Consider the following 60,948-nt stretch of genomic DNA (forward strand, 5'->3'; position numbering starts at 1 on the left):
CTTCTTCGTGGTCTCAAGGGGGACACAGGAACAGATGGGGTTAAGCTCCACCCTCTAGGAGGCAGGACACTTAGAATAATGAAAAAGGGGCGTGCCAGGATAGTCGCTTAATCCAATTGATTAGCTCTTTAAAGCAGTCTGGAGAACACTTTGGGGAATGGGTGCTGGGATCTAAGTGGACTTTGTTGCATCTTCCTTTTCATCAGATGCAATAGAGAGTCTGCCATAGTGTGACCTTAAATGGATTCGGTCATGATTTTGATGTAGATTTTATTTTTATATTACACTGTTTACACTGCAAATAATTCACTCTACCATATAAAATTTAATTTCTTACCCAACAAGTGTATTTTTTCTAGTCATAATATTGGTGTGTAGTCAGTCATATCCGGTAATATTGCCTGGTCATCTGCTTTCAGAAAGAGCCAGCACTTCATGATGTAACTGCTTTCTGACAGGCTGTTGTTTCTCCTGCTCAATGTAACTGAAGGAGTCTCAATGGGACATGGATTTTTACTATTGAGTGTTGTTCTTATATCTACCAGGAAGCTGTTATCTGGTTACCTTCTCATTGTTCTGCTAATTGGGAGGGGGGAAGGGAGGGGGTGGTATCACTCCAACTTGCAGTGCAATAGTAAAGAGTGCTGCATATTCCTGCTGATCCAGATAGAGGAGGCATTCTAATATCAAAATAGGCTTTTATTCAAGCACACATATTAGTGTTACAGCAGTGGGGGTACAAACTAAAGTGTTTCGTGCCTGTGTTCTCGGCACTTCCTCAGAGTTCCTTAAAGTGCCGAGAACACAGGCACGAAACGCGTTAGTTTGTACCCCCACTGCTGTAACACTAATATGTGTGTTTGAATAAAAGCCTATTTTGATATTAGAACACCTCCTCTATCTGGATCAGTGCTCATAAGCGAGGATTGTGCAGCATTGTTCGAGACGGTAGAGAAGGGACCGGGTTCTCGCGAGAGCAGCGATCACAGGGGGGAGCGAGGTCTGGTGAGCTCCGCAACAACCCAATAGTAAAGAGTGCCTGAAGCTTTTCAGAGCACAAGATGTGACTAGGGTCACCAGGGAAACTGACAATATGTCTAGCCCCATATCAGATTTCAAAATTAAATATAATAAAATCAGTTTGCTCTTTTGAAAAACAGACTTCAGTTCAGAATTCTGCTGGAGCAGCACTATTAACTGATGCCTTTTGAAAACAAAAAACATGTTTTTCCATGTATCCCTTTAATAAATACAATTCTTAGTATGTCTTCATTTTTGAGCAGTAGGGGGGCTGCTAGTTAACCCTGAAGTATAGGCACACTGTTGGAAGGCATCCTTGTGCATTTCCTTTTGGAGTCAATATGAAGGCGTTTGTTGTAATTACTGGTTTTTGAACTCCAGTGCTAAAAATGCCTTGTTTGTTAAACCAAAACAGATCATATCGAAACAGAGTTCACCAGACATCAGGTGACCATTAATCTGCTTTACAGATGATACGGGATTACCTGTAGGAAATTATATGCTACATCATACATTCAAAATCCATAAACCAACCAAGCCACCATATGTACAATAAAGTAAACACAATATAATGGTCTGATGCTGTTTGTCTAGATCAGTGATCCCCAACCAGTAGCTTGTGAGAACATGTTGCTCTCCAACCCTTTGGATGTTGCTCCCAGTGGCCTCAAAACAGGTGATTATTTTTTAATTCTAGGCTTGGAGGCAAGTTTTGGTTGTATAAAAACCTTGTGTATTGCCAAACAGAGTCTCCAGTAGGCTGCCAGTCCTCATAGGGGCTACCAATAGCCAATCACAGCCCGTATTTGGCACCCCAGGAACATTTTGCATGCTCGTGTTGCTCCCGAACTTCTTTTTACATTTAATGTGGCTTATGGGTAAAAAAAAAAAAGGTTGGGACCCCTGGTCTAGATGATGGGAACAGTGGGAAAGTAGCCATATCATTCATGGCAAATCAGACGGCATCTGTTTGGCCCAGATGATGGTTGGTTGGGTATTGTACATGGTCGGGCAGCGTATGGTCATCTTTCTTGCAATAAAACGGGTCTTTTTCTACACAATTGGACCAACCCCATCTTCAGCAAGCTCCAGCCATCAAGGAGACAAACATGGATGCGCAGAAATCCCATGTACAAGCACAAACTACACACATGTGAAACCGAATAAAAATGATATTGGAAGCCTGCTCAGGTATGTGCAGGGGTTATTCCCTTTCTGTCATATTCTGATTTTCTGTTCTACTTTATTCTCATCTGTGTACAGGCATTACAACATTCAACATCCAATGACTTCACTATCCTCATTGGTTGAGCACGAGTGCTGGGTGATCATACAGAATGGAGCTAGAATCCAATCCATGAGTAAGTTGCTATTACCGCTTATATGTGTGTGTGTTTAGAAATGGTGATATTTGGGATTCTTACTGTATAAAGACCTGAAATAGGAAGACTTGTTATATGGCCAGTACTAAAGCACATGATTGATGACCTTGAAGAGACTCTTACAAAGGCGTAATTTACATTCCCTATATATTGGTACGTAAGAACTGGAGGAAAATGAACAAGAGTTGAACCATTATTATTGCACTTCTTATTATTGCAGTATGTTCAGCTCTTACACCAGTGAAATTGAACTGCTTGCTGTTAAAAAATACAGTCTCCACTTGTACGCAAGAAAATTCCAACCGGAATAAGGAAAAATGCAACCTTGGGATATGTCCTAAAGAACCAGTGAGAAATATCTACTGATTTTCCTGTTTACTGTATTCTCATTGGTGTACAGGCAATTACAATGGACAACCTTCAACATCCAGTGACTTCAATATCCTCTTTGGTTGAGCATGAGTGCTGGGTGCTAATACAGATTGGAGCAAGAATCCACTTTTTTAATACTTAGGTAAGTAAGTTGCTATTACCACTTAAAGGAAAACTATACCCCCCCCCCAAACAATGTAGGTCTCTATAAAAAGATATTGCATAAAACAGCTCATATGTAAAACCCTGCTTCATGTAAATAAACTTTTCATAATAATATACTTTTCTAGTAGTATGTGCCATTGGGTAATCATAAATAGAAAATTGACATTTTAAAAAAACAAGAGCCGCCCCCCTGGGATCCTATTATTCACGGTGCACACAAACATACCAACAAACCATACTTCTAAGGTCACATGAGCCAATTAACAGACAGAGTTGTGTCTTTTGCTCCCACACTTCTTCCTGTTACAGTTAGAGTTGTAGTATTTCTGGTCAGGTGATCTCTGAGACAGCACACAGACCATCACAAAATGGTGGTTCAAGGCAAGAGATATAAACTGGTATATATATTTAAGTAAATCTTGCCCTTTTATAAGATTCTTTTAATATGATATAAACTATCTGTTGCTTAAGTGTTCATTTTGGGGGTAAAGTTTTCCTTTAAGGGTGAGCTAACACTGGTCTATGCAGTCCTATTAGCAGAGGACGACATCAAGTACTAATGTGGTGCAACACAGATTTTCAAACCATGAGAAGGGGCCCATACACTGGCCAATAAGCTGCTCGCTCAGTTTAAAGGGCCCGTTGGCTGCTTTCTTAAAGGAAAATGTTGATATTTTCCTTGGCATAATCTTGACTAAAACGGTTCCTTTCACATATCAAGATTTGAACACAGAATACTGGAGTTGTAGTATAACAGCTGAGCTTTTACTTCCCAAGTACAGCCACACCATCACCTGGTACTCCCAGCATGTTACATTAAAGGGATTCTGTCATAATTGTATGATGTCGTTTTTATTTCTAAATTACGTTTACACTGCAAATAATTTTAAAATATTAAATGTAATTCCTGAACCAGCAAGTGTACTTTTTTTTTTTTTAGTTGTAATATTGGTGTGTAGGAGCCATCTCAGGTCATTTTGCCTGGTCATGTGCTTTCAGAAAGAGCCAGCACTTTAGGATGGAACTGCTTTCTGGCAGGCTGTTTCTCCTACTCATTTGTAAAATCCAGGTCCCACTGTGACACATTCAGTTACATTGAGTGCTGTTCTTAGATCTACCAGGCAGCTGTTATCTTGTTACTTTCCCATTGTTCTGTTAGGCTGCTGGGGGGGGTAATATCACTCCAACTTGCAGTAAAGAGTGACTGAAGTTTATCAGAGCACAAGTCACATGACTGAGGGCAGCTGGGAAACGGACAATATGTCTAGCCCCATGTCAGATTTCAAAATTAAATCTAAAAAAAAAAAAAAATTCTATGACAGTATCCCTTTAATAAATACAATGCTTAGTATGTCTTCATTTTTTAGCAGCAGGGGGGCTGCTAGTTAACCCTGGAGAATAGGCACACTGTTGTTGTGTTTTAGGCCCCATAAGAAAGGATGATTACAAGCACAAACCAGAATTCACTTTAATCCTTCAGATAAAACACAGGGTTTCAGTTTTCTATTATTCATAGCACTCAGATCCTGAATTAGTTAAGTGTAAAACCTACATGCAACATTCTAGTGAATCAAGTTCCTATTTATGCTCTCATTATTTAACAGATGTTAACAAGGCTGCAATAAAGAATTATATCTCACAAGTACATTCTAAAATTGTAATTTACAAAGGGATATGTATAAAGAATAGGAAAAAATAGTGCAATCCTTAACTTTTTCACAAAGGCACTGCTGTTTGAGTTGACAATTAAGGTGCCTGAGCTAGGGGCAAAGAGGACTACTGAAGGGTCAAAGAACAGCTGCTACTTTATACATTGTGGCCACATGCATCTTCTTTACAGCTCACCTGGCAGAGGATGCTGGGCTTTGTAATCATGGAACAGTGGGGCAAGAAGCTAGAGTCCTGCATGGAACCAGATGTTAAACCTAAACCGCAACCCACATACTTAACCACTTGGACCCACTACCCAACCCGCAAGTACCTTATCTGCAACCCAATCTGCTGACCATCAAGAAACAGGAAGTTCTGTCATTGTAAACTGGAAGTGACATATTAGAAGTAGGTGTGATCAGAAAAAAAAAAAAAGAGTAAAACAGGAAGTGCTGTCACTGTAAACCGGAAATGACATCATTAGAAGTAGGCGTAATCAGAAAAAAGAGTAAAACCTCGCTATTGAGAAGACCGAGGACCCGCAAACCCGGAGAACCACGTCTATACCCACTCCCGAAATTTCTATCTGCAACCCGCAGGTTTTTGCGGGTAACCCGACCCCGCTGCAGGACTCCACAAGAAGCAACCTACCCCTCATGTGCTGTATAGAAACACTTAGAGCCACATATATCAAAGGTGGAATTCATGAGAGTTTTTAAAAACTTCCCTAAACTCCCATAAATTTGAAATTCGACTAATTGAAATTCATTAAGTCACATTTTTAAAACTCAGGTGAATTGAATCAACCCGAAAACTTAATTGAATTTGAATTTAAAAAAACTCAATTTGAGTTTTTTTTCCCAGAAAAAAAACTTGAATGTCAGGAACGCTGCAAACAACTCCAAATTGATCCCTGGACGTCTCCCATTGACTTAAACATCAATTCTGCAGGTTTTAGGTGGCTAATAGTCAAATTCAAGTTCTTAAAGGGCCAGAGTATGATAAATCTTGACATTTGAATTTTTTACTCGGCTTGAAATGACTAACTCAAAATGAATTTGAATAACTCCCTAGTCGAATTGACAGTTTTGCCCATTAAAAAAATTAATATCTAAATAACACCTGAAAAAACTTGAATTTTGCCTGGGCCAACGGCCACTGACTTCTACATGACCTCGTTAGATATAGAGCTATTAGATGGCAAATTTTTACATTTGAATTTGAGTTTTTTTACTGCTTGATAAATACCAGACATTCGAGTTTTCGTAAATATAACTAAAATGTGAGAGTTTTGATGCAAAAAAAAAAAGTGAATTGTGGGAAAAAAAGCTAATTAGATTTGAGTAATTTTTCTTTTCTTTAAGCAAAGTGTCCGGGTGTATGTTGCCATTAAAAAATTTAGAAGTTTAATCAATAATTGTCTATTTTGATTAATACTGTTTCCATTTTTTCTACAATGACGATCTAAACTGTAACAAACATTTGGGGGGGAGTTGGCCCAGATAGATTTATAATGGCTTAAAGGGGTTGTTCACTTTGAGATAACTTTTAGTATGATGTAGAGAGGGATATTCTGAGACAATTTGCAATTGATTTTTTATTATTTGTGGTTTTTGAGTTATTTAGCAGCTCTGCAGTTTGCATTTTAAGCAGTTTGGTAACTAGGGTCCAAATTAGCCTAGCAACCATGCACTGATTTGAAAAGGAGACTTAAATATACTAAATAGAAAGATGAGTAATAAAAATGAGCAATAACAATACATTTGTAGCCTTACAGAGCATTTGTTTTTAGAAGGGGTCAGCAACACCCAATTGAAAGCCGCAAAGAGTCAGAAGAAAAATGCAAATAACTATAAATAATGACAACCAATTGAAAAGTTGCTTAGAATTGGCCGTTCTATAACATAATAAAGGTTACCTTAAAGGTGAACCACGCCTCTCACTAGCATTTGAGCAAGCAGATAAAGGCGGGCCTGTTCCATGCTGCACATGGAAGAGAATTCAGACAACCCTATCACATGACAACAACATTCTCAGGAAGTGAAGCTCACTTACAACTGGAAACTTTCAAACGGCTTTCCTAAAAATCAGACGCATTACAGTTTGTATAGTGAAAACAGAAGTCTCATTTTATCTATGGCTCCTCGAAGGCCCCTGTGTAATGAAGTAACACAATAATACACGGCTCACTAACCAAACCAGCTCAGCTAGCTGAATGTACAACACAGGAGAGAGAAGTTTGTGATTGAGCGTATTGATATGAAACAGCATTTGAATTCCTAATTTCTGAACAGTAGCTGCAAGTTTAGCTGCAATAGTACTGCATTCCATCCAGGCGCCGCCTTTTCCGAGAGCGCAGTTCTTCAAAGAAATGCTGAATATCCTCAGTTTTCACAACCTATATGAACAATGAGAAAATATTCTTTAAGAATGAAACAAACACCAATTAAAAGTCAAATAAGAAGGGGTTGTTCACCTTTGAGATAACTTTTAGGGCTCTTACACACGGGCGTTTTTTGCTGTGCTCCCCTGCGTTGCGTTTTCTTCCGTTCAGCCGCAGGAGTAGACTCAGTCAATTATTGTGAAGGGGGCTGTACTCACACAGACGCATGCAAGTGCCAAACGCAGGTGGGATGCAGCATGTTGCATTTCACCTGCATTCGGCGCATACATGCGTCTGTGTGAGTACAGCCCCCTTCACAATAATTGAGTGAGTCTACTCCTGCGGCTGAACGGAAGAAAACGCAATGCAGGGGAGCGCAGAAAAAAACACGTGTGTAAGAGCCCTTAGTATGATGTAGAGATTAATATTCTGAGACAATTTGCAAATGATCTTTTTTTTTTTTTATTTAAGGTTTTTGAGTTTTGGCTTTTTATTCAGCAGCTCTTCAATTAGCATTTTAAGCAATCTGGTAACTAGGGTCCAAATTACCCTAGCAACCATGCACTGATTTGAATGAGACTGAAATGTGAGAGGTCTGAATAGTAACAATACAGAGCATTCGCTTTTTAGAAGGGGTCAGTGACTCCCATTTGAAAGCCGCAAAGAGTCAGAAGAAAAAATCAAATAACTATAAAAAATAATGAAGACCAACTGAAGTTGTTTAGAATTGGCCATTCTATAACATACTTAGTTATCTCAAAAGTAGGGATGCACCGAATCCACGATTTTGGATTTGGCCGAACCCTTCGTGAAAGAATCGGCCGAATACGCATATGCAAATTAGGGGTGGGAATAGGAAAACATTTTTTACTTCCTTGTTTTGTGACAAAGTCACGCACTTTTCCTCCCCACCCCTAATTTGCATATGTAAATTAGAATTCGACTTTGGTTCGACCGGGCAGAAGGATTAGGCCGAATCCCAAACAGAATCCTGGATTCAGTGCGTCCCTACTTAAAGGGGAGCCACCCCTTTAAGCTAGCAAGTAAACAACCCAGGAAGAATCAGACCTCTGAAGCTAGCCAAAAATAAATATTTCACCCTTTAGGTCTCCACAGGGTCAATAATTGGATCATAATGCAGACCTATCAAAAAAAGGCTACATCAAGGGCAGATGCAGCCCATGAATGAAATGGTTTTCTATCCTGATAAAATACGTGGCTTCATTGAGCCAGATATCGCTCAGGCAGGTCCATACATAGACCAATAAGCTGCTAATTGGCCCGTGTAACTTATGAAGTTATTATTGTTATTCCTGCAGAGCAGCGGCTTTTGATGTTAGCATTTATTGACCTCCTGTATAAAAGCAATCTGCTCATTAGTTGCTATAGGTGAGAAGACCTGTAGGAAAAACTTTATTACATAATAGCAATCATTTATTTACCTTTCCTTCCTCTGCAAATCTCTTTAGGTAATCAGTCAGCTCAGTCTTCAAATCATTGTATTCTGAAAAAAATGGAAGTTTTGACAATAGATTCTTATTCCTAACTCAGTTTTTTTTTTCTTTTTTAAATAGCCACAAATTAGCAGGTTAGTAGTTTGTCCTAAAGTCTGAACTAATAGGGAAGCAAGAGAAGCTCATTTTGATCAGATTGTTTACTGGCTTCAGGTCCATGTTGTTCAACTTAATCTAGAACTAGGCTAAAGCCGTGTAATAATGCGTTATGACAATCCATACCGAAACAGTTATTTAAAGGGGACCAGTCACCCAAAAAAAATATTCCAAATCCTATTTTATCACATCAGTCAAGCAAGATGAACTTTAATTACACTGTATAAATTATCTGAATCTTGTTTCCTTCAGTCTGGAATTCATAATTACAGCAAGCAGGCAGCAGCCATTTTGTGGACACTGTTATTAAGACAAGCCTTGTATCATCTCAGAATCTTGTTTGTGCACCAGAATGGGGGACCTGATGTCCATCCCCATGTCCTGGCTACACAATTAAATGGTTAAGAGAACGGGGGAATGTGGGGAGAGCAGTGACATCTAGGAAGTGCTGAATGGAAAGTGAAAGTAATTGCCTAAAGCATAGAGGAGGGGCAGACGATATTTGATTGACAGCTGAGATTTTTACATGAGCTTACAACAGCGAATGCTTTAGTAAAAAAAAAAGAATTTGGATTTCATGTTTAATTTGAAAAGGACTTTTATTATACAGCTTTTTATGTCTGGGTGACAGGTCCACTTTAAGTTCTCAGCTTAACTGATAATTCTTCATTTAGCTAGGACATTAGTTGCACCAGCCCAAGCATCTGTCTCCTACCCGATCTTCTTTCCACAGGACTATCAGGGCTCCCAGGAAGAACGGTAGAAATTATCAAGTCGATTCTGATCAGATGGATATGTCAGTAGATCCAACTAACCAATTATTGTATCAGGACGTGTATAAAATCTTTCTATGGATGTACTTTTTAGTCAACTGGAAAAAAATGGATCTGGGTATTTTTGATCTGCTCAACTCACTTCTAGTGATGGCCGAATTCACTGCGACATTGCTCATTTCGAATAAATTCACGAAATTGAAAATTTTGACGCTGGAGACAATGCGGACACCGGCGACAATTAAACATTATAATGTGTGTCAAAAGTCGCAGACGTCGGAATTGTCGCTGCAATAAATTGACGCCCATGAATTGTCGCCGGCGTCAAAATTCACGTTTTGCGTTTCATGAATTTCGCTGAGAAATTTGCAATTTCGTGGCGAGGCGAAACAGGACATTCGCCCATCACTACTCACTTCTCCTAAGTGTCCTTACCGCAGATTAGCTCCACCTGTTGCACCCGATTCATACTGCTGAGAGCGGTCATTAATGGGTCTCTGCTCTCTGTTGCCTGCTGAGTTTTGCCTTTATTTTCATAAGCTTGAACTGTGTCATTTTCATCCAACAGGAACAGAACCTCTAGCTGTGTGTACATCTTCTGTAGGAAACAGAAGCAAAGATGGTTTCAGCAAATAAAAGGGACAATACATAGTAACATAATAAGTTAGGTTGAAAAAAAAAAAAAAAAACACGTCAATCAAGTTCAACTTTTTAGGCCTGTATATAACCTGCCTAACTGCTAGTACAGAGGAAAGAAAAAAAAAATTTGAAGCCTCTCCAGTTTGCCTCAGAGAGGGGAAAAAATTCCTTCCTGACTCAAAGATCGGACCAGTCCCTGGATCAAACAGCACGGACACAAAATAGATAATGTAGACTCCATCACTTAAAGGACAAGTAAAGTCTAAAATAGAATAAGGCTAGAAATGCTGTATTTTGTATACTAAACATAAGCATGAACCTACTGCACCACAAGCCTAATCAAACAAATGATTTATGCTTTCAAAGTTGGCTACAGGGGGTCACCATCTTGTAACTTTGTTAAACATCTTTGCAAAACTAAGACTGTGCACATGCTCAGTGTGGTCTGGGCTGCTTAGGGATCGTAATAAACAGAGCTGCTTGAGTTCTGCATGGCTGGGAAGTAAGGCGGGGCTCCCCCTGCTGTTCATAAGTGATTGTTTCCCTGCTCAGCAGTTAGGGACCGTCTGACAATTCCTATCCACAGCAGTAAATGAAGGGAGAATTTCACTGCATACAGACAAGTTTCTTATAAAAACGGTACACATTTTTTAATTAAAGTATATTGGAGATAGATTTCTGTTTCTTTTTCATTAAAGAAAGTAAAAATGGGATTTTATTTTTTTGCCTTTCCTTTTCCTTTAAGGTAAAACATGAAATCACAACCGTAGCATAAGTAAAGTTAGAAGTATATCTGCTCAGGAAAAATTACATATATCGTTTTACAGAACACTAAACATTAAAGGGTGGTTCACCTTTAAGTTATCTTTTAGTATGTTATAGAATGTCCAAATATAAGGAACTTTTCAATTGGTTTTAATTATCTATTTTATTTTTTATAGTTTCTAATTTATTTACCTTTTCTGCTTTCAAATGGGGATCACTGACCCCATCTAAAAACAAATGCTCTGTAAGGCTACACATGTATTGTTATTGCTACTTTTTTATTACTTCTGTTTCTATTCAGGCCTATTCATATTCCAGTCTCTCATTCAAATGTATGGTTGCTAGGGTAATTTGGACCCTAGCAATTAAATTCACATGTATCTCCACGTACCTTGCAGTCATCACATGAGCACAATTTGCTGCGCCAATTGCTCGGCCAGTATGTTGCCGTATTAGCTTTGGATCCTGGAGACACTTTCATTTCTTTTAGTTTGCATACACTCTGAGGGCTGCCTTCTGATTTCAGCAGGTGGGATACTTCTCCAGCTGCACATTTCTAAATACAAAGAAGTGTAAGAATTAAATGGTGAAAATTTGACACTGCTCTTCTTTCATAGCTAAATATAACAATTACTTCTTTGAATAGATAAATATAACCGTAAAGGTTACTTAGCTTCTATCTGAAGTAGAGATGCACCGAATCCAGGATTCGGCCGAATCCTTCTGCCTGGCCGAACCGAATCCTAATTTGCATATGCAAATTAGGGGAGGGATATCACGTGACTGTCACAAAACAAGGAAGTAAAAAAAATTTCCCCTTACCACCCCTAATTTGCATATGCAAATTTGGATTTGGTTCGGTATTCGACTGAATCTTTCACAAAGGATTCGGGGGTTCGGCCGAATCCAAAATAGTGGATTTGGTGCATCCCTAATCTGAAGCACTGGCAAGAGTTAGATGCTTTATCTACAACCCTATTAGGATTCTGAAAAGTGTTGCTTCCACAGAAACCAAAGCATTCCATAACTATAGCAACAGTGAGAAACCCCCCCTTTGCAAAAGGCCAGTCACCTCTGATGTCACTCCTTTATACATCTACTCAAGGGTCCCTTTTATCTGGCAGCCCAGCTGTGAGTTAAGGTGGTCATACACTATAAGATCCGCTCGTTTGGCGACATCGCCAAACAAGCAGATCTTTTCCCCCGATGTGCCACTAATGGCAGGGCTATATCAGGGGTAAGCGGTTAGAAGGACCAAGAGATTAGAGTTTACAAACTAAAAGGTTAGGGTACAATTGAGACATTAGGATTTTAGAAACAATTTTGTGATTTTTGATACAGCAATGATTAATTAAGGTACATTGAATAAGCTTCTTTAAACAGGTGGGTCTTTAAGGAGCACTTGAAAGTTTGGAAAGAAGGAGAAAGTCTGACAGCTTGAGGCAGAGAGTTCCAGAGAAAAGCAGAAGCCCGAGAGAAGTCTTGTAGACGAGAATGGGCAGAAGTGACCAGAGGAGAAGTGAGGCGAAGATCAGAAGCAGAGCGTAGGTTTCGTGAAGGAGAGTATTTGGAGATTAGAGATGAAATATAGGGAGGGGTTTCATTATTAAGGGCCTTGAATGTGAGTGTAAGTAATTTGAATTTGATTCTAGAAGAGATTGGGAGCCAGTGAAGGTACATACATATGGGAGGAGCTGATGTTGAGCGGCGAGCTAGATGAATGAGTCTAGCAGCCGCGTTTAGAACAGATTGGAGTTGTGAAAGGTGACTTGTTGGAATACCTGTGAGGAGTAAATTGCAGTAATCAAGGCGGGAGATGATGAGAGACTGAATCAGTGTTTTAGTTGATTCTGAACTGAGATATGGTCGTATTCGAGCAATGTTGCGCAGTTGAATACGGCAAGATTTTGCAAGTGTTTGAATGTGTGGTAAAAAAGACAGATGAGAGTCTTCTCACCGGGCGACTTATCTCCCCAAAATCTGAGCGTGTCTCTGCCCTTAGAGGTGAAGACACACAGAGCTAGAAGTAGCAGCTACTTGTGGCTATAGAATGCCAACAAAAATACACTGCCATAGACAATACTGAGAATTGCCTCTGCTAAAACACATGTAGCGTCTTAAAGGGGTGGTTCACCTTCAAACAACTAGTTGTTTTCAGATAATCACCAGAAATAACGACTTTTTCCAATGACTTTCTATTTTCTATGTGTGACCGTTTTTCTAATATTGAAGTGTAAAGTGTAATTTTTCACCTTCTGAAGCAGCCCTGGGAAGGGGGGGTCGCCGACCCTGTAAACTGTTCTAAATGGATACATTTAGTTCTTTTCTATTATCTGTGTCCCTGCTGAGAAGAATCTCTGGGTTTCATTACAGGCAGCTGTTAGACTTGATACAATAGTTGCTAATACTCCAGAGATGCTGCTGAGAAATGTATCAACTAAATGTTGCAAAATTGTAACACTTTAGAATTGGAAACTGATTCACTGAGCTGCCGGACTGAAACACCAGAGAAAGGAACATTCAACTTTAAACTTAGATTTCGGAAACACTTTAAAAAATAAATAAATATTTTAAAAACAATTTTTATTTTGCACAGCCTTTTTACCCAGTTTTTATTTTTATACTGAACAATTCCTTTAGAGGAGAAGGAAAGGTGGAATCATTGGAGGGTGCCAAAAGTTAGGGACCCCTAGTGATTATATTCACTTATCTGATTCCCCGGGTGACTGCTCCTGTTAGCATAAAACTGCCCTGGGGTTCAACTCAATGTTGCAAAATTGTAACAGTTTAGAGTCTGCACCTGAATTACTGAGCTGTCAGACTGAAACACTAGAGACATGAACTTTAAACTTAGATTTTGGAAAAGCAGTAAAAAATAAATAATGAAAAGTAATTGAAAAAAAGTGGGGAACAATCTGAAAACAACTCAACCGAAAAAAGTGTTTGGAAGGTGAACAACCCCTTTAAGGTGGCCATAAACGTAGCGATCTCCCTGATATGCCCACAGTGAAGTGGGCAATAACGGGCTGATCCGAACGTGGGCCCTAGGACTCAACGATCAGATCATAATGGATCTAATACGGGCAGTCGGATTGCGGGACCGCATACATGCATAGATGCGGCCGCAATCCGACGGGATTTTTTAACCTGCCCGATCAAGATCTAGCCGACTTTCGTCCAGATAGCGATCGGGGAAGCCCGTCCGATGGCAATTTTGTTGCCATGACAAGTAGCTCTGTGTGTCTTCAACATGATATAAATGGTGCCATTACAAAACAATTATTTTTTAAAATTTTTGTAACAATTACTTACAAAAGAAAAACCTATCAGAGGAAAATTATCAACATGACCTATATATACAGTACCTTAAAAGCTACTCTTAAAAAATTAGTGTCACTTTAAAGCCTTAAATAGACTTTATAAACAGTTACTTAACAGTCTGAGCACCTGATTTGTCTCTGTACTAGTGGACGCTCCATTTGGCATGTTTATTTCCTCTTCTTTTATGAAAGGAGTTGTGATTTCTTCTTTCTGTTCCCCAGTTTTAATGTTTGGCCCATCTTCTCCTAGAATACCCTCAGCCAGACTATCATCAACCTTGATATCCTTGCTTTCAGGATCCATCTCAGCAGATGTTATTTTTGTAACAGGAGGAACTAAAAAGATAGGACAACACCATAATAAGGACATAACAATAGGACAAAGCATAAAAAACAAATAAAAAAATTGTAATATTGAGAAGAAAACAAGGTGCAAGAGAAGCACAATGCTTCTATAAATATAACTTTACTTGCTATATATGCAGCATAGGCCCAAAGAAATGAACATCGGTCCATGCAGATCTGGCATATCATCTCCTGAAAGTCCATATGCTCCGGTGGAACTGCACCAAGGTGCTGTAATAAGAACAGAATATAATACATTTAGACAATATACACACAATATGGCTATAATATGTATTATAATCTGTGCAAATACATTCAATCAATTCTTATAGTGTAAATGCGTTCCATTTGTTTGTGATTTGAAATTCTCTCTTAAGTGTACTTGTGCTGGCAGATAAAAGACATGGCTTCACATGCAGATGATCCATTAACTGCCCTGTGTGCAGTCTTGGAATCAGTTAGGAATCATATTTTTGTGGCAAAATGGAGACAGATTCCAAATTAAAGGAAGCAGATGGGCAAGCAAAAACATTTGATCCCACTTTGGATATTTCATAAACTTTTGCTCAAAATGCTGATGTCAACAGTGGATAAAACTAAGGTGTCAGGTAGAGTCCTGCAGCGGGTCGGGTACCCGCGGATTACCGGCAACAAAAAGCTGGTACCCTGCGGAACGGGGGTAGGCTTTTCAGGTGCGGGTCGGGTTGCTGCAGCTCTCTCCCAGCAGCGCACTTCTGTCCCTCTAGGCTATCGGGCACTTTTGATGATGTCACTGCAAAGCGGAAGTGACATTACTCCCGGTTTGATGGTAGTCGGCGGGTTGTAGATAAGGCAGTTGCGGGTCCGGTAACGGATCAAAGTGGCTAAATTTGCGGGTTTGGGTCTTAGAAATTGGTTCGGCGCAGGACTCTAGTTTCAGGTGCATTTTTAGAAAAAAAAAAAAAAAACCACTAGAACTTCAGTGCTGCAATATGATGTGGATAATCACACAGATTGTACAATTAGTGGTTTCTGGAATAGTAGTTTTAGACTGGTAATACCAGGCTTTTATCTCAGAAGTTCTTCTTCAGTCAGAGAACCAGTGACTTTGAAAAAAAAGGTCTATTGAGCCGAAAGCCTGGTAATAGCAGCGTAAAATATAGAAAGTTTCGGCAATATGCAAAAAATTTAAGAAGATTGAAATCATTTTATTGACCCAAACCCAATCAATTTCAAAGTTTCACATCAACTTAACATTACTAGAAGCAGCATAGAATTCATATGCAAACAACGGTTAGATCCTTACTACTCTTTGTCCCAGTCGCACCACCAAATACACAATGAACAAGCTTACCCTTCCATGGAACCAGTCCTCACAGACTATACACTGGATCATTTCATCTTGGACCTTAAAAATAAATAAAAAGATAAATTAAAACAAGTGTGTACTTTCTATAATATACATTCAACCATCAATACACCCATTAGATACATTTACCGAAAAATAAAAATGGCATAGGGTTCTTCTTTAAGCCAAGTGTTTTAAAAGGGTTGTTCACCTAAAATATATAAATATACTTTTATTATTACGTAGAGAGTGATATTCTGACACAATTTGCAATTGGTTCTCATGTTTTATTATTGTGTTATTTAGCTTTTTATTCAACAGCTCTCCAGTTTGAGCAATCTGGTTGCTAGGGTCCAAATTACTAGGGATGCACTGAATCCACTATTTTGGATTCGGCTGAATCCTTTGCAAAAGATTCGGCCGAATAATGAACCAAATCCTAATTTGCATATGCAAATTAGGGGTGGGAAGAGGAAAACCTTTTTAACTTCCTTGTTTTGTGACAAAAAGGTCATGCGATTTCCCTCCCCACCCTGATTTGCATATGCAAATTAGGATTCGGTCGAATCCGAATCCTGCTGAAAAAGGCTGAATCCTGGATTCGGTGCATCCCTACAAATTACCCTAGCAACTATTAACTGATTTGAATAAGAGACTGGAATATGAATAAGAGGGGGGCCTGAATAGAAAGATGAGTGATAAAGTGTCAATAGCAATAAATGTGTAGCCTTACGGAGCATTTGTTTTTAGACGGGGTCAGTGACCCCCACTTAAAAGCTGGAAAGAGTCAGAAGAAAAGGGCAAATAATTCAACCTTTCATTCGGGTAAATATTCACAATGACGTTATAACATGTTATCATTATCAGAGATGTTCCATTCCAGAACAATAGGTGGATAACAAATAATGAAGACCAACTGAAAAGTTGTTTAGAAATGGCAATTCTAAAACATACTAAAAGTTAACTTAAAGGAGAAGGAAATTCCCTGGGCGCAAAAACCCTCCCCCCTCCCGTGTTGTCCCCCTACTTCTGGCGCAGCAGGAGCATTTACCGGTACGGATCTACTGCGCATGCGCAGTAGATCCGTACCGGTAAATGCTCCTACTGCGCCAGAAGATGCCGATTAATCCAGGAAGAAGACCGCTTGGGAGAAGATGGCGCCTGTGAGCTCCGTGGACAGGACCTGCGCAGAGAGGTGAGTAACAAGTTAGGGGCATTTGCCCGGGGGGACAGGTAGGCCAGGGTGGAGGAGGGGCAACACAGGGGAGGGATTTTTGCACCCAAGGGGTTTCCTTCTCCTTTAAAGGTGAACCACCACTTAAACATTATGCACTGTCCCTTCACACTGCAGATTGTCTCTGCTTCTGTGATGAAAGACCTTATTTGTTTGTGCCCACAGGTAAGGAGCCCTGGTGGCTTTGACCACTGCACCCCCTGTAGATATGCCTCTCCATACATAAATATACATAATACACACACATATAATCAATTAAGTAGGTGATAGTCTATGCAAAGTAAAGGCTGTGGTGTAATTTATTAAAGGGGAACTCCGGCTTCCAAACCAAAATTTGATAAAGAGGCCCACATAACACAGAAACCCCTAATATACCCATCACCTTTATCTGTTTCTTCAAAAAGTATGAATAAATGCCATTTTCTATGCTGAAATCCAGCTGTTTAACAGTTCTTTTCTTTCTGCATCAATTGAAATCCTGGCAGGGAAGGAGAGACTAAACACTGATGTTACACCACAGCTTACAGACAGTATGCAGCAACTACATAACCCACAATGCATTGCACTGTGATGTTTCTTTCCTTATTGAAATCACATGTGCAGGGAATCGTGGGGTTTGGAGGATGCAAGCTAAGGACAGATGGCTGCTGATACATAGTAACAGTAGTCAGCCAGCCCAGCAAAGTAGTCAGACAGATCAGCAGGAGAGCAGGGAGCTAGGCTTAGGGAACGGTTACCAAACCATTAAAAATCTGCATTTTTTTTAAATGATGTATATTGCGTTTACTTTTCAAACAGCTTGTTATGTTTTTGTGGAGTTCCCCTTTAAGAACATATGCTTCCCCTACATAGATACTATACCAATTATGTATATCCTCAGCAGTAAAGCTTAAAAAAACATGTTTGTCTTTGTTCTCTAAACGCATTCACTAAATTTGGTTTTGTTTCTTTAGTAACCTCACCAAACACTAATTTACTAGAGATGTATGTTCACTTTTACTGAAACTCAAGTTAGAACACCAAGACAGACAAAAATGTTCAAAAGATCTACTGTAAGAGTTACCTCATCTTCTGGATCCGGATAAGGCCTCTTGCACGTGCAGTACACACCAAAGAAGTTTTGGTTGTATTTATTAAGTGAATTACAATTCTCTTTTTCCTGTTAAAAAAAAAAAAAATGAAAATATTAAGTGGCAAACACAAGAATCAAAAATCGAATGCCTAGTGCAAGTTATATAATTCACGCTATCGCCGAAATGTCATATCTATTGATTGTGTCAGGTATTTCAAGTTATTTTAGAACACACTTCAAGTATATATTTTTATACATCAATTCAAGGGGTCAGAAATATAAATACACGAAACAGAGCAATTTCCATAGAATGTGCCCTTATATGGCAATTTGCAGCATTTGCAGACAGGAGACTTTTAGAGGGATTCTGTAATGATTTTTATGGTGCAAATTACACTGTTTTCATTACAAAAAAAAAATCACTATATAATTGTATTTTTAGCTGTAATATTGGTGTGTATGTGCCATCTGGGATCATTGTGCCTGGTCATGTGCTTTCAGAAAGAACCAGCACTTCATGATGAACTGCTTTCAGATAAGATATTGTTTCTCCTACTCAATTTAACTGGGGGAGTCGCAGTGGGATTTAAATTTACTATAAAGTGTTATTCTCATATCTACCAGGGAGCTGTTATCTTGAGTAAAGGAGAGGTTATTTAGTTACCTTCCCTTTGTTCTACTGCTGGGCGGGTGGTTGTGAGAGGGGTGATATCACTCCAACTTGCAGTGCAGCAGTAAAGAGTCAATAAAATTAGGGTTCAATACACTCACGGTTTGTTGTAAGTTTAGACGCTTTCTTGTTGGTGCTACCTTCAGGTCACGTGACTCAATGTGAGAATTAACCAGAAATGGAGAAAAAAAAAAGAAGATGCACTCATCCGATTTGATGCGGTGTACCCAAAGTACCTCCAATCTTTTATTGGTGCGGAGTACAAAAATCAAACAATTCAGAGGCTTCACGCCCCCTTCATCAGTGATAAAGTACACACTGGCAAAGGGGGCTTGAGGCCTCTGAAATGTTTGATTTTTGTACTCCGCACCAATAAAAGATTGGAGGTACTGTGGGTACACCACAGCAAATCGGATGATTGCATCTTCTTTTTTCTCCATTTCCAGCACTAAAGAGTGACTGAATTTTAACAGAGCACAAGTCACGTGACTAAGGACACCTGGGAAATTAACAAAATGTCTTCCCATATCAGATTTAAAAATTAAATATAAAAATAAAAATCTGTTCACTCAGATTTCAGTGCAGAATTCTGCAGGAGCAATAAAAAAAAAAGCAAAAACCCTGCAATTCCACTGAATTAAAACACTTTACATGCATTGGATGCTTCCTCTCTTTATAATGGAAAAAGTTGCACAAGCAGGATGAGTCAGATGAGCTATAACAAAGGTAGCCAACAATCCTGATAAAAGCGTGTGCAAACAGGTGATCTGGGAGTCAAAATTGGACTCACTCAACAGCATCACTAGCACTTGTAAGTCAGTTCAGTAGAAAAGTTCTGGACTTGTACGTTTTTTTTCCTTTGGTACCTTTCTTCTACTTGCGAAATCTCACCTATCAAAGCCAAAAATTGGGGTTGGTGGGGGCACAACACTTTGTAACAAATATGTTCGTCTTATACAGGTATAGGACCTGTTATCCAGAATGCTTGTGACCTGGGGATCTTTTCCGTAATTTTGATCTTCATACCTTAAGTCTACTAGAAATTCATGAAAGCATTAAATAAGCACTGGTTCTGTTACTCATAAGGATTAATTAGATCTTAGTTTGGATCAAGTACAAGGTACTGTTTTATTATTCACGAGAAAAAGCAAATTGTTTTTAAAAATTTGGATTATTTAGATAAAATTAAGTCTATGGGAGATGGCCTTTATGTAATTCGGAACTTTCTGGATAACGGGTTTCCGGATAACGGATCCCATACCTGTATCTAGAGGATTCTATTTCTCTTATTGCCATCGGATCCATAACCCTGAGTAATAAAGTAATTCTAATTTAGATCGGTTTATAAAACTGTACCTACAGGGAACAACTTGCACTCCAGCTGTTTAAACTTTGCATTCCCGCAGTCACACTGAAAATTCCTGAAAAGAGAAAAACAAACCCTTTATCATCAGATTCCTAATGCCACATTGAACAGAGCGTGTAGTTATACATATCAACACCCTTTACCTCTTTGTATAGAGTTCGAACAAGTCATGTCCCTCGTGACATTTGTATGAACACGCCAAGCAGATTCCAGCAGGATCTTCTCTATTGGGAGTACAGGTATTACATGCATACAGAGCTTGCCGCCTTACATAACCCTGGATGGGGAAAATAAAAGGATGGGGAAAATAAAAGGATTACTTAAAAAAAACAACAGTTCCTAACATAGACAGCACCAGGGTCCAGTGGTTATTAAAGGAGAATGAAAGGTTAAAATTCGGTAAGAAAGGTCTATATAAATACACCAGTAAATCCTCCAAGTAGTCCTCTGTCAAAAGAAACACAGCATTTCTTTCCTTCTATTGAGTACACATGGGCTTCTGTATCAGACTTCCTGTTTTCAGCTTAAACTTCCAGGGCTAGGGCTTGAGCATGCTCAGTTTGCTCCTCTCTCCCTCCCTTTCCCCCCTCTCTGCTGTAATCCGAGCCCAGAGCTACAAGTGAGCAGGAAGTGATGTCACACCAAGTTAATATGGCAGCTGCTATCCTAAACAAACAGAGTTTCAATAGTTGTTTTCTCAGGTATGGTAAAGCATTCTACAGAATAAATATATTGTTCTAGCTTGCACTATTGTGGCGAATCTATTGACAATAAACGGTCTCTGTAGCTTTCCTTCTCCTTTAATACACAAACTGCAGACTTAAGTACAACGACTAAAGCCCATGTAATATAAATGAAGGTATAAACAAATGAGGTGGTATCATATTTTGAGAGAAGCACTGAGGCAACGCTCTCGTCTTGATAAAACACTGAAGAAACTTGGTGACAACTGCTTTTACTTAGCAGCCAAATACAGTGGTGGGATCCATTATCCAGAAAGCTCCACATTATGAAAAGGCCATCTCACAGTCGATAGTAATCAAATATTTCAGATTGTGCATTCTAGTGATGTGTGGGCCGGCCCATTACTTGCGGGGAGGGTCGGGTTCGGGCCAACCTCACATCCCCATTTGTGGGTGACGGGTGGGTCTAGGTCGAGCTCTTCCGGGTTCTGGTTTTATAGCTGCGCGCCTTCTCGACCTGCCCCTTTTGTGACGTCATCGGTAGGTCAGCGCAGGTCTATAAAAGGAACCCGCAAGTTGGGCTTGGGCGGGTGGAGGGAGGCCCAAACATCACTAGTGCATTCTATCCCTTGCTATTATCTGAACGCTGTGCTGAATCTGACTACTGAAACAATGTAGCACAAGGCAGATGATTGCATGCTTCTTCCCAGGTCTAGTAAAGCATCTTGGGAACAGGAATCTTTGAACAAGCAAGGGTCAGACAGAGGCAGCCTCCAGTAGCAATAACCCTTACAAGTACTTTAAAAAAAAACGATTAGAATTTTCTTTCAACAATGTATTGTTTCAACCCTTTTAATTTAAAGTAGAGTTTCCACCTTAAAGTAACAGTAACCCCAAAAACAGAAAGTGTTTTAAAGTAATTTAAATATAATAGTGTATATAAACAGAGCTGCTGTGTAGCCATGGGGGCAGCTATTTAAGCACAGGTCACATAGCAGATACCACTTGCATTCTGTAGAATCCCATTGTATTCTATTACAGAGCTTATCTGTTATCTGCTGTGTATCCAGCGCTTTCTCTCAGTTTTTAGCTTGAATGGCTGCCCCCGTGGCTATACAGTAGCCTATTTACATAACTATACTAGTGTTTCTAAAGCAAACAACTTTGTATCAATGCAGGGCAACAGCACATTATATTTTAATTACTTAATAGCACTATTTTTTGGTGTTAGGTTCCTTTAATGTATTCGGACTTCACCTTCTGCAGAACTTCAAGGGCACTAAGGGGGGGGTTATTTATCAAAATCCGAAAATATCGGAGTATTTCCTGAAAACTACTCTGACCAAATTGGCACATGTTTTTCCCCTTAAACGATAAGTAAACCTTTAAAATAAGTGAATGTAAAAATGATTATAAAAATAAAATAATGATTTTACATTACAAAATTTCTTAGAATAGCACTCTCATTAGTGATGTGCGGGCCAACCCGATACCCACAGGTTTACCCACGGGTCGGGTGGGTTCAGGTCGACCTCGCACTGCTCCTCGCGGGCAGCACCCGCCACCTTCAAATGCCGGCATCCAACTTCCAGTTTTATAGTGTTGTGTCTGCCCCGCCCCTTTTGTGACATCATTGTGACGTTATCAGCGGAGCGGGTCTATAAAACGACCTCCGAAGCGGGTGCAGGCGGGCGCATTAGCAGGGCGGGTTAGGGTAACCCTGACCCGCACATCACTAACTCTCATCAATTTTACATTATTTTAAAGGTTTACTTATCCTTTAAACCCCAAGGAAATACACCAATAAAAAAAATGCATTATAAATTGGCAGGACCACAAAGAATGTAAAGTGTGGGGAAACTTAAAATCAGGGCACTTGAAATCGAGGTTTCACTGTATTAATAACCTCTAAATTCAGGGCGTTATGCATCTTCCAGTCTGGTTGCTAGGGTTGAGTAAGCATAGCAACCAGATACCTGATACAATGTTCAGCTGGAGAGCGGCTAAACAAAACAGCTGAATAATTTAAAAGGCAAAAAATAAGAGCAACTTCAGCATTCCTTAGAACACCGCTGTCCAAACCATAGTAAAAGTTCATGTAAGATGCCCATGGAATAGAAGAGCTTGAAGCTGCTCATGAAATGGTGCAATTAAAGAAGACATGAATAATTGGAAGACAAAGTGGTGAAGTAACTAGCAAAGCAATGACACAAAGGGGCCCCTTGAGTGTGGGACAACATACAAGATGAGTAACACAAAGGTTCTTGGCACCTCAGGGTAGGAGCATTTTTCAGCATCGCAGGCGCCCAGCACAGCGCATGCCTTGTCTTCTAACGCATCGTCCTCTTCCAGCACATCCAACAGAGACAGCACTGGCTCCTCTCCTTCGCCTCCATCCTGCTTCTCTGGCTGTCCGTTTGCCGCCATCTGTATAAGGAGAAGTAAAAACACTGGCGGGCGGAAGTAGGTGGAGCGAATACTGCGCATCAGAACAATATCCGGTGCTGGCGGGCGGAAGTAAAGTAAGCTTCGGAAAGTCCGATTGGTGGCTAGTTACTTTCCTAAGCAAAGAGTGTCACTTGATTTTATCACACCCACTTTGTTTTGCTTTAGCATGTGACTAATGCGGTTATTTGGCAAGGGACGAGCTTGGTGTCGCTTTGGACTTAGTTCTCTTGTTTGCTCACGGTCAGCCAAGTTGGATTCTGTGTCCCCCGTTTCTTTGGCCTACTTGGACTGTTCTGTGGAGCCCAAGCCGGGTTTTGACGCTACTTGACCCACTTCGGATTTACCTCACTGAGGGACACGGGGCAGCAAAAACAGGAAAAAGCAAAAGAATCTGGGAGAGACCTCGACTCCCCTTTATGGAGGACAGGGTTCACCCTGAGTGTTAAAAGGGGTTGTTCACCTTTCATTCAATTTTTAGTATGATGCAGAGAGTGATATTCTGAGACAATTTGCAATTGGTTTTCATTTTTTATTATTTGTGGTTTTTGAGTTTTTCAGCGGCTCTTCAATTTGCATCATAAGCAATCTGGTTGCTAGGGTCCAAATTATCCTAGTAACCACCCACGGAATATAAATACGAGACTGGAATAAGAATAGGAGAAAGAGGAGTAATAAAAAGCAGCAATAACAATACATGTGTAGCCTTACAGAGCATTTGTTTTTTAGATGGGGTCAGTGACCCCCATTTGAAAGCTGGAAAGGGTGAAACGAAAAAGGCAACTCAAAAAGGATAACCTTTAAATAGTGAAGGCCAATTGCAAAGTTGCTAGGAATTGGACATTCTATAACATACGAAAAGTTACCTCAAATGTGAACCACTCCTTTAACAGTGGGCGCGTGAGGCAAACAAGCTGGGATCCAGGTTCGGACTTAGAATTAAACCAGGCCCTGGCATTTCAGGTACACAGAGGCCCAATCAGCCCCCACCAGCCCACTAAATACTGACTTTCTATGGCACCTTATAGCAGCCCCTCTGGCATTTGCCAGAACCCACAGATTGCCAGTCCGGGCCTGCTGGGATCTGAGTCTTTCTGAGCCTTGGTAGTTAGAATATCAGCACCATTTACGATTCCAATGTAAAAATCCTTTATTGGTATTACTGCTCAGTGACAACCGAGGATGTTACAGGCCAGGGTTGCCAGGTTTAATTTTCAAAAACAGCCAGAGTCGGCTACAAAACCAGCCAAGAGTCACTTCAACAGTAGCCCAAAAATAGCACAATATGTGCAGTGAAAAAAAAAGTCTAAAAATTAAAAGAATATGTTTTTTTCAAATTTCCACTGTTTTGCTGATTTTTTTCATGAAGCAAAATGGGACAGATTCGCCAGCTACCAGGGGCATAACTACAGAGGGGGCCCAGGAGGTATAGGGGCCCCATACATATACAATATCAATAAATATTGGTAAAACAGCTCAACCTCTAGACATTTTGGTGGCCAGCAGATGTTTGCCCCAAATTTGTCTAAAATTGAGGAAAGTCACCGGAAAACACAAGAATGTTTAAGCGTGACAGGAGACTGTGGTAGAGAGCCCAAAATCTGATAACTCCTGACTTCTTCGCAATTCAGTCCCTTTGCATGCTGGGTATTGTAGTCTTAGATTAAACTTGGCAGTTGGCAAATTGTTAAACAAAAACTACATTACCCAACAAGCATTGGGAGACACAGGCTTGGTACATTAGGGCTAGAAAAAACTTTCTAGCTCTGTTATCCAAGACATGAACAAGTGTGTGTGTATAAGGCAAGACTTTCTGCTGCAAGAGCTGGCCATGTGGTACAACAACATACATCTTGGAAGATGTGGATAGACATTTCAGCCTTCCATGAAGATAGAACATCAATATCTGCACATTTACTAACATTAGGAAAGGAAGAAAGAACACTCATTTCAGTTATAAATTGATCATCCAGAATAATGGTCAAGAACTCAGTTATATCCCGTTTTATAATTATTTGCATTTTTCTTCTGACTCTTTCCAGCTTTTAAATGGGCGTTGCTGACCCCATCTAAAAAGCAAATGCTCTGTAAGACTACAAAATTATTGTTATTGCTAATTTTTCTCTCTCATCTTTCTAGCTCGTCTCCTATTCATATTCCAGTCTTTTATTCAAATCAATGCATGGTTGTTAGAGTAAGTTGGACCCTAGCAACCAGATTGCTTTAAATACAAACTGGAGAGTTATTTAAATAACTTTAAATAATAAAAAATGAAAACCAATTGTCAAATTTCTTGTATGGCTCACTGCTCGGAGGTCCCTGCAATGATACCCCTCAAGGTCAAAGGTCGACCCCTGTACTATCTATTGGACAAGCAAGGGCATGTACAATAAATTCAAAAGTCAATCAATCAATTTACCCCAAGAATCCTGAAGTTTCCCTTTAATTGCCGGCTCCTAAGATTCCTAAAGATTCCTTTCAGTTTGTGTGGAGACAGCACTATCACAGCTTTGGGAAATAAGTAATATGGAAAAAATAGAAATAATATTATGACCAGAATAGTACGTGTTCTTATCCTGAGGACACAAGTGAAATATGCAGCGTCATCATTTGACAAAGTTACTACGTCTTTGCTGTATTAACTTCGTTGTCCCGGGTTGCAGAATAAAGGGAGAGCCGAGTGCACACAAACACAGCCTGTCCTCTTCCTCCTCCAGGAGCAAAGATGTAGTAACACTCCCTTTGTCAAATGATGACGCTGTATATTTCACTTGTGTCCTCAGGATAAGAACACGTACTATTCTGGTCATAATATTTAAGCATTGCACGATTGGAGTGCCGATTAGGATCAAAGACACCCTGAAAGGCACATCTTTAAAGGAGAAGGAAAGGTTAAAACTAAGTTAGCCTTATCAGAAAGGTCCATCTAAATATACCAGTAAAACCCCAAAGTAATGTTGCTCTGAGTCCCCTGTCAAAAGAAACACCACATTTCTTTCCTTCTATTGTGTACTCATGGGCTTCTGTATCAGACTTCCTGCCTTCAGCTTAAACCTCATTGCCCTGGGCAAGAGCATGCTCAGTTTGCTCCTCTCCCCCCTCCCCTCCCTTCTCTACTGTAATCTGAGCCCAGAGCAGGGAGAGACTCAGGCAGGAAGTGATGTCACACCACATTAATACTGCAGCTCCTATACTAAACAAACAGAGAGTTTCTAGAGCTTTTTACTCAGGTATGGTAAAACATTCTACAGAATAAATATAGCATTCTAGCTTGCACTATTGCAGCTAATCTATTGGCAATAAAATGCTTCCGTAGCTTTCCTTCTCCTTTAAACCTTTGTAAGTTTTTTTAAACTACACGTGGTGATCATATCGTAACTTTTGAATGTGACACCGGAATGTGGAGTGTACGAAACCTTATTTGACTGAATATTTGGAAAGTGGGCTAACCAATTTTAAAAAAGTGCAAAAATACTACACTATATTATTTCTATTTTTTCCATACTACTTATTTCACGAAGCTGTGATAGCGCTGTCTCCACACAAACAAGGGCATGTGTCCAATGCCAGACTCTTTGAGAAAAGTGTAATTTTCTTTTTCACCAAAATTTCCTGTAAACGTATACAACTACAGTAAGTCCAATCGAAAACTATCATTCTCAAAGTTGACACATTGCAGTTTTATCCATACTGATGTTGAAAGCAACAAAATGAAAACTAATAGAATAAAGCAAGGAAAACAGATCTGAAAAATTTACTTAATCAAATTGCAACCAGTTCTCCAGTCTTTACAAAAACATTTGTCCTTTATATTTTTCGACAATCAAATTACAGAACATTGTATACCAGTAGAGTTAAACAGAAAATAAATTGCAGACGTGAGTGTGTACACAGTGATATATAGCTATGCGCAACATATTGGCATGGTCCTTTGCAACGGTTTCCATGCCAGTTTCTGTCGGGCACAATAGCAGACACTGATTTCTATAGGGTGCAGTAGGTTTAAACCAATCTTTGACCCTGTCAATATTAAATTTAGCACTCAGCCGAACGTTTTAAAGTTAGACAGCGATCCAAACTACAGTGGCAGATAGAGTGAAAGTTCTGCTTGTGCTACCCTGCGTCCAGCTCTGGCAACTCTTCCTATCATGGGCAATTTTTGGGCATAGCGAGAAGCTGTAGCTGCAGGACCTGTATGCAATTGGAAGACACTTTGAAACCTGCGTCCTCCTCCACCTCTTCCAGCTTGTCTTCCTCCTATTAAGAAAGTAAAACGCGGTGTTCCACGAGGTGTCAGCCTGCTCCTTTGGAAAGCCTCTCTTATGCCTTGTGTTCTCTGCCCCTGTCTGGATGTCCCTCTAGGTCTAGATGCAACAGAAATCTGCGTTTGAGGGGGGCGCTGACACTGTTTTCCCACAGTAACTGCTTCATCTTCTCCATGGGCAGTGAGTTGAGGCATCTTTCTTGTCCCATCCCCAGTACATTCTTTTTTGGATTCCTGTATGTTCTGTGGTGCCCCACCATGATGTGATTGGTTTCCACCAGTTCCAAAGCGCACAGCTAGACTGTCTCCAAAGAAGCAGTACAGTTCACTGTACATCTCTAGTAAGGATACCGAGGGGGGTGAGCAGATTGAAGCGTGGGGTAAAGAAGGCATGGCAGATGAGGTTAAATCAGAGGAGCGAGCTTTCATCTTGAGGAGACGTTCCACTGCAACCTTTGGAGATTAACACATAGCTTCAGAAAAATAATATCTTTCCCCAATATTAGTTCTATATTTTACCTAAATTGTTCATATTCTGCACATCGCCTTTATTGTGCCAGTTACATTAAAAATTACCAGTGTTCCCTTTACTTACTAGAATAGCTCCATACACCTTATGTCCATCTGCTTTGACTTGTGCATTAGACATGGAATGATCATCCAACACAGTCTGCAACCCTGCCCAATAGGTAGGAAGGAGAGGATACAAGATTTGCTCCACTGACTAGAAGAAAGCACAATGGATTTCTGCTATGATAAATATATATATATTTTTATTTTTTTTTACTCCTGGTGCGTGTGCGATGTGTTGATATCATAGCCAGTTAAGGAGACATTAAATGGTCATTAGGACAGTTTGAATATGCATTTGTTTAGCAAACCAAGAAAATGGCCACAGTACACATAGAGTTACCGCACTACTGAAGTCTCAGATAGAATGATGTCTCTTGCGTCACACTGTTAGAATCTCTGGTGACATCAGTGATATTATATTGTTTGCATATGTATTTTATCAAGCAACAATAAATGTTACGTTTTAATACTTTCCGCTGATCATAGAGAGAGTGTGTGTGTGTGTGTGTGTGTGTGTGTGTGTGTGTGTGTGTGTGTGTGTGTAGACAATTACAAGAGTCCTCAGCACTCAACCCATTATCAATATATTTAAGACAGAGACATTTATATTGATAATGGGTTGAGTGCTGAGGACTCTTGTAATTGTCTATATGTATTTTGTGGTCACAGTCTCGCTGCACCCCCGCCTAATGGTTTTAAAAACTAGTGGTGAGCACAACTTTCCCTTGTTTAAGGGTGCTTGGTCAGAATTTCATATAAGGATCATGATAAATGCCCCAATGGGGGCCGAAACGTTGGCTGCACAGTGATGTGATAATAAACACTTGATAATTGAGAATATGGAGTGCAGGTCCTTCTTGAATAATCTTATATATAAATATATATATATAATATATCACTAAGTGGCCAGCACATCTCCATTGAAGGTTACCTTCCATCCTAAGGCATGCAGTCCCACTACAGCTCCATAATGAGAACAAAGAGGGCGAACTGGGTCTCCAAGCACTTTCTGTAGAGACTGCAATATTTGTGGATACATTGAACCAGCTAAATCCTGATGGGTCCTGGGATGAAAAAAGAAAGTTTTTACTCATCTTCCTCCTCAATGTAATATAAACGAAGTCATTGTTAATTAACAGTTAAAGTCCTTAGCAGTCCTAGCAGCTACCACTCACAGTGGTAGCTATGGTAACAGCCATACTATCCAGTCATCCACAATAACCCCTAGTTGTTAGCATTAGTGACCATAGTTATAGATAAAAGTTAATGAACAATTCAAAAGAATAATTTGAACAATCTCAATATAGACAACATAGAGCACCATCTCTTATTAATGGTGCCCTGATCACAAAAAAAAGCCCTGTTTGTAAAAAAATAAATACAAAATCTTTGTGACCTCACCAAATAAGGCTTAGAAGACCAGCCCCATAGTCTCGCAGGGTCCAGTGGTCATTGAGTGGATTAATGGAGGCAGCAAGGGGCTCTGTGACACAGTAAAGGACACTCTGCATAAGACTGCAGCCATAATGACCCAGGTACAGAAAGGGGTTCCAAAGTAGAGAGCGCACCAACTGTAAGAGGCGACTTAGCTGTTCCAGATCATGACTAACAGATTTCACCTGAGTCCAAGGTAAGAAAAGATAGGATTGTGAGTATGACATTGCCAAAATAAACATCAAAAGTGACACTACAGATCTGCTAAAATTATGGGACATATTGATTCAGTACTTACCCCACTTACAACATAAACAAAGTACGGTAAAAGGGCAGCGATCTTTGAATTTGTCTGTAAATCTTGAAGGGCAACCTAAAATCACAAAGATCAGAACGGATGTATAAATATTTCCTTGTGAGAAGTGCATTTCAATCATTTTATTTAGTTGCTTTTCCTGTAAATATTTTGCCTTGTCTAATAGTCAGATAAGCAAAAGTATTTGGTGGTGCACTCCTATATAACTGGTAGAACTAGGTGAAGTAGACTTTGACAAAAAGGGGTAACGTATTGGAAAGTTTACACTTTGATAAACTTGCGGATTAACAATCATTCACCAGAGCGAAAATTCACCTAGCGAAGCGGCAAAAAATTTCACTAGTGCTGAGCTTTTTCACCAGCAAATTGCCTTCTTCGCCTATTAGTAAATTGGCAAATTTGCTGCGAATTGTCATTTTGTCAATGATTTTTTTCACCAAAAAAAATCACAATTCACCCTTTAGTTAAAGGGGACCCATCACCACAAAAAATATATTAAAAATCCTATTTTATCAAATTAGTCAAGCAAAGTGAACTATAATTACACAATATAAAATAGTTGAATCTTGTTTTCTTCAGTCTTAATTCAGTCATAATTATAGCAACCAGACAGGAGCAATTTTGTGGACACTGTTATTAAAGGAATTGTTCAGTGTAAAAATAAAAACTGGGTAAATAGGCTGTGCAAAATAAAAAATGTTTCTAATACAGTTAGTTAGCCAAAAATGTAATGTATAAAGGCTGGAGTGATTTCATGTATAACGTGTCAATCAGAACACTACTTCCTGCTTTTCAGCTCTCTTGGTTTACACTGACTGGTTACCCTGGTTATCAGGCAGTAACCAATCAGAGACATGAGGGGGGCCACATGGGTCATATCTGTTGCTTTTGAATCTGAGCTGAATGCTGAGGGTCAATTACAAACTCACTGAACAGAAATGTACCATGTGGCCCCCCTTCAAGTCGCTGACTAACTCTGAGTTATAGAGCTGAAAAGCAGGAAGTTGGATTCTGGCTGTTTTATTAGACATCTGTTCACTCCAGCCTTTATATATTACATTTTTGGCTAACTAACTATATTAGAAACATTTTTTATTTTGCACAGCCTATGCATTTATCCAGTTTTTATTTTCACACTGAACTGTTCCTTTAAGACAAGCCTTGCATCATATCAGAATCTTGTTTGTGCACCAGAATGGGGGACCTGATGTCTATCCCCATGTACTGGCTACACAATTAAATTAAGAGAACGGGGGAATGTGGGGAGAGCAGTGACATCTAGGTAGTGCTGAATGAAAAGTGAAAGTAATTGTTTGCCTAAGGCAAAGAGGAGGGGCAGGCAATATTTAATTGACAGCGGAGATTTTTAAATGATTTTTAAACAGCTATGAACACTCAAAAATTTAAATTTGATTTCATGTTTAATTTCAAAAGGACTTTTATTATTCAGATTTTTATGTCTGGGTGACAGGTCCACTTTAATGTGCCCCTTACTGAGGTGCTCACTGCTGGGGTCACCTGTAAGATCATAAAATAAAGTAGTAGAAGGGCACTCAAACAGAAAAAAACAGTACTTTGTTAGAATTAAATATCAAAAACCCAACGTAGAGGGGGTCTTCATCAGGGGACTGAAAAAATGCAGGCAATTGTACAATAATGACCTAAAGTATAAATACCCTTTGTGCTGTTATCCCAGGGCACTAAAATCAAGAGCTGCGTGTTCCAGCATGAAGAACCGTAAGTCATGTCACCGGAAGTGACGTTAGTGCTTGTGTCACATAGGGGAATGCAAGCCCTTTACACATATGACCACAGAACAGTAGAGAAAACAGAAATGCTTAACAAGTACCAAAATAACATGGCAAAAGAAAGTATAAACAATGATATAAATACAGTGACCTGCTGAGGACACTATGGTTACCATATACTATGTTCTCTAGGAACTTGTTGCCATGTTGTATTTATATCATTGTTTATACTTTTTTTGCCATATTATTTTGGTATTTGTTAAGCACTTATATATTCTCTACTGCTCTGTGGCCATATGTTCAAAGCGCTTGCATTTCCCTATGTGAAACAGGCACTGACCTCACTTCTGGTTCTTCATGCTGGAACATACAGCTCAAAATAATAGCTTGTTCCAAATAATAGCAGTGTAGAGTTCAGTTAGTCAGGTCATTCATTCTGTGAAAAAACAGGTGTCAATTACGGCCATTATTTGAGAAAGGAAGGCAGCAATGCTGGTTATAGTGCATTTCTCCCTGAAATCTGAGTAAAATAGGTTGTTCCAGACATTGTTCAGAACAGCGTGCTTTGATTAAAAAGTTGATTGGAGAGGTGAAAACATATAAAGAAGTGCAGAAAATGATACACTGCTCAGCTAAAATGATCTCAAACGCTTTAAAATTAGGGATGCACTGAATCCAGGATTCGGTTCGGGATTTGGCCATCAGCCTTTTTCAGCAGGATTCGGATTGTCCGAATCCTTCTGTCCGGCCGGAATTATCCTAATTTGCATATGCAAATTAGAGGCGGGTGGGGAAAATCACGTGACTGTCACAAAACAAGGTAGTAAAAATGTCTTCACCTTCCCACCCTTAATTTGCATATGCAAATTAGTATTTGGTTCGGTATTTGGCCGAATCTTTCGCAAATGATTAGGGGGTTCGGCCAAATACAAAATAGTGGATTCGGTGCATCCCTATTTAAAATGGCAACCAAAACCTGAAAGATGTGGAAGAAAATGGACAAGAAGCCAAGCTATCGGCAAGAAGCCCCCGCAAACTCCCATTGTTTAAAAAAAAAAAAAAAAACTTGCTGTGCAGGTTACAATTTGCCAAAGAAAGCAAGATGAAAGCAAGATTGTTCTTTTTGGGTCTAGGGGCCACAAACAGTTTGTTAACCCCCAAACACTGAATTCAAGCCACAGTACAATGAGAAGACAGAGAAACATGGTGGCACAAGCATCATGATATGGGGATGTTTCTCATACTATGGTGTTGGGTCTATTTATCACATACCAGGGATCATGGATCAGTTGCAATTCATCAAAAGAGGAAATGCCCTTTAAATGGGGGTTTCAACAAGACAACGACCCCAAACACACCAGTAAATGAGCAACATCTTGTTTCCAGACCAACAAGATTGATGTTATGGAGTGACCAGCCCAATCCCTGGACCTTAATCCAATAGAAAACTTGTGGAGTGACATCAAAAATTTTGTTTCTGAGGCAAAACCAAGAAATGCAGAAGAATTGTGGAATGTAACAGGTGCCAAAAGTTGGAATAATACAAATCTGAAAAATTTTTCTTCATGTTTTGATTTGGAAAATAATGTCCAATGCATTTGTGTGTATGGAAATAAAAGCTATTATGAGGATTTTGAGCTTTATTCACTTTTTTAAACACACTGCTATTTTTTTAACATAACTGTAAATATAATAGACAGGTGTCTAAAATGGTGGCAGTTAAGTAATTACCTTCATGAGGTGTGGGTCGTCCCCTAGCACAGCTCGTGTGACACGCTGGTAATACTTAAGCAGGTCATCTGTCAGGAGTGAGACTGCTGCAGGAACTGTAAGTTGACAAAGAAAATGTCTAGTTGATGTGACAAAGAGCATAAATAAGCAGAGTAAATCTGGAAAAAATGTTACCTGTTCCCTGATGTTCCAAGTTCCCCTTTCCATCCAAATACGAGACATGAACTGCAGGAGAAATAACACTGCTAAGAATGTACTCAGTAAACAAATAGGTTTCATGTATTTCAGAATATTTTCCTACCTCGTACAGCAGTCTCTGGTGTGCCTTTGGGGATATTTGTTGCTAGTGCCAGTTCCACCAGGTTGATTTCTCTGTCCTCAGTGTAGTGGCAATCTCCGTCTTTAATACTGCGGTAAGTCACTGCATCTGAAGATCCATGACCACATACCGCCTGTGAGAGAGACAGTTTGTAATGTACAGTGACGTAAACACGTAAACAATCTCCCCGAACTGCCTTCTGTCTGCTTGAATGAAGAATCTCCTGCACTAATGCACTTGCGGCGCTTCGATTTCTGAAGTCACCCGAAGTTTCCCCGTGAGGCAACTTCGGAAATCGAAGCGCCACGAGTGCATTAGCGCAGGCGATTCTTCATTCAAGCAGACGGAAGGCAGATGAAAGGCAGTTCGGGGAGATTGACGCCCCGCAGAAGAGGCGATTAGTCGCCAAGCGACTAAATCTCCCCGAATCTGCCCCAACCCTAAGAGATCTTGGAAATGGCTCATTGGCTTTATCTTACTTTTGAGTGGAATCAGGTATATTTGTGTAAAATAAATGTATATTTATATATATATATATATATATATATATATATATATATATATATATATATATATATATATATATATATATATATATATATATATATATATATAGTGTCCAACTGAATGCTCTTAGGGCAAAAGGGTGATATATTTTCTTTTTGAATGTGACCTGCCATCTAGGTTAGTTTATGTCATTTGGGTTGGCCAATGAAAAATCTTTTCTTTAGAGAGGTCTCAATCCTCTTATTTACTTGCCAATAATCACACTTACCTCTACATTGCTCCACCTCAAAGCGCGGTTGAAATCCTCCACTGTCAGTCTGCGCCTCCTTGAATGTCTAAGACCCTGTGCACTGAACTGAAAGACACATAAGGTATAGGAATCTTCTAAAATAATTGGCCATAAGTCCAAGAAGAGTAGGGATGCACCAAATCCAGTATTCAGTTCAGGATTTGGCCAAGATTCCGCCTTTTTCAACAGGATTTGAATTCAGCCAAATCCAAGTGCCTGGCTGAACCTAATCCAAATCCAAAAAAAAAATCACATGATTTTTCGTCACACATACAAGGAAGTAAAAAATGTTTTAACCGTGCATACAGCTTGCGGTCTGCTTTGCCGTCCATGATTCCCTAATTTACGTATGCGAATTAGGGGTTGGATTCGGTTCAGGATTCGGCCAAATCTTTTCCAAAGGATTCGGCCAATTTCTAAAATAGTGGATTTGGTGCATCCCTAAAGAAGTCGTTCTTTTTTATTGGTTTATCCAGTTTCAATATTTTACACTGTTACTTTTAATATCTATAGAATTGTGTTACTTTGTCTTATTCGGTATTGTAATCATCGATACATATCGAAAACTGCGACTTATCATGTTTTGAAACTTCAATAAATACATTATACAAAAAAATCTTCTAACATATAACAGTTTAAAATAAACAAGGGAGCTTTTCGTCACGAATCAATCTTTGGCCCCGGCTCTTTAAGGCAATGTTTTATGATATATGAAGAAAACAGGGGCTCAGATTATAGTCTGAGGTGACAAACCTCAAAATAGATTCTTTCAATGGTCAAAAACACTAGGTAAGAAAATAGCAAGGGGCAGCTAGAGACTATTTTCAACAGCATTTACTAACCATAACATTTACTAACCATAAAACAGCTGAAATGTTTAATGTATATTAAAAGCTTGTTTAGAATTACATTTTCTTTAATTAGCAAACATGTCTCTGTTTATATCCCCATTAAAGGGGCTGTTTACCTTCCAAACACTTTTTTCAGTTCAGTTGTTTTCAGAAACAAAAACATTTTTTTTTTCAGTTGCTTTCAATGTTTTATTTTTGACTAAACTCACAATATAAATAAACTTGAATGTTTGCTTACTTATTAAAAAATCCAAATATAAGAAATTCAATTCAAGCATGGAAAAATAATACCTAGGATTTTGAGTTTAGAAGTTTTTTTTTTAGGCCAGATTTGGTGAGGTGCAAATTTGTGGGGGTCGACCATTCAGCCTGACATTCTTTGAGCCATTAACATCATTTAACTCATTTAGACAAGGAATTGCGTAGCCAAAGCAGTAATATTTGGGCACATTAGTTAAATGATCTGCCACTTGGTCTATACTGCTGCCTGTGTGCTGAAGGTGTTAGCAATATACACGTACTGGCACTAAGTGACGCGCCACTCTCACGTACTTCTTTAGGGCTGAAGGTGCAAGAGACGTACTGATGTGTCAGTACAGTAAACGAAGACGTATGCGAGAGCAGCGCGTCACTACATGCCAGCACACAGGCAGCAGTATAGACCAAGTGGCAGATCATTTCACTAATGTGCCCAAATATTACTGCTACACGATTCCTGATTGCACTGTGCTGGGGGGCCGCATTATTATTAATTTCATGATGGAGGCTGAGTGCCGGTGTAATTTGAAAACGGGCCACATTTTGCCCCCGGGCCCGACTTTGGACATGCCTGATCTAAAACCTTGAAAATCTTGACTATAGGACATCTCCTATTGACTTCTACATGAAGTCGCAAGCTTTTATATGCCAAAGTTTTACATTTGAGCTTAATAAATACTAAACATTCTTTTTTGAATATACAATTCAAATGTATGAGGTTTAGTGCAAAAAAAACAAAACAAAAACATTTGAATCTTGGCAAGATTTCTAATTCGAACATTGATAAATCACCCCCTTAATGTTTCTCCCTGTGGTGTTTCAGTCTGGCAGCTTCAGGTGCAGATTCTGAATGGTTACAATTTGCTACAGTAGTTGATACATTTATCAACATCAGAATATCAGCAACAAGTGTATCAATTATAACAGCTGCCACAGTTGGTGATCCCCCTGAGCTGCTTTACACCTGTTACACTATTGTTGTAAGGCTACAATGCTCTTTAACGAAAGGAAACAAATACTGTAATTCATAAAATTTATTTAATGTAATATAAAGCTCAAATCTGACCGTTTCAGCACCAGGGCATATCACATGCCCATAGGCCCAGACAGACAATCTGTGGATTCTGGCCAATGACAGAGGGGCTGCTGTAAAATATTATAGACCAGTGATCTCCAACCAGTCGCTTGTGAGTGACATGTTGTTCTCCAACCCCCTGGATGTTGCTCCCTGTGGCCTCATAGCAGGTGCTTATTTTTTTTTAATTCCAGGCTTGGAGCCAAGTTTTGTTTGCATAAAAACTAGGTGTACTGTCAAGTAGAGCCTCCTAGAGCCAGTCCACATAGGGACTAGCAATAGCCAATCACAGCCCTTATTTGGCACCCCAGGGATTTTTTTCATGCTTGAGTTTCACCCCAACTCTTTTTACATTTGAATGTGGAACACAGGTCTGTGGAGGGCTATTTGGGCCTCTGTGTATCTGGAATGCCAGTCCAGACCTGCATGCCCTGCAAAGTGTCTACAAAATTGGCAAAATAAAGTATGGGATTGTAACAAGCTGTAGCAATAGCAACAGTAGTGGATTTAGATGCCAAAACATAAGAGTTTGCATTTTGACACCTGAATCAGCTTCTTCAACAAGAAGAAAATTGCAGTAAAAATTGTGTAATCTAATTAAACTAAATCATCCAAATAACTGATTAGCTCTTTTGGAGTAATGTAGGATTTTTTTTTTTGGGGAGGGGGGGTTAAACAAGTAACATCTTTAGTTGCAAAATATAATTTTAGCAAAGGATGAATTTAGCATTCCTTCCTCAGCCTCACTAAATACACAGATAATGGAACATACATGGTAGTGTACTCACAATTTCTGATGGGTTGTAAACTCACTATATGGGCAATGTCAGGAAAATCTTTAGGGTGAAAACACACTAGAGCTACTAGTACCAGCTACTTGTCACGACTACAAAATAAATAATTGGCTTTACTAAGACACTACATCTGTTTTAGCAGAAGCAATTCTCAGTATTGTCTATGGCAGGGCATTTTGTAGCTGCTACTAGTAGATATGTGTGTCTATGCCCTTAAAGTTGCTATGGAAAGGTAAAAGTGTTACTATATAGGATACCTGGGTAAGCTCCCGGAGTCTGTAGCATACATCTTCAGCGAGTAATGCAGCGACCTCATCTGTGATATCCAGACCCACACTTTCTGCTGTTAAACGTACTGAATCCTGACAGAGTTCAACATACCTTCGGTCTTCCGTGTGAGACATTTCTGAACTAAGGAAAAACAATGAGCCCTTTAAAGGGGAACTCCACACAAACATAACTTAAGCTTTTTGAAAAGTAAAAATAATTTCAAGCAACTTTTCAATATACATCAATTAAAAAATATGAAGACTTTTCATGATTTTTAATGGTTTGGAACAGTCCCCTAAGCCTAGCCCCCTGCTCTCCTGCTGATCTGTCTGACTACTTTGCTGAGCTGGCTGACTATTGTTACTTTGTATCAGCAGCCAGCTGTCCTCAGCCTGCATCCTCCAAATCCCACAATTCCCTGCACACGTGATTTCAATAAGGAATGGAACATCACAGTGCAATGCATTGTGGGTTATGTAGTTCCTGCATGCTGTTTGTAAGCTGTGGAGAAGTTGTTACAATTTGTAACATCAGTGTTTAGTCCCTCCTTCCCTGCCAGCTGGATTCCAGCATAGAAAATGGCAATTATTCCTACTTTTTGAAGAAACCAATAACTGTGATGGTTATATTAGGGGTTTCTGTGTTATGTGGGCCTTAAATGTTGGTTTGGAAGCTGGAGTTCCCCTTTAAAGTATTACTTTTTTGTGCTCAAAGCATCACCTAATGATAAAGCCACATCTATACTAGTTTGATTTAGTCTGAGTTATAGTGGATCAATGGGATGTAATTATAGCCATATAAAGATTTTATAGAAATGTCACAAGAAGCTTCCATCATTATTCCCATGAAAATGATGTAAACCGCATGCATCAGTAAGTATACATCATCGGTATACATATTAGGGATGCACCAAATCCAGGATTCGGCCTTTTTCAGCAGGATTTGTATTTGGCCGGTATGCAGCAAATCTACTAATTTGGATTCAGCCGATTCCTTCTGCCCAGCCGAACCGAATCCAAATTCTAATTTGCATATGCAAAAATTAGGGGCGGGTCACAAAACAAGGAAGTAAAAAATGTTTTCCCATTCCCACCCCTAATTTGCTAAGCAAATTAGGATTCGGAATTCGGCAGAATATTTCGTTTAGGATTCGGCTGAATCCAAAATAGTGGATTCGCTGCATCCCTAATACATATATAAACTTTTTTTTTCCAACATCGAAAACATGAGTGGAATTTATATTATGGATGCGCCAACTTCAGGATTTGCAGAATAGATACTTATTTAAATGAAATAATGATGAAATAATGAATGGAACTTTGTAAATCTAGTTATTTCTGTTCAGCTGGTGAGAGTTACCATGAATGTGTAAGGGCAAGGTTGCGTTTTTAAAAAAACGAACGTAAATAAGCCGATGAAACACATGCATGATAATATGCATTTTTTGGTCTGTAGTTTTCTTTTCTCAACATGCTACGCAATATGTTGGCGCTATATAAATACATGTTAATAATAACATGCATTTCTGTTTTTTTTTCATTCCCCATAATTCCCCTCACTTAGTAAAGTTTTGTGAATAAAAGCCAAGTGGAAATCAATTTACATGCATAATATAGTGCTTGTCAATACACAATGTAATTACGTCACCAACATACAACGCCGTAAATTCGTATATGTGAATTCCATCTCACAAGAGTTTGGCCGCCATGTTGAAAATACGCAGCGTATTTCAGCTAAGTGTATTTCCCAACCTGCGGATACCACAGAGTTCAATATTATTTCCTTTTGCTAAAAAACGCAAATACTGGCGTCTTGTGGCGGATGTTGGCTCGCAAGCGCCCTGTGGGAATTGCCATAGTGTGTGTGTTCTATTATTTACACTAGGGCATCATGTTGTGCTTATCTACGCTCGACTGTACATTCTTAAAAACGCAACATGTGACCCTGTCCTATAAACAGCTGTTTGAGCATTTCATACGCTGGTAGGCGGATAAGATCATTTTTCCTTTCATTTCCATATAAAGATCATCAGTATGTTCACCCACTACCGCTGAACCCCAGTTTCTTGCATTTCTCTCAAACACAGCAGCCTCCAGGGAAACAATATTCGCTTATGGAACAGACACAGTAAATGATCTGCACACTCTTTATAATTCAGCCTAAATGCCTAATAAATATGGCTCCCCCAAATGGAAGAGAGACCCCAGAGGACCCTTTATTTTTGTGACGGTAACCCAGCAATTCACTACAAACATCTATTTATCCCGACCACCTCAATATCAATATAATTACGCGTTTTTGATGCGAGTCTCTCATGACAGCCTACGCGGAAACCAATATCCAGTCCATCATCCCTTCTTTCCTATACCCTCTCTGCTGCCGCTTCCTGTTTTGCCCCGCCCCTTCCTTCACAGGCACGTGACCTGAGTACAATTCCCGCTAGATGAAAAGCGGAATCTTTTTTTATATATAATTCCTGCTGCTAAGGTAGTTCTGTTTATTGCCATGGCTGTTGCGTATCAGTGTTCTAAGGCCGTCTGCAATTTGTCAATGTATGCTATGAAAACATCCTGTGTCTGCGCGTATCTGTCGCAGAGTGATGACGCTACTTCACGGCCACTTGTGATTGGTCTAGTTCTCAGTGGGTGTACCTGACTACGCTGGTGATGGAACTGAGCGCTGAACTGAGTAACAGAGACGGGAGTAGCCGTCCGTTTCAGGTGAGATGTGAGCGGACATTGAAGGGACTGGCGAATGGCCTGGAGCAGCTTAAAGGAGAAGTGTCCGCCGTATTGACTGAGCTGGTGCTGCAAGAGAAAGGAGAGGGGGCACTGGCAGCTGGAGATCAGGAGTCTGCAGGTCTGTTCTGGGGGGGGGGGGGGGTGGTGTGTGTGTGTGTGTGTGTGTGTGTGTGTGTGTGTGTGTGTGTGTGTGTGTGTGTGTGTGTTTTTTCTGCCGGGTGTGTGTATTTTTTTAAAAGACCTGTCAAAACAACAAGTCGTCTGTCTAAGCCATTTAAGCAGTTACTTCACCCTGCACATTACCAGCACGATAATACCTCTGCAAAATGGTGAGAAGACTCTGGAGCAGGAACTGAACTGCCACAAAATTCTGGGCAAAATCTAAATTAAATTTAGGGGTTGTTCACCTTTGAGTTAACTTTTAGTATGATGTAGAGAGTGATGTAATTGCCTTTCATCTTTTATCATTGTTTTTGAGTTATATAGTTTTTTTATTCAGCAGCTCTCCAATTAGCAGTCAGCCATTTGGTTGCTAGGGTCCAAATGACCCTAGCAACCATGCATTGATTTGAATAAAATACTCAGATATGAATAGGAGAGGGCCTGACTAGAAAAATAAGTAACCGAATGTAGCAGTAATAATAATTTGTAGGCTTACAGGGCATTTGTTTTTTTTAAGATGGGGTCAGTTACTTGAGAACAGGAAAGAGTCTGATTAAGAAGGCAAATAATTCAAAAAAACGATGAAAAATAAATAATGAAGACCAATTGAAAAGTTTGAACAAAAGACTCCGATATGAATAGGAGAGGGACTGACTAGAAAGATAAGTAACCGAATGTAGCAGTAATAATAATTTGTAGGCTTACAGGGCATTTGTTTTTTTTTAGATGGGGTCAGTCATTTGAGAACAGGAAAGAGTCAGAAGAAGAAGGCAAATAATTAAAAAAATTATGAAAAATAAATAATGAAGACCAATTGAAAAGTTGCTTAGAATTGGCCATTCTATAACATATTAAAACTTAACATTAAGGTGAACCACCTCTTTAAATATGAAAATACTAGGGATGCACCAAATCCACTATTTTGGATTCGGCCGAACACTTCATGAACAGAATCCGAATCCTAATTTGCATATGCAAATTTGGGGTGGGAAGGGGAAATTTTTTTTACTTCCTTGTTTTGTGACAAAGTCACACGAATTCACTCCCCGCCTTTAATTTGCATATGCTGAATCCCGAACCGAATCCTGGATTCGGTGCATCCCTAGAAAATACTGAAGCATAAAATAAGTAGAAATTGCCTGTTCTGGCAAGGAGCAAAGTGCACCTTGAGTTTTGGTCACCTCAAAAGCCCCCACTCTTCCATTGTTTCACAACATAGGGGATTGTGCTGTTAAAAATTGTGTGTATGGTAGTTTTTTACTGCCTATGACCAAGTGCCAGTCAGGATTTATACTGTGGACTTTTTTTAATTTTGATGTGCACAATTAATCTTTACATTAGCTTTGTGGAACTCTAACGATATTACAATAGCACTTAATATCCCTCAGTAACTAAAAAGTCCATTTTTTTTTCTGGTCGGAGTTTTAAAGGAGAACTAAACCCTAAAAATGAATATGGCTAAAATCTATGGCTAAATCCGGCCCTGCTCCAAATTCAAATGTGAGATTTATCACACCTTGACCTTGCAAATTGTTCTAATTTGGATATTCTCCACCTAAAACCTGCCGAGTTCATGTACAAGTCAATGGAGGCCCGTTGAACCATTTGAAGATGTTAATTGCCTTGCTGACTGAAGGAAAACTCTATTCAAATTTGAATTGAATATTCGGGTCAGGACTAAGCAATCAAATATTAGATGTTTGAATTTTTATTAAATAGCCTCCCATTCGAGTTGTGAATATATTCGAATTTATTAGAGTTAAAAAATTATTTCACAAAAATTCGAAATACTACCTTTGATAAATCTGCCCATTAGAGTTTTTCTTAAACTTTCACCACTCATCCGAGTGACTTCTTCAGTTCAGTTTTTGTGTAGTGTCTCACAGGACATCGAGTTCACTTCTCATAGCCTTGTTTTTTAATGGTGGGGAAACATTATTCTAATAGATTCAGAAATTAACTTGATCCAAATGACATCACTGAGCACCATTTATAAGGATACATTTTGCAAGTTCTTCATGGCTTTTGTGTATTGTAATTAAACTGCTACTCTTTATTAGGTGAAGAGGAGGATGAAGAAGATACAGATGAAAAAGATTTTTCTGAGAATGGAATAAGCAGTAATGGACCTCCCACTAAAAGAAACAAAATACAGGATTGAATGGGATTTACGTCAACTTTATTTTGGTCCTATCTGGGTATTTTTAAATAACGCAGATACTTCTTTATACTGTATGTTCTCACGTGGACTGAAACTTAAACTTTGTTTCTGGTATGTATGTTATCTCTGTAAAGATAAAAAAAAAGGGACTTCTCCTCCAATACTAGGCTCCCATAGATTGGGATAAAGTATGTAACCATATGAGAAAGTTATTTAAGATAAAAGGCAATGTTTATTAACCACCACGCCAAAAGCAATTAAAAACATTTAAAACATACTAAAGTAGCAGCGCTGCATGGGGTGTAGGGATCCCTACCGTCTAAATATCCAAATTTTGTGGGGCTCCGGGATATCAATGTCGTAACAAAATATATTTGTATGAAATGGCTCGTCAGCCTTTATACATACGATATGTAACCCTGTAAGTCCTGGAGTCCGGTAATCAAGGGGACAGGTGTGCGCAAGTCTATTTGTAATTATTCCAGTGAATGAAGTGGGTGAATCCTGTGCTTAGGTATACACAAAAGCCGTGGGTCCTATAGGTATGGACCAAGAGCGGAACCGGTGTGTAAAGGGTCGGGATTCTGGTATGGACCCAGTTGACTGCAGTACAGCGCCCAATTTGAGTGACAGGAGCGACTAATTATAATAGCCGCTTGGGCAGTTGCAAACTTGCAATAGTCACCAATAAATGCCAAGCAGCGGTCCTGAGGTCCCGGTTGTCATTCAAACCCAAAAAAAAATTGTTCATACAGACCATATGCAGTGTTCTGTTATCCTTACACCGGGTCTTGTCACACTCTCTACACGGATCGTACTGTGTTTTCCAAACGGATTGCTTGCGTACCACAGGTCACCACATGCACAGCGGAATCCCACCTCACTCCATGCAGACACTGAGCCTCGACAGCTGTTTCGCCACCGACCGTGGCTTTTTTTTGTTTGGTTTATTAGTACATAGTATTGTTTTGTGGACACCTCCAATCAGGTTAATTATACAAATTGATTCACTGAGATTTCCACCTGTTTCTAGTATGGATGTTATTTATCTCTGTAAAGCACACAAATTAAGAAGACTTATTTTATATACGAAATAAACTTTTTTTGTGAATCTATTTTTTTTTTAATTCTTAAGATTCCAAACTTTTTCTCATGGCCTTGGGGGAAACTATGTATTAAATAAACACAAGAGCAGTAGGGTTTTGCTGCCTTTTTACCTTTTATGGAGCAAATCCAAATAAACTGTTTAATATTATGTTCTGAGTCCAGGGAAAATAATTAATATGCTTTGGAGTTGTCAGAACAGTCTTACGTAGGGACAGGGACACTGTGAGCAGCCGGTGCATAATAGTAGGTACAGCAGACACAGCAATTTTTTGGGGGGAGGAGCAAATTATAGAGAGGCCAGTTGGTATTTTCAGGAAATGTCCATTTAGGCATATGCTTGCAAAACACATTTTCTTCTTAAGGTGGTATAACGTCTGGTTATGCAGGGCCGCCATTAGAAATCACGGGGGCCCCGTACAACAAAATTTTCTGGCACCCAAGCCCCACCCCAGATCCCGCCTACTCCATATCACAGTTAAAAGACCACACAAACATGAGTGCTAAAAAAGTAACCCCCCCCCCACACACACACACACGTTATAAAAGCTATTGATGGTCAGGGCCCCCTTATAAGTTAAAAAAAAAAAACATTTGCGCCAAAGCCCCACATAAGTTGTTTTACAGATTAGCCACAATAGTGCAAGCTAGAACGCTATATTTATTCTGCAGAATGCTTTATCATACCTGAGTAAAAAGCTCTAGACACTGTCTCTGTTTGTTTAGGATAGAAGCTGCCATATAAGCTTGGTGTGACATCACTTCCTGCCTGAGTCTCTCCCTGCTCACAGCTCTGAGCTCAGATTACAGCAGAGATGGGAGGAGGGAGGGGGAGAGGAGCAAAATGAGCATGCTCAAGCCCTGCCCTGGGGTTTATGCTGAAAACAGGAAGTCTGATACAGAAGCCCACGTATACACAATAAAAGGAAAGAAATGCTGTGTTTCTTTTGACAGAGGACTCAGAGCAGCATTACTTTGAGGGTTTACTGGTGTATTTTATATACCTTTCTGATAAAACGTAATTTTAGCCTTTTCTTCTCCTTTAAAAAGCATTGGTGCCAGGGCCCCCCTTACAAGTTAAAAAAAATTGGGGCCCCAAAGAATATTATTTTTAAAAATCATTAGTGCCAGGACCCCCCTTACAAGTTAAAAAAATTGGGGCCCCAAAAAATATTTTTTAAAAAACACATTGGTGGCAGGGGCCTATAGAATATTAAAATAATACATTGGTGGCCAGGGGATTAAAAAAAAAAAAACAAAACACAAATTGGTGTTCACAGAATTGAACTTGTGGCTTCAGGACTTCAACTTCGGCTCCTTTCGGTACTTCGGCTATTTTCGTGGCTTTGGGTCTTTTCACCACTTCGGCTTTTCAGCACTTCCACATTTCGGCTGTTCGAAAATTGCCACAAATCTTCGGCGCTTGCAAGGGGGGCCCGGCTCTTTCAAAAGTGCAGCACTGCCGGGGCCCCCCTTCATGCCCGGGACATTTATCCCCCCTTGATGGCGGCCCTGTGGTTATGCCACTAAAAAGCTGTTTCCTACATTGTTTAACATAAGATACTCTATACAAGATTTCAACAAACCTCATTGTATATAGTCAACTGTGACCCAAGAAGAATCACTCGTCTTTCCTCATATGACTGCAACAGCATATGTTCACAGCTACAATCTCTAGGGTGCACCCAAAGGCTACATTGAGAAATACCAGGCAAAGAACTCGGATTGATTTTAGTGAAAGTGACCAAATTTTTTTCCTTACAAATATCCCAGTGCCTTTACAAAAAAAAGTTGAGTTTTCGGCAACTTTAAAGGGGTTGTTCACCTTCAAACAACTAGATGTTTTCAGATAGATCACCAGAAATAACTTTCTATTTTCTGTCACTGTTTTTCTAATATTGAAGTGTAAAGTGGGTGGGTCGGCGGGCTGGGGGCTCGCCTACTCTGTAAACTGTTCTAAATTGATACATTTAGTTGATACATTTGTTATCTTTGTCCCTGCTGAGCAGAATCCCTGGGTTTCATTACAGGCAGCTGTTAGACTTGATACAATAGTTGCTAATACCCCAGAGATGCTACTGAGAAATGTATCAACTAAATGTTGCAAAATTGTAACACTTTAGAATCGGAAACTGATTCACTGAGCTGCCTGACTCAAACACCAGAGAAAGGAACATTCAACTTTAAACTTAGATTTTGGAAACACTGTAAAAAATAAATAAATATTTTAAAAACAATTTTTATTTTGCACAGCCTTTTTACCCAGTTTTTTATTTTTATACTGAACAATTCCTTTAGAGGAGAAGGAAAGGTGGAATCATTGGAGGGTGCCAAAAGTTAGGGACCCCTAGTGATTATATTCACTTATCTGATTCCCCAGGTGACTGCTCCTGTTAGCAGAAAACCCTGGGGTTCTTTTAGTGAGCACCACAGATCAATCCTCTTTTGCATGGGTGTGCATGTGCAGTATTTAGGGTTGCCACCTTTTATAAAAAAATTTACCGGCTGCTGGGGGAGCGGGGCCTCAAAGGGGCGGGACGTGATGTCAAAAGGGGCGGGCCACGCCACGGACGCTAGAAGAGGCAACAGAAAAGGTAAGTTGCAGGGGATTGGGGACAGGCCGAGGGCTCCTTTTGATCGTATTACAAATTTACCGGCAGTTACATTGCCGGTAAATTTGTAATACCGGCCTTGGCAGGTATTTTACCGGCTAGGCCGGTAAAATACCGGCCGGGTGGCAACCCTAGCAGTATTGTAAAAAGCCTAACAAACAAAAAAGTGAGCATTTTCACTTTACTGTCTGTACATACAAAGAAAGAAGAAGATGATGATTGCTCCATCGTACTCACTGAAAAGAAGCAAATATAATTATCCACCCCCTGTGATTTCACCTTTCTTTCTTCTTTAATGTATGTTTTAACACTGAAAAGTACCAGTAATGGTGGTTTTAGGTGAGTCACATTGAAATCTATAGGAAGGAATAGGGGCTACTTTGCATGCCAAAGATCTTAGAGCAAATAATTTAAGCTCTAAGCCAGTTTAATACATAAACCTGTAACATGTTACCTGAGCTCTGTTTCTTTACAGGTATAAACAGAGATCTAAATCTTCCACAAGCTGTTTGTGTGGCTGGATTACCCTGACCTGTCAATATATCTAATTTTAAATGTATTAAAGCACTTAAGTGTGAATATCTACGTGACCACATAATCATTTATTAAGATTGTTTAATATCCAGTATAGCCACACAATGAAAAGGAGAGCTATAACCATGTACTTTTAGTTAAAGAATAGTTCAGTTGATCTTTCTCATGGACCAAAATGAATTAATGTTGAACTTTATAAAGCATCTTCAATTGTAGGACTGTTCTTGTTTGTTGGAGACTACTATAAGACACTACATTAATGCATTTTGCACCTTATATTTGATCATGTGTGACAGATTTCCTATGGTGATTTTATTTGTTTAGTACACTGTTTGATCACAAGAGAAGTCTATTTTTGTAGGTGTCTCCTCTGCAACCCTATGCCCTGTAAGAAATCACCTGCTCAAAATAAGCAGAGAATTTAACATGTACCGCTCTGTCAGGCAGTAGCAAGTTATTTCTGGGTTTTGACCACTTCTCTTTTCCATCACAGCCGCATTGAACATTTCTCATATGCTATAAAATATTATATATACTGAACCCTATTTTAATATTCAGAATTGAGCAAAAGAAAAAAAGAAAACATTACATAGTTGTGTATTTATGGTAAAATCAAATGATATGTATTGAACCCAATCAAGAACATGCTTTGAATTGATACAAAAATTTTTTTTGGATTTTACCCCTCCTTTTTCTCTTTGCTGCTTGCGTTCAGAGTTGCGGCTGCCAGGGAAGATACATTTGCTATCACAGACCATTTTCAGTGGTTTTGGGGCAGTTTAACAAGACCACAAGTTTCATCTGGTTTATAACTCTTCTGTTTTTCATTAGTTGATGACTTTAGTATTTGATCTTAATTAAAGCATGGTGTCGCCCATAGCACATGGTCCAGGGTAGTGTAGGAAAAATTTGCAATTCACTGATTAAAGGGGACCTGTCACCCTAAAAAATAATTCCAAATTCTTTTATCGTGTTAGTTGAGCAAAATAAACTTTACTTACATTATTTTTATTTAAATTTTGCTTTCTTCAGTCTTGAAGTTACACAGTCACAGCCAGCTGCCATTTTGTGGACACAGTTATTAAGGCAAGTTGTGTATCACCCCAAAATCTTGTGTATGAGCCAGAATCAGAGCCGGGCCAACCCGGCCAGGAGCCCTAGGCAACCTGGCGGGCGCCGGCTCAGTGCGCGTGAAACTGCGCATGCGCAAAACTGCGCTCCATCGCGCATGCTCAAAGCTTCGCTGCAGAAGCGCATTTCCGTGAAAGTTACACTCGGCAGTCTGGGAGAGACGGGACCAGACACGGGGTATGCGACAGAGCAGGTAAGTGCCTGGCTCCCCCCAGGTTTGCACCCTAGGCACGTGCCTACCCCTAGTTCCGGCCCTGACCAGAATGGGGGACCGAATGCCCATGCACAGTGCTCTACACAATTATAGTGCATGAGGAGGGAAGGGGAAATGTGGGGAGAGCAGTGACATGCAGGAAGTGCTGAATAGAAAGTAAAAGTAATTGACTGCCCCACCTCTATGCATAGAGGTGGGACAGATATTTGATTGACAGATCAGATATTTAAAAAACTTTGTAACAGGTATGGATACTTTAATGAAAACAATAATTTGTAGTCCTTGTTTAATTTGCAAAGGACTTTCATTATATAGTTTTTTATGTGTAGGTGAAAGGGCCACTTTAAGAATAGTAAAAGACGGTGCCAAAGGCTTTTGCTAGTTTGAGGATGTGAAACCACATAATGCTCGATTTTACCATGAACAGTATGCAAGTTGGAGTATATATCCTGTGTTGCTTATCCTATATAATAAAATCCAAGTGTCTCTGCGTCCAGTCCGTCCCTGTGTCCGTGGAAATGCGCTACTGCGCATGTGCAGCACGGACCGTCTCCTAGCAACATAGCAACAGCAGACTCTCCACACGACACCGCAGGTAGACTAGACGCATGGGAGAAACGATGACACCTCCCACTCTGTCCTGGGCCGTGGTGGAAGAGCTGCCTGGGTGTACTGTGGCCGCTCGGGCTATCCTTCAGCAGTGAGTAATCCGGCCCGGCGCGCCCACGTCATGGCTCCGCCCCCTTTGCTCACAGATACTGTGCCGGTCCTGGAGACGGGAGCGAGCGCTGGAAGGTGAGATAGGAGGAAGCGTATTGGTAGAGCTGTGTGCGTGTGTGGGATCGATGCGCGCGCACACTGTGTCTTCAGAGGTTCCCGCCTCCTCGCGTTTGAAAGTGGGCGGGGACTATGTGACAGATCTGACAGATGTCAGTCATTGGTGTGGGAATAAGTGGGCGCCAATGTTTTTTCCCACTTCGGCTATAAAATGATGAATAAGCATGATTATATATTTACACTTCACCTTTAGAAAGCCTGTCTAGCTGGGGCTGAGCAGCATTCACCCTAATAAAACAACCCTCTTTTTGTTCTACACCAATGTTATGTATAAAACACTCAAGCAGATGCCTTAGGCCAGTGGTCCACACTCAGGGATCCCCCCCGCCCGTTCAGAATGAGCTGCTCCAATTGCCTGAGATGCACCTCCCCCGACATCTTCTCTCCGCTGTGTCACTGCCTGAGGCGCCAATAATCAGGCCCGAGGGCCGCATCGGCTTCCCCAGTCACTCAGCATTGATCTTCGGCCCGGCCGCTACCGCCATCTCCCCGATCCCAGTGAGCAGTCCCTGCAGCCGATCCCTCTCTCTCTCTCCCCGTGTGTCTGAGGAGCTGCTGCTGCTGCGGCCCGGGGAGGGGGACACGGACAATGTTACGGGCTGAGCGGCAGAGGAGGGGGGAGGGAGCCTGGGATGGGGGAGAGGGAGGGGCACAGGGACCCGGGGGGGCAGTCGCGGATTAGGGTCCCGTCATTATTTGGCACCAGGACAGTCGTGGGGGCGACACAGGGACACGGGCTGCGCTGATGATGATGATCGGGTACAACTGAGCTGACTGGGACTGTGGGAGGAGGAGGCGATCAGATTGGGGGTCGGAGCTGGAGAACAGAGATGGGCGGATTAAAGGAATACGGGGGTGGCTACTGATTGTGGCACAGGGATCCAGGAATGGAGAGTGGGGTCTTTGATTGGGGGTCGGGAAGCAGTGAGATACTCTGGGGATACACACTGGGATAATGGGGTCTTTAATTGGGGGACAGGGATACAGAGTGGGAGACTGGAGTCACTAATTTGGAGGTCGGGATCCAGTGAGATGCTGTTTGGGGCAGAGTTGGCTGATTGAGTTGGCTGATTGGGGGAAGGAATAATGGGGTGTCTGATTGGGGGAAGGAATAATAGGGTGTCTGATTGGGAGAAGGAATAATGGGGTGTCTGATTGGGAGAAGGAATAATGGGGTGTCTGATTGGGAGAAGGAATAATGGGGTGTCTGATTGGGGGAAGGATGTTCTAGCGCCCGTTAATTTAACGGGCTAAATGTCTAGTCATATATAAATCTCTTCCTGGGGGTTGGCAAGGTAATTTCTGCCTGGAAAGTGCCTGGTTCCTCAGCTTTTGTGCTAAGTATCAATAAATCACTTATATGTTTTATTTAAATGTATGTGTGATCAGTTTCAATCATTCTACAGAACCCAAAATAACCCTTCTCAGTACAGGCAGTTTGCATCTGAACCACCCAAGTGAGCAGTAACTGGCCTGCTGGTTGGGATTGAATTTTCACTTAAAGGGATACTGTCATGGGAAAGAAAAAAATTCAAAATGAATCAGTTAATAGTGCTGCTCCAGCAGAATTCTGCACTAAAAAAAATTTATATTAAATTTTGAAATCTGACATGGGGCTAGACATATTGTCAATTTCCCAGCTGCCCCAAGTCATGTGACTTGTGCTCTGATAAACTTCAATCACTCTTTACTGCAAGTTGGAGTGATATCACCCCCCCCCCCAGCAGCCAAACAACAGAACAATGGGAAGGTAACCAGATAGCAGCTCCCTACCACAAGATAACAGCTCCCTGGTAGATCTAAGAACAACACTCAATAGTAAAAACCCATGTCCCACTGAGACACATTCAATTACATTGAGAAGGAAAAACAGCAGCCTGCCAGAAAGGCACAAGTCACATGACCAGGGGCAGCTGGGAAATTGACAAAATGTCTAGCCCCATGTCAGATTTCAAAATTGAATATAAAAAAATCTGTTTGCTCTTTTGAGAAATGAATTTCAGTGCAGAATTCTGCTGTAGTAGCACTATTAACTGATGCATGTCTTGTTTTCCGATGACAGGATCCCTTTAAGGATTTCGTTTTCACTAGGGCTTAGTTGCACCAAGACCATCCTTCCTAATTTGTGAGTTCATTTACACCTCATTTAGTATTTGGGAGTTTTTTGAGCAATTTCTGTGTGGGGCCAATTTAGCAACATTAAAATTTTAATTCTTACCTCAGCTCAAATTTATGTGTGCTAAAACTCAACTTCAAATTAGTTTCCGAAATTCTATAATATTCAATAATAAACTTAAAAAATTATTCAATCAAGTTATATTTATGGGAACTTGAATATAAATGTATTATAAACTATTGCAAAAAATGAAAATTGTATGTAAGCTTTATCACATGAAAATAAGAAACATTCTATATACTGTATAAATCAAGTATCAGTATCCCCCTCTCACCAGTCTGTCCCATTGTCACCACAGTTCCCATTTAAAGTCTATTTAGGCTTTCCCCAGGCCATAATGTCTTATTTATGGCTCCCCATTGGGCAGCATTTATTTACTAAACCTTATTGTGCTTCCCAAATTGTAGACCATCTGGTTGCATTTAGCCAATCATTTCTCATACATTTTATTTTATAAAGTCTGTCCATTTCATCATGGGAAAATGGAATTGGGGCAAAGTTTGGAGACAGACACGCAATGCAAAAAGTGGTTACGTCTGGGAAGGTCTGTGAACACAAACTGCAGTTTTTCTTCATGGTTGTATTCCAAAGATAATTGGACATGAAAGTGGTCTAAACTTGAACCAAACTAGGGGGAAGTCTGTATATTCAAAACTAAAATAGTAATGGTCCTAATTCCCCTGTGTCCACAAACCCTACATGATTTCTCACAGCATTTCTTGATTAAAGAAAATCTCTCAGGGCTAAAAGAGCTCCATTCACGCTCATCTCTTGACTGAGCTTAGTTTAGCATTGTATCTTAGCAATATCGAATATAATTTTGATCATGCATTGATGAATTTGATGGCATTAATATAAATATACAATTCATATAATACTGTATATGAATTAGGAGACACTGAGAAATAAAGTCTATGGTTTTAAATAAAAATTGCTGGAGTGAGGACTTTTGAGGTATTTTCTTCAATTTGGGTATTACAACTGTTTTACCTCATTTGCCACCCCTAACAGGGAAGGGGGGTAAAGCAATTATAAGTATAACTAGTGAGTGCATCCAACACTTCTTTTTTTAGGAATGAAAATTATTCAGATCAGCCCAAATTTAGTCCAGCACACAGATTGGGCAACAATTTGCTTGATGTGTATAGCCAACTTAAGTGTGTGAGAGTGCACAATCATTATTAGGTAATTTCAATGGGCCATGGAGGGCTCACCAATGTCTTCCATCTAAAAGCAAATTATTTCTTAGAAAGCATCAATAGTGTTGATAACATAATTCTCTCAATACTACTGAGGAGTGGGTTATGCTGGCCATTTATATGCACAGTTAGGTCCATAAATATTTGGACAGACTTTTTTCTAATTTAGGTTCTGTACATTACCGCAGTGAATTTTATATGAAACAACTCAGATGCAGTTGAACTGCATACTTTTAGCTTTAATTCAGTGGGTTGAACAAAAAGATTGCATAAAAATGTGAGGAACTAAAGCCTTTTTTTAACACCATCACTTCATTTCAGGGGCTCAAAAGTAATTGGACAAATTAAAAAACTGAAAATAAAATGTTCATTTCTAATACTTGGTTGAAAACCCTTTGCTGGCAATGACAGCCTGAAGTCTTGAACTCATGGACATCACCAGATTCTGGGTTTCCTCCTTTTTAATGCTCTGCCAGGCCTTTACTGCAGTGGCTTTCAGTTGTTCGTTTGTGGGCCTTTCTGTTCAAAGTTTAGTCTTCAGCAAGTGAAATGCAGCTCAATTGTGTTCAGATCAAGTGACTGACTTGGCAATTCAAGAATATTCTACTTCTCTGCTTTAGTAAACTCCTGGGTTGCTTTGGCTGTATGTTTTTTATGCAATCTTTTTTTTTTCAACCCACTGAATTAAAGCTGAAAGTCTGCAGTTCAACTGCATCCGAGTTGTTTTATTTAAAATTCATTGTGGTAATGTACAGAACCAAAATTAGAGAAAAAAAAAGTTGTCTGTCCAAATATTTATGGACCTAACAGTAAATTGTAATTTCAATAGCACAGAAAATGAATGGTGTTAACAGACAATGTTAATCACTGTTAAACTTTTGTTTATTTTATTGTTTGCTTCCCATAAAATTCCATGTACAAGGTATGGAATAAGCCCAACCCCAGAGTTTCCTGCTCACACAATTTGACAATGTGAACATTTTTCCTCGAAATATGAATCCAAATTTAAGTAGAAAATGTCAAATGACAGGAAAATAAAGCAAAATACATATTTCAAAATTTCCTGTAAACCCCCTATTTCTTTTAATTATACAAAATCATAGCAGAACTAGGATTGTACACAGGAGAGTGCAACAGTACTACGCAACAATTTCTAATGTGTCAAACCTCTGAATCAAACCCACAAACCTTTTAATTCCTGTCATTCCTTAATTCATAAGAGAAATGCTGTGTAATCCCAAAAACACCACAACATTTTTTTTCTAGTAAACAATCCAAAAAGGAACATGACCGTGCCCTCTCACAACCATTTCTACATTTTACATCCTATTAACTGCAGTGGGGCAACTGTCCAGATCTAATGTTGCCTATTTATAGAATATACTATTCCCCTCATTCATTTTGAAACCTTACATACCCACTAACTGCTCCTCTCTCACTTCAGTGACAAGGACAAATGCAGCAGTACCATGTCTAAAAATTGTGAAAGCCACCCATTTGGTTTACTATCATTATATGAATGGAGTTCGTATAATATAACCTTTTTTTAGCCCTTTGATGCAAAGAGTAAGTGCAATAATATCATTTTCAACCTGCCATTCATTAAAAAATTCCCCAAGAGACAGAAAGACAGGCCCTCTCTGGTAGCAAAATGATGGAGTATAAAGCAGATTGTCTCGATTTCCTGTCATGGTTGGTTTTATTCCTCCTTTGAGGAAATTATTTTGCGGGCTATGTGTCAATCAGCTGCAATTTGCTTATCCGATTTGATGCCTTGACAAAGGACTGGTGACGATTGCAGATAATTGCCAGGCATATGGGAATGATGCAATACCCAACAGTTTTAGGGTCAGCTCTTGTACATGAGTATAGAAACAGAAACACTTGAAAATAGGGAATAAGGAAGAGGGCGGCCCACAGCCAAAAAGGTAAGGAGAGCAGACGTATTTTTAAGGAGTGTGTCCATGTAGTCCCTCGGTGTGGCTCGTGTGGTTTCAGCTGTACATGTTCCAGGGCAAGTCTGTTATAAGTTTCATTTATTTCAAATACGTAGTAAAAAGCAGCAGCACTCACAAAGAGGTAGAGGCTGACGCCAATCCATCCCATCCTCTGGCGAAAATTCATCATTCTCCATGCTCTGTCTGCATATAAAGTGAATGGGTAGAGCTTAATATATGTACAGGATAAATTAAACTTACTAAAAATGTGTGCATGTACTGAACTACAACTCCACTATTCAGCATTTGGTTGTGGTGGTACATCTTATAATATGCATTATAGTACAGGTATGGGTATTTTGAATCAGGTTTGCTGCCCCAAACTAACTACTATCTAACTAGGGAAGGGCACACCTGGCGATTCAGGGAGATTTATCGCCTCTTCTTTGGGGGCGACTAATCTCCCGCGCACCCGTGCTTCTGGGGTTCTTTTATAGACCTGCGCCGACCTCCCCCAGCCAATGACGTCACAATGACATCACAAAAGGAGCGGGCGAGCAGACGCAAGACTATAAAACCGGAAGTCGGAAGCTAGCATTTGAAGGTGGCGGGCGGGGAGAACAGAGGAAGAGCTCAACCCGCACCCGCAAGGAGCAGTGCGAGGTCGACCCGAACCCGCCCGACCCGCGGGTATCGGGTCGGCCCGCACATCAATAAAAGGAACAGTAGTCAGCCAGATCAGCAGGAGAGCAGGGGGCTAGGCTAAGGGAACTGTTCTAAATTATTACAAAATCATAAAAAGTCTGCATATTTTTTAATTGATGTATATTGCAAAGTTGCTTGAAATTATGTTTACTTTTCAAAAAGCTTAAGTTGTTTTTGTGGAGTTCCCCTTTAAAGGAGAAGGAAACCCTGTAGAAAAAAACCCCGTACCCCCCACCCCAGGTCGACCGCCCTCCCTCCAGGCTAACTGCCCCCCCAGGGAAATGCCCCATACTTTTATACTTACAATTTGCCGGTTTTCCCGAAATTGACTGAGATTGCCGATCACCCACTCATCTTACCGAAGACCCAGAAGATGGATGAGGTGAAGTCTGCTGCCAGAATCTGCGACGAGGGTATAGTATAAAGCAGTGATCCCCAACCAGTACCTCATGAGCAACATGTTGCTCTCCAACCCCTTGGATGTTGCTCCCAGTGGCCTCAAAGCAGATGCTTATTTATGAATTTCAGGCTTGGAGGCAAGTTTTGGTTGTATAAAAACCAGGTGCACTGCCAAATAGAGCCTCTATGTAGGTTGACAATCCAGGGGGGGCTACCAAATGACCAATCACAACACTTATATGGCAGCCCAAGAATATTTTTCATGCTAGTGTTGCTCCCCAACTCCTTTTACTTCTCAATCTTGCTCACGGGTTTGAAAAGGTTGGGGATCCCTGGTATAAAGTATGGGGCATTTCCCAGGGGGGCAGTTAGCCTGGGGGGAGGAGGGAGGGGGGTCTACGTGGGTTGGGGTTGGGGGTACAGGGTTTTTTTTTCTACAGGGTTTACTTTCCTTTAAGCTTTTTTTTTTTTTAATGCCACGGGACCAACACCTGTGCAGTAGAATAGAATGTTGGCTTTTCACTCTAATGTTTACACTTCACCCAGCACAAAGGAAGAGGATCACTCCTTGGTGCTCCTCAAGAATACCCCAGGCCAGAGCAGTTTTCTGTTTAAGTGATTCCATTCACTAGTGGGAGCCTAATATTTGGAACACTTTCCATCGCCTTGAAATTTTGCTTAGGTTTTAAATCAGTGTCTGTTCATCCACCTACAAATCAAATATTTATTTGCAACAAATGTCCTATTTTATAAGAAAAATTAGGGATGCACTGAATCCAGGATTTGATTCGCGATTTGGCCTTTTCCAGCAGGATTCGGCCGAATCCTTCTGCCCGGCCGAACCGAATCCGAATTTGCATATGCAAATTAGGGGTGGGAGGGAAATCGTATGACTTTTTGTCACAAAACAAGGAAGTAAAAATGTTTTCCCCTTCCCACTCCTAATTTGCATATGCCAATTAGGATTCGGGTTCAGTATTCAGCCGAATCTTTCGCGAAGGATTGGGAAGATCGGCCGAATCCAAAATAGTAGATTCGGTGCATCCCTAAGAAAAATAGTTCAGTGCATAACTAACTAACTCAGTTCTTGATGTCTTCAAAATGACAAAGAGAACGTTCTGTAATCCCCAAATATGCAGTGAATGATGAATAGAGCTTTCATGTTCAAATGAACATATGGTACAGCAGGTTCCTAGGGGTGACAATCACAGCAGCACCCCTTCTAGTTACAGACATATATTGACAAATGTCACTTCTTGCAAACTACAACCATATTTGTCAGGCTTTCCTAGAGCATTGGAATACAAAATACTTTTTTGAGCAGTTGATAAACTGTAAATGGAACAGCTCCAATGGCAGAAACAGTAATGAATAAGAAATGGACCTAGATGTTGGGAAGGAGCAGCCTTACCTGTGCCACCACAATGCTATCCATGCTTTACTTGTAAAGTGGATATTTTGGGATAGGCTCTGCTGCCAATCACTTTGTCCTCTGCACATATGGTCACATGGTCGCCGCTACTTCCTTGTTGCTAGTAGGGCGCGTGTGACGTCACGAACATGTGAACGTTTCCAACACGTGACATTCGGCGCCTTCTTATAAATACCTTACACGTGAGGCGTAGTCCTCTGTGGTTACTCGGGGATGCCAGGGGAAGGAAGGTATAGTAAAGGCAGTGGCACAGCGCTCCACGGAGTATTGGGTTGCGCTGAGCAGCATTACCTTTTTTTTTTCCTCGGAGCAGGATTAAATGAAGGCGTTTATTCAGTTCTTGCCTTAGTGGAATTGTCGCTGTTTAGTGGTGGCTGCGGATCTATTACACACTTGTTGGTCTCTGTAAGGTTTGTGCCCTTAATATGAGAGGCTTATTGGAGCCTGTTTATATGTGAGGTATTTTTTGGGGTAAGGGCATCCCTCCCAACATTTTTTAAATAAAAAGATGGAGAAAAATAAAATTTGGCAGGTTATGAAGGTTTGAACATATTTCTTTGCTTTTTTTAATTACAGTTTTGCTAATGAAGTTGAATTGCCCTTTAAAGGACCAATAAGATTAAAAAAAAAATTGTTTTGAAATCCGTTAGTATACAACGGGAAAAAAACCACGAAGATAAATTCAACTTTAAAATCGCAAAGCCTTTATTAAGAAATAAGTTACAGAAACTCTGCTTCCCCTCCTCTTCAGAAAAGGCGACAGGGCGACTATTCTGCGGCACTTGATTTCTCCTCCCTGGCTGTTCTACTGACACTCTGACAGTATGTGAAGGAGCGTGGGCTGGGCAGTACAGAGCGAGCGCACAAGGCACACGGCCAGGCCCGGACTGGCAATCTGTGGGTTCTGGCAAATGCCAGAGGGGCTGCTATAAGGTGCCATAGAAAGTCAGTATTTAGTGGGCTGTTTGGGCCTCTATGTGGGCTGATTGGGCCTCTGTGTACCTGAAATGACAGGGCCTATTTTAATTTTCAGTCCGTACCTACACACGATACTACTCAGAGGATATATTTCCAATGGGAATGTTACCCACTTGCAAGCTACGCTGGGCACTGCCAGCAGCACCAGCCTGCCTTGTGTAACTAACTTACAGCTGGGCTCAACTTAGTCTAGGAAAAAGGAGCAACAGGGAACTGAGCGCAGAGCACCTTCCCCATTCTGCTGCCCCACAGTCGCTGCTCAGGATCCCCACACTTTCCCTGCCCCCCTGCAACATCCAATCCCGGTGGGAAAAGTTTACTCCTGCTGCCACTCACATTTGCTACTTAGTGGATGCTGCAACTCAGATCTACGGCTTCCGCTCAGATCTCACTTTCGGCGCCAATAGAGCTCCCAGTTTGCACAGCGCATAACAGGAGATACTATTGTCCACATTCTAGCGCTTAGTAGAGAGGAATTGGGCATCACATTCAGACTGTTTCTATAAATAATATGGAGGATAGCGCAGTATAGCTGGAAAGGTGATATTCTCTGCCTAAGAAGAAAAAGTATACCAGATTTTGTGATACTTAGAGGGCATTGATTGTTTTCTAGCCTTAACTAAGGTCTCAATAACTGCATTTGAACACACATATTGCTATCCCTCCTCTCAACCTCCAGGCCATGAAATTGAAATTCTTGGGATTCGGGTGTTTGAAGACTCCCTGAAGTTCTGAACTAGAAAGTCTTGACTATGCAACAGATCCAAAGGCTCCTGCACTGAAAGGCATCTCAGAAATTGTTACCAAGGCCTCCTGGGCAAATTGGGAAGTATAGCTATTGCCTTTATGTTGGATAGCAGGATCTTCCTCAGAACTCTCATGATTAGTGGAATCAGTGGGAAAACGTAAGCAAACAGGTTCTGCTAACTCTGAGAGAAGCATCTTTTGCCTGAGCCCTCCAACAGGGTGTTCTGGAGAAGCAAATTGTAACTTTGGCATTGGCCTCCGTTGCCATAAGATCCACTTCTGGACAACCCCAAAGAAAAGTTATCCACAGGATAGATATTCAGGCTGGATTCAGAGCCCATTCCCATTTCTGCAAGAGATACCTGCTGAGGAAGTCCACCTTTACATTCAGGGCTCCCAGGATTTACTGGGCTATTAAATCCAAAAGATGAGATTGAGCCCGCTCCCGCTACAAAGAGTCTTACAAAACTGAACACAACCACACAAAGTATATTTTCCTAGCGAGACTAGGGTTAGTATTGGGCTGCTAGAAACAAACCTCCCCACAAATGCTCGTTTGAAGTCACCACCTGATGTGTAGGGCTGAGTAAGAACCAGTAGAGACTGTCAGTCACTGTTGGGGTTTTATCCTGAAACCTCTTGTTACTCGCTGCTTGCCCTAACCAACAGACAAGGAGCGCAGTCAGCAAGTTCTTGTTTATATTTAGATGTGAAATTCTCTCCCTGAATTAGTTGTACAGGCTGATACATTAGATAGCTTTAAGAAGGGGTTGGATGGCTTTTTAGCAAGTGTGGGAATACAGGGTTATGGAAGATAGCTCATAGTACAAGTAGATCCAGGGATTTATCCGATTGCCATTTTGGAGTCAGGAAAGGCAATTTTACCCTCTGAGTCAAATTAGAGAGGCTTCAAATGTTTTTTTTTTGCCTTCCTCTGGATTAAATAGCAGTTAGGCAGATTAAAGTAGAGTTAAAAGGTTGAACTTGATGGACACTTGTTTTTTTCAATTTAACTTACTCTGTTAACTCTGCTGGGTCTCAAGATTAGCCATCTCACCCTAGTACCCTTATTGGTGGATTGAGGGTCAGCCAATGAGGGCTGACCCTGCCCTATATAAGGCCAGCCCTCATCACAACCAGGGCATGAGCATTGACCTAACCTGAGCACTGTGATATTGTCCCTGGCTCTGGTTTTCTAGCTCTGGTTCCCTGCACCTTGCCTTGTTCTGGCCTTTCAATGTCTTGCCTTCACCTGGCCTTGCCTCGACCTGACCTTGCTTCTGTTCCAGTCCTGACCTTGCTCCTTCTCCCACACCATCCCGATCTGGTCCTGTTCCTATTAATATTTGAGTCTTCACCTGCTTCATCCGCTCCATCATTATTCATCCAGACTTTTACTCTCTGTCCTTGTCACCTTGTTCCTGTCCTTTCCTCTCTGTATCCCAAGTGCACATACAGTTCTTGCCTGAAAGACTCACCCTTACCACCTCTACCTCCACAGCGCCCCTACCTATCAGTGACAGACTCCACAATTTCACCCCCCCAAAACTGCTCCCCTGTCAAGTTGTGTCCTAGTCAACTACCTACCCCTCGAACCAGCCCTGATCCTAGCACAATAATATCTATGGTTTCTAATAAATGGTTTCAGTCTTTAATTTGTTTATTATATTTTAATTTCCAAGTCACATAGGCAAGATATATATATATATATGTAAGTATAAAAAGGTAAGCAAAAGAAATAAAGATAAAAACGCAAATTTGTTGTGTGCGTTAAAAGGATGACCACTAGCACTTTGAGAAGGACTCCCAAGCAGACTCTACTGCTACATTGGATCCCACAACAATACTTCTCGAGTAGGTTGAGGATTTGGAATTCAAAAAGAAGCACCTGCTTTGAGGTCACTGGGAGAAACATTCAGGTTGTTGGTGATCAACATGTTTTTTGCAAGCCACTGGTTGGGGAACACTGAAATAGCATAAAAATAATTGTTATAATCTGAATCCTGCTGAAAAAGGATGAATCTTGGCTGAATCCCAAACCGAATCCTGGATTCAGTGCATCCCTAGTAAAAAGAGTTGGGGAGCAATGCAAGAATGAAAAATGTTCATGTGTGGCACAAAATAAGTACTGTGATTGGCTAGTTGGTAGATCCATGTGGACTGTCAGCCTACAAGATGGTCTGTTTGGCAGTAAACCTGTTTTTTTTTTTATACAACCAAAACTTCAAA

At 40.3% G+C, this 60,948-nt stretch overlaps 4 protein-coding genes across 5 annotated transcripts; 1 reads left to right on the forward strand and 3 right to left on the reverse strand.

Annotated features, from left to right (window-relative positions):
• Positions 1-4,393: 4,393 nt before the first annotated feature.
• Positions 4,394-23,251, reverse strand: ubr7.S (ubiquitin protein ligase E3 component n-recognin 7 S homeolog). Its single transcript, XM_018232412.2, has 11 exons — positions 23,048-23,251; positions 20,237-20,370; positions 20,088-20,148; positions 18,049-18,144; positions 15,758-15,811; positions 14,550-14,655; positions 14,207-14,415; positions 11,151-11,315; positions 9,791-9,953; positions 8,415-8,476; positions 4,394-6,987 (listed from the first exon to the last, which is right to left on the reverse strand). The coding sequence occupies exons 1-11, from the start codon at positions 23,201-23,203 to the stop codon at positions 6,895-6,897; spliced, it is 1,299 nt and encodes a 432-aa protein (XP_018087901.1). The 5' UTR covers positions 23,204-23,251; the 3' UTR covers positions 4,394-6,894.
• Positions 23,252-26,961: 3,710 nt separating this feature from the next.
• Positions 26,962-40,014, reverse strand: taf6l.S (TATA-box binding protein associated factor 6 like S homeolog). The gene is given in 11 exon segments (NM_001092247.1): positions 26,962-27,938; positions 28,081-28,209; positions 28,990-29,122; positions 29,460-29,677; positions 29,791-29,865; positions 33,288-33,382; positions 33,462-33,512; positions 33,589-33,739; positions 34,382-34,468; positions 37,638-37,791; positions 39,943-40,014. Coding segments are annotated over 10 exon segments (1,725 nt in total). The 5' UTR covers positions 37,785-37,791; positions 39,943-40,014; the 3' UTR covers positions 26,962-27,299.
• A 252-nt stretch (positions 40,015-40,266) lies between these two features.
• Positions 40,267-43,829, forward strand: LOC108699817 (EKC/KEOPS complex subunit GON7). Its single transcript, XM_018232413.2, has 2 exons — positions 40,267-40,509; positions 42,614-43,829. The coding sequence occupies exons 1-2, from the start codon at positions 40,317-40,319 to the stop codon at positions 42,712-42,714; spliced, it is 294 nt and encodes a 97-aa protein (XP_018087902.1). The 5' UTR covers positions 40,267-40,316; the 3' UTR covers positions 42,715-43,829.
• A 9,556-nt stretch (positions 43,830-53,385) lies between these two features.
• On the reverse strand, positions 53,386-57,123 carry tmem251-b (MGC84091 protein). 2 transcript variants are annotated; one of them, NM_001092710.1, is given in 3 exon segments: positions 53,386-54,662; positions 55,468-55,565; positions 56,974-57,022. In NM_001092710.1, a coding segment is annotated over 1 exon segment (393 nt). In that variant the 5' UTR covers positions 54,646-54,662; positions 55,468-55,565; positions 56,974-57,022; the 3' UTR covers positions 53,386-54,252.
• Between the last annotated feature and the right edge of the window lie 3,825 nt (positions 57,124-60,948).

Source organism: Xenopus laevis, chromosome 8S, assembly GCF_017654675.1.
Source record: "Xenopus laevis strain J_2021 chromosome 8S, Xenopus_laevis_v10.1, whole genome shotgun sequence".
NCBI classification, from domain to species: Eukaryota; Metazoa; Chordata; class Amphibia; order Anura; family Pipidae; genus Xenopus; species Xenopus laevis.

What these genes read in the sequence shown, in the direction of transcription:
- tmem251-b (XM_041574221.1), bottom strand. Translation starts at nt 54,648, where the DNA reads ATGATGAATTTTCGCCAGAGGATGGGATGGATTGGCGTCAGCCTCTAC.
- LOC108699817 (XM_018232413.2), top strand. Translation starts at nt 40,317, where the DNA reads ATGGAACTGAGCGCTGAACTGAGTAACAGAGACGGGAGTAGCCGTCCG. An exon ending in TGGAGATCAGGAGTCTGCAG is followed by an intron (nt 40,510 to 42,613) that starts GTCTGTTCTGGG and finishes ACTCTTTATTAG; the next exon opens with GTGAAGAGGAGGATGAAGAA.
- ubr7.S (XM_018232412.2), bottom strand. Translation starts at nt 23,203, where the DNA reads ATGGCGGCAAACGGACAGCCAGAGAAGCAGGATGGAGGCGAAGGAGAG. An exon ending in ATCCGGATCCAGAAGATGAG is followed by an intron (nt 15,812 to 18,048) that starts GTAACTCTTACA and finishes TTTATTTTTAAG; the next exon opens with GTCCAAGATGAAATGATCCA. An exon ending in ACAGGTGGAGCTAATCTGCG is followed by an intron (nt 8,477 to 9,790) that starts GTAAGGACACTT and finishes CATTTTTTTCAG; the next exon opens with AATACAATGATTTGAAGACT.